This window comes from Hippoglossus hippoglossus, chromosome 12, assembly GCF_009819705.1.
Source record: "Hippoglossus hippoglossus isolate fHipHip1 chromosome 12, fHipHip1.pri, whole genome shotgun sequence".
NCBI classification, from domain to species: Eukaryota; Metazoa; Chordata; class Actinopteri; order Pleuronectiformes; family Pleuronectidae; genus Hippoglossus; species Hippoglossus hippoglossus.
Window position 1 is genome coordinate 8,634,315 of NC_047162.1, and position 71,047 is coordinate 8,705,361.

Genomic DNA, 71,047 nt, shown 5'->3' on the forward strand with positions numbered 1-71,047 from the left:
GGATTTTGAATTGCACCCCCTTCACAGTCAGCCGCTGAGCTGAGGTGCTCTGTTGAAAGGAAAGCGAGCAGGGCTGCTTTCCTTTGAGCTGGAATGGTCATGCGTGAGGGGGCCCTTTGAAGCAGGCTCGAGGTGTCATTTTCTGCTGAACGACACGGGCACAAAGCACTCTCCTCAATAGAAAGATGAGCACGAATGTAATGGGAAATTGTGTATTGAGTCTCTCAATTCTGACTAATATATTAGAAAATAAGGTAAAATCATACCTGACCGACCTCACAGATTGAAAAGCGACCGTAGTGGCTGTAAGTGACACCAGGGTCCTCCTGTTTCACTGGGATATCCTTTACAGGCTCCTCCACTATCCAACCCCCTGTAACGCCACACTGCTGCCTTCCTGAGAAACTGAAGAAGTCCCGGGTTCTGCAGGTGCCAGCGAACGGTGCTTTGTCCTCAGGTCAGAGGTCTCACAGAGGTGAAGGTCAATCAGAATGGAAGTCGGCAGCGTTTCGGTTCAGGGTTTCTCATAAACTCCCTTAGATCGCCCGACCCTGAAGAATGAGGAAGATGAGGTGGGTTTAGGTTAACAGAGCATGGAAGTTACAGCTTAATTCCTGTTAATCATTGCATTAACTCACATAATTAATGATTGGTAAAATACTGAAACTGAATCAAATAACCTTTTTTATTCACTACACTGAGCATTTTGCTGATATTGTGCACTTCAAGTCACCACAGTTTCATCCCAGTAATCAAAGATCGTTTAGTTTTAGATTCAAACGTTTTTAAAAGATAGAAAAATTGTAAAAAAAATGAATCCCAAAATAGATAATCAGCAAATAATAGAAAAAACAATAAACAAATCAACATAAATATTCAGGTCTTCCCTGAAAAAGCTGCCTTTGTACTTTACATGTTACAGAAGACTAAAGGAGTTGTGTAAATTTAAGTAACGTAAGTGCTGCACTAATATACTCTCATAACATATTCTCACTAAACATCTTAACGTTTTACGATTGAAAATATGAAAATCTGCATAAGATGAAAATATCATTGGTTGCAATAGATGCATTTAAAACCACTTTGGAAATATGTTGCTTATACATTTGTAACGCATATTTGATTATTTACATTGATTTGGTAAATCTAAATTCAATTCTTAACTCCATTGATTTTACCTCCTTAAATTTAGACTCAAGAGTCAGATCAACAAGTGGTCTACATTGAAACTATGTAGTGGTCAACTCTTTATAAATGGAATTCTGTCCAGATGTCCTGCAGCCATAGGTATCTGGACCAAAGTGCATGGTCAAAATGAGCTAAAAAGAAAAGCAAAGTTTAATGCTTGTTTTTTTTCCACAACTCGGCAGCAGTTGACCTTAAACTACTGGTGAATCAATTATTAACCACTAACAAAGCTATTAATTAAAGATCCATTATAAACACAATGCTTATCTTCACTAATCGCTGTTTCATTAACAGCCACGCGGTGGTAGCAAAGATGTAGCTGCTGATCCTGACGCACAGTGCCCCCTGCTTTCCTGTGTGTGTGAATGTGTGTGTGCGTGTGTGTGAACGTCAGTTCCCTCTTGTAGTCGATTTTCAGGACCGTCACCCTTAGGAATTATTTATATGTTGCTTAACTCCTCTTGAAAGACATTTCTGAGGATTAAAAAGTTTAAAAGAAAATATTTCGAGTTCTTGAACTTGTCAAAAGTAGAGAGAAGTGAAAGTTGAGTCTCAGTTCAGTGACACGACAGGAATTAAAACCCGTTCATTCAAGGAGCGCAGGCTGAGTGGGAGGGTCCGCGCGCGTCCTCCTGCACCACTATTACGCACCGAAGTTGCAGCGCGGCACAGAGGTCATCACCACTGCCAGGGTGGATTACTGACAGCACCCAGGTGACTGCACCGATGAGATGATCCTAAAACACCACAGGAGTCCTCTTCTGCTCACCGTCACCTGCATGTGCTTCTCGGGGGGTCTGCTCTGGTCCTACCAGGAGGAGGATGCCAGTGACGGGTAAACTTTGTCTGCGCCGAAACAAGACCGTGGGGGGACCACATGCGTGTGCAGATAAAAAAAAAAAGTGCTTAACTTTGCTCCAAAATGTTTTTTCTCCACAGTGACGAGTGCTCTGAAAATAACATTGCCACCACAAAGTACCCCTGCGTGAAGTCGACTGGAGAAGTTACGACGTGTTACAGGTAGTGTGAATCTGCTCTTGGATGCTGCATCATAAAGAGTGTGACATTATTAAGCTGCTAGTGGGGGACGTTCTGTGCCCGTGAGAGTGGTTCAGAAATGTGTCTGCAGATGATGTAAAATGAGACCTGTCATTTATCACCCAGAGCTATAACGCTGTTCATGTGGTGCTTGGTGAAATGTTAGTGGAACAGTTTGGAGCTTGTTTAATGCTGGGCACAGTTCTGCCTCATGGAGCACTTAAAAATAAATGTAGCCTGAGTGGAAATCACATCAAGTCTTATTGCCTGAGGCGGCTAATGAATTTAAAGACATAAAAGGAAAATTGCAAAGGCTGGTAAACACCCCCCTGCACTCCTTTGTGCATGAGATTAAATATTTCCCAATGAGTCTACTCTTGGTCAAATAAATATGAGTTTGCTTCCAAGAAAGGCGAAACATCTTTTTTTTAATGAGGTAATGGCTTTTAATGTGTTGAAATGATGGGCTTTCTGCGGATGAATGGACCAAATGGGGATTTTCCTCTTAGTCGCCCATTGTGACGTAAAGGGATCATAGCAATCTAAATATCCACAAGCCCCCAGATTGGCCTGTTATGCTCTGACGCCACCGGCTGTAATTATGACAGTTCACAGACACAGTGGACGCTGCAGTGTGGCCGCTCAGCAAAAACTCCTGTCAGAGGCTATGGATTAAGTTGTTAGAAACTAATCTGTCTTCATTGCAAGTAGCCGCCTCTCAGGCTTAATGAAAAAGACTTGTAAATGCAGTCTTTTTGAAAAACCACGCAAATATCTTTGGGATAACTACCATGCCATATTCCCAAACTGAAAAAAATGCCTTAAAAGGTTGAAAGTCTGTGTTTGAAAGCTTTAAATCTAGTAAAGAAGAAGGTGTTGCATGATTGAAACTAACTTTTGAAGCCTGCCATTATGTTTTGATAAGCTGAAATAAGAAATTCACATCTCTGCAAACATGATTTCGTATTTGAGTTTTCCCTCTTGAAAAAAAGTTCTGAAACTTGAGTTTTGAAAGGGCAAATCTTTACTTTGAAACTTTGCTGACAGACACCTGAACTCCGGTTGCGGTCTGTTGTTTCAGAGTTGAGTTACTGACACCCACTTGAGATTCGCCCACTCACTTGCGATCTTTAGAATCACATGGGGCATTTCAGGCAGGAGAGTTTCAACCTTTCTGAGCTTTTGTTTTCCAGTTTGGGGAATATGGTTTATATTTAGACCTTAAATACCCCCTAGTTTTGATGAGGTGTGACATTTTGATGAAGATGTTTGGAGCAAAAAGTTTGCGATGAGGGCCAGACAGTTTAATCAAGAGCAGAAGATCTGCCATTCCACATCTCTCCTCAGGATGTTCTTTTAAGATGCACTATTTTGAATGATTGAATTTTATCTTGAGCGATTCTCTTTGTTTCAGGCACAATGTAGGAGATGTACTGTAGCCTTTGGAAAACTCTACTTATTCAGGGAACTCTTTTCGAACATTTTTGTCAATGATCCTGATTTACAGCAAATCTATTTCTGTACGAGCTCTGCTAGGGGAAAAAAACAAACAGGTGGAACTCATTGTTGAGTTTCTCTTGTGAAACGTCTTGTATGGGCTCTGTGAGGTTTCATCTCCGCCTAACTGCCGGTCACGGTACAAGCTCGTAGTGACATGGCGTTTGATCTTCCCATCTCAAACACCATCTCAACATACTTATGTTGGTTTAAGGTTATTGGCCGCACCCGCAGGTATTTCCCACAATGTTTATTTAAACAAGAGGAACTGTTTGTGCAGAGTTAATATGTGGGTTCACAGTGTGAGCTGATGACCGCCCGGCTGTGCTGTCATGGTTCTCAGAGAAATGTTGTTGTGGTCCCCAATAAATAAAAAAAATCGAATGAATGATGTGAATTTGACGAGAGGAAGAAGATGTGTCATTTAACGTCAAGTATGCAGGAAATTTGACCCATCCGTGAGTGGTGAACACACACTAAGAGCACCCGGGGAGCTCCGACAGGGAGGTGAGGTGTCTTGCTCAAGGGCACTGCAGCGGTGGATGCTGAGGGAGGCGACCTTTCTCTAACCCCTTGGCTGCCCACGTTTGATGATTATGGCGTTTGCATTCTGCAAGTTTTTGCAGTTACATACCTTCGAAATTACACCTTGGCAATGACTGAGATGTAGTTCAAAGGGAACCGAGCGTGATTTTAGTTGGCACGATGCAGTTGCCAAAGGAAAGTTTAGGCTCATGGCATTCATCAGGCGCTCTGTGGAGTATCAATGTGCCGACACATCTCAGAACATTTTGTTTTTGAAAAAACAATTTCTATAATCGTCGTTGCTTGTACAGACAAGGTCTATGATTTTGATGATATGTGACATGGGCCCTTAATAGTCCAATGGCCCCCTCTTTTTGTATGCCAGCTATAAACTTTAAAATCTACCCAATTATAAAGATGATCTGTTGATATTCATCATTTTTAAGTGCAATATCCATTCTGTGCAGTAACAGGCTACTTTTCTTTTGTAAAGTATTTACTAGTCTCATTTTTTTTTTTATCAATTTGCAGTTTTTCAGATGTGGCACTTCTAATTCTGCACTTCTTTTGTACAATGACCACAAAGGCCTTCCATTGTATTCTATTCTATTCTATGCACATGATATTAACAGTGCCTTCATTGGGTGTTTATACAGAGGTTGTGGTCATAGCATTTAGTAAGTCTGTTATAGTTCTGAACTTCTGAGTTTAATTAATGCAAATATCACCCTGGTAAATATTTTCTGCTTGTCTGTTGATCTGCTTAAATTAAGTACATCACAAATACATCACAATTGTTATGATTATAGATATAAGTGTAAGAGTTTGCATTTTCTCGTAGTTTTCGCTGTGTACTCCAGCTTGCTTCTAAATTGCCTGTAGGTGTCAATGTGACTGGGAGTGGTTGTTTCTCTCTGTATGTTGGCACTGCAATACGCCTCGGGTGTGGCCCACGTCTTGCCCAATGTCAGCTCCGACGAGCCACCATCCCACGACCCCCGAAGGAGGTGAATTGTGAGGATGATGGACATAGCAATTGTCCTGTTTTGATTTTTAAAGCAATAGATGTCATGAATGTGCTTATTTGCTCTCTTCCAGAGTGGGATGAGAAGATTGATGGCACTCTTATGTCTTGTACAGTAAGAGCCTTTGCCAGGAAACCAATCGGAGAGTTTGGAAAGTCACTGCCCTTGGCCAAGAACTATTCCAGTACATAACCTCCCACCTCTTACACTTGAGGTCTTGTACAGATTAAACAAACAAGATATGACATGTTAATTAGTGGGTTTTAGAGATGCTGGCAGGTGGATTCTGTTACCTTTGGACAGAGCCAGGTTAGCTCATTCTCCCTATTCCCCCAGTATCGATACTAAACTAACAGGCTGCTGATTTTAGCTTTATATCTGACTAACAGATGTAAGAGTGTTGATATAACTCTTGACAAGAAAGATCAATATTATATTTCCCTAAAAAATGTCAAATAATTCTTTAAAATAAGGCTCCATTATTACTTTTTTAACATGTTCAAAGCATTGAAATTGAAGCCTAATGGGAGAGGAGAGGAGAGGACCTGATGATGGACCTTTTGAAACAGGCCTCCCTTTCGTCATGGTATGCCACAGTGTGCACTCTCATCCTCGGAGCATCCGTCAAGTTGTGAAACAGCCCCAGAGGAGACACCAGCGACCCAGAGGGCATATGTCACAGCACGAGAGAAGTACCAGGGCTTCGGCGGACTTTGGCCACATCTGTCTCACTGCCAGCGCAGGCACCATCCTTCTCTCGCTATCTCTCTGGGTTCTTTTATCCTACTTGGGTTCTCGTGTTAAAGGCCTAGTGTGTTGGCATTCAGCATCTTCAGGCTTCACAATACGGGGACGCTGGAAGTCAGTCAGAGTTACGGGTGCTGAGAGAAAGTTCATAGTATATTAACATGGCCAACAACATTTTACACCTGTTTTAAAACATTTTACGCTGAAACAGACGGCAAACACCGACTCACTGTATGTCAAAGCTGCAGCTGTCTATACTCCATCATGCTGTATAAGTTACGTTGCGCATTTGTGCATCAGATAGTCTACAGAGAAAATACATTGACTCTTCTTAAAAATGAAAACAAACCCTATGAAAATGCCACTATGCCACTCTCAGAATGTTACCCGCTTGTAGTTACACTCCTTGGCAGTAGGGGGTGCTTCGGCCACCTGAGCACCCCCTACTTTCAGCATCCTTGTCACAATTCTTAATATATGTGAATGTTCGCAGTCTGCACAGTTCAATGTGCTCAGCGTGAGGGCCTGTGCAGGGTTCTAGTTGCTCTTTAATCTTGAACACCAGCGATTGCAACACAAATGCTTTGATTAGAGGTTTTGATTAACAGGATAAGGTGTTTTGTTTAAATTTGGCAACACCGCCGGTGCTACGCGGTCACTGCTGTTGCCTTTCTGCAATGTGCCTCCCACGGATCAGTTGAGCAGGAAAGGCTTGTGTGTGTAAAGTATTTGATTTAGTTTCTGTCAGTGTCTCTGGTTTCTTTATTGGTTTGGCCCTGCTGATCATTGCTGGTCATGCTAACCATGCTCCTCTTCCGCACATTGTCTTTTTTTCCAAACCGACTGAAAACATTAATCCATCACTTTCTTGGACCAGAGAATTTTTCTTTCTGCGGCCCTGTCTCACAAAGGAGGATTACCGAATAAGTTGGACGAGTGTAACCCAGTAGAGGCTTTTCTTTTTTTTATTTGAGTTCATGGTCTTTATTTGAGTCAATGCTCCAGTTGCAGTTCCAGGCTTTACTCAGCAGTTTATCCAGCTAACTTCATAATCCTCGCTTTGTAGAGACAGACCCCCTGGGGGGGAAAGTACTACCTGACACCGACTGTTAGCGAAGGGCAAATCTTTTCTGGGCTTTCGGCTAAGTAGCTTTATGAATTGGCAATGGAGCGTGGCAGAAACAGACATCTATGGAAATAGTTTTTATGCCGTTCAATAAATATCCTTTTACACAGTTTACACAGAATGTTTTTTCTTGCTGCTGAGATGAACTGTGATACGTAATCCGCGATGAGAGCCAGATCCAGTGTGTTAACCATTATAGCATCGAGACGCATTAATAACCTGTGTTTATAACTTTTCTTAGGTGACAAGAGGGTACATGAAACAGTGATTACATTAGTGTGATTTATTAGGTATACGGTGACGGCCCTTACCTTCCCTGTAAGGGGAAATGCTGCTCTGGAAAAGAAGCAGAGCACAGGCGGAGGGAGTCTTTCCACTCCGCAGCTGTAACAGTTAAGACATAAATGATGTGTGGCATGTGTAATTGTTGCTTTGTTATTTTTCCAAATAATTGTGGTGGTACCAGGCATTTTGTTGTGTTATTCACCCCTTCCTCCCCTTTCTGCGCTGCTCCCTCCTCTACAACTCTGGAATTTAGGACAAACTCAGATTTACGCAGTGAGGAAACTGAGGATAGCGTTTCTCCTGCCCCCCAGTGAGACGGGATAGCCATGATACTTCACATGCACTGGGCCGACACAGACAGCAACATTTGCGTCCTGGAAAATGTCCCCATCACCTCATTCCATTGTACTGCATTGCAATTTATCCCTCTATCCCTCACTTTTATTTACTCATTTCGTGGATTATATTCCAGAGAAGCGAGAGATTTGAAATTTGTCAATAGGATATAGATTTTCCATGTAAAACCAATAATTGATTTATATTGTGACTCCATGTTAGGGTTCACACACAGTGGGGGGTGCAGCTCAGTTCCAGAGAAATGATCACTCAAGTCTGGTTCTTCGACTTGGCCACGAAGAGCTGCAGACGGTCTTGTATCCATGGTTCTCAAATCTGTTTTTCACATCACATATAAATATGTTCTGCACCTTGGAATGACCCTCTCAGCTAAATTTATGTTCCTTCTTACAATTCAGAAAGCTTTCAACATGGGAAATACACTCTTTGTTGCCATAGTGTCGTCCCTCCAGTGATCGTCGCTCCATGAAGGATATACTGTGGCACAGCTGAAGGAGTTCACCAGACTAGTTATTGTTAGACATTTCCACTGTAAACGTTCTGGACCGAAAACTAGAATGAGTCAAGATTTATGGGCACATCATTTATGAGTCGCATCTTTCTGGAGAATTTCTCGGTGGAAAAGTTGTAATCCAAGAAAGCCCACATGCCATTATATAACTACAATAGGTTGAGTCATGGGCTAACATCACATCTCTGTTTGATGTCAGCATTATTTCCCAAAAACTACTCAACAGATTTCCACTGAACTTGGTGTAACGATGTTACATATGCCAGGAGAGAACCTATTCAATCTTGCTGTGGATCTGACCGAAAAGGTTTCACTTTCTTTAACATTGTGGGATATGGTGTTTTTAATTTTTTATTTTCACCATTTCTCAAGAAATAATTCATTGATCTTGATGGTAAAAGAACAGGCATATTCCGGGAACTTATAAGAATCTGGGAATTTTGGTGATTAAATGTGAGTGGGCTGTTTGGCGCTGGCAGCGGTGTGCGCTCTACTGAGTGTCATTCTACTCACTGTATGTTTTGTGCTAAGGAGTTGCATCGCTAAGGAGAACCTTTCTGGGAAATGTGTCAACCAGGAAAGCCTCAATGTTGTGATATCACTACAATTATGTCAGTTGATTCATGGGAACACATATTAAGTGGGGTTATAATAGGTTCATTATCTCTGCCAAGGAGGATATGTTTTCATCTGGGGTTGTTTGTTAGTTGGCAGGATAACACAGAAAAAACCTCCGCTGATTTCCTCGATTGTGGAGGGGTGTGACATGACCCGGGGAAGAATTCTTTCAACTTTGGTGCAGCTCCAGATCAGTGGGAAGATCCACATCCTTTTCCCCCCTTCTTTTAACAGCCATTCTCGTTGGTTTGTTTGTCAACAGTAGACTACTTTGCAAAAACTAAACCGATTTCCGCAACTGAAGGATGTGAAAAAGGTCAAGAAGGAACCCACTGAAGTTTGCTATGGATCTGAACAAAGGGGTGGAGCCAACATTTATTTGTTTCACTTTCTTAGACATTGAGAGATCTGAGGTATTTTGACATTTTCACCAATTTCTCAGAGAAAAATGTATCGATCCTGACGGCAAAAATCATGTATATATGGAACTGATATGTGTGTGAAATTTAGTGCAGCTTGATTGAATTTGAGGGTCTGTTGGCCGTTATCGGAGGTATGCGCTCTAATGACTGTCATTCTAGTTTAACAAGAGGCCAAACTTATATTTTCCAAAACTTTCTTAGGTCATTCTTAGGTTCGAGGTGAAATCCCATAAAAGAATGAAAACTCATTCCTGGAAAATATTACTTTTATCCTGAGACATTCTCTATAGATGTTTTTTCTTTTATTACTTACATGCACAATTATCAGCCCCCTGATGTTAATACTTGATATAAAGCAGAGTTAGGAGGCTTGATTTACTTGTCAAGTCTTGTCTACTTGTTTGTTGATGGAAAAAAACTTTGAGAGATTCTGGCAGATTTCGCTATGGCACTGAAGCAAACCATTACACTTGCTGTAGCTGTTCCTCTGCTGTGATCCCTGTTCTAACGGTTTCCTCTTAAAGGTTTCCAGAAACACGGAGAGTAGGTGCCAAAGCAGGCGCATGTTTGATTTATTAGAACCCAATCTGTATTTAGACAGAAAACATTTTCTTTAGATTTACTTTAAACCACAAATTAGCCACTGTAGCTTTTTGCATCTAAAAAGACTAAAAAAGATGCATCATGATAAAGTGAATAAGATGTCTGAGGAGGGAGCATGGAATACATCCAAGCTGTTTCTCAACAGCCCTTCCAGGGAAACAGAGTTTATAAGAATGAACCGCTGTCGATGCAGAATCAGATAACGCTGCTGACATTCATGCCAATCAAAAATACCTGGAATAGTTACTCATAGCTGGTATCGTTTCCCAGCAGGATGAGTCCGTCAACTGTAGCAGCACAGGTAGAGCTGAAAGCTTCACTATTACATTAGACCAGCAGCTCTATTATTAGAATACAACACACGTTTGCTTTTTCCAAACATGTGCTAAATAACTGACATGAGCATAAGACTGCGGTCAGATATGTCCCATAATTCATCACAATCCAAATGTCCTCCAAGCAGAAGACATCAACATCTGTTTTCTATCAATCCTCAGAAAGGAGGCTGTCAAGTGAAGTGGTTCTGCTGTTTACTGTACACTGGATTCAAAGCGTTTAAGTGAACGTTTGCTGTTACTCATTAATGACAGCTCCCACACAGTTGAAGGGAGGCCGGCTGCCATGAAGGCTCCTCGTCTGTCTGTCTGACGGAGGCTTAAAGTGATTATTTCCAGTGAAAATACTGATGGTAACTTTTTCTTTTGGTTGATTCTTAAACATGTCAACAACTCTCCTCTTGGTGTCAACCTGCTGCAAAGCGGTGAAATAGTTCAAATGGATCAATTTGATGAATCACAAGCAGATACTAATGAACATGGAGTCACTGTTACCTTACACGTGTGCATAGCTTTCGAACATATCCCAAACTTAGATATTTGCAGCACTTCCTGTAAAAGCACACCAGTGTTTCCGTTGACTGAATCCATTCGCTTGTTTTAATAATAGTTTTTATTATTGTTATTATTGCAGGACATGAACGTACAATTGGTTCAATTCCATCAAATGCATCTTATCCACTTGAAAGTGAACAGGATGTTTTAAATGTTATTTCAGCTTCTCTGGGATTGAGCTTCATGGCAGCTTTAACCCTCCTCCATGCATTTAACTGAAGAAGTGAGCTTAATGCTTTTACTCCATGTTGGGCATTGATTTGTTCACTTTAAAACAATATTATACTTTCTTGTTTTTTATGCACTTCATCTCCTGGCTCTACCACCACTAGTTTTTTAGGTGCCTCTATAAAACATATACAAATTTTCAGGTTTGAGGTTTTGCATTCCACTCGTATGTGAGAAACATCATCAACACATGAATTCTCCAGATATTCTCCTGCTGTATTCTCACATGGCCTCATTTGGACATTATCCAGAGTTTTTTCCAGGCAGGAGAAACTCTGGAGAATGTCCACAGCAACTGACTCGAACATGCTGCATTACAGTCACCTCTGTAATCTCCGGAAATGATCTGGAGCACCTTATGTAACTTTGGTAAATTGGTACAATCACCTGTGAGAAGTGTGTAACTGACTGACAATTACAGCTTAAACCGTCAGAATCAGGCCAAACAAGTTCAAGAGCGATGCTGAACCATAGATCAGCGAAAAAGACTGAGAAGTCATTGATAACCAGTGTTTATCTCCAATATTCATTAATGTGAAGAATTCTATATAGGGTTTGGTTTATTTGTTACAGCCGCAGCTCTTCTGGTTCAGGAAACCGGGGATCGTGGGTGATATCCACCGTTCAGTTGTGTGGCTGCAGAGGGCGCTGTTGCTAAGTAAAAGTTACAAAGTGTTGCTTTAAAGATGGACATTAAAAGCACGCACTTGGTCTCTGTCATATAAGATGTGTGCAAAATAAAAAAAATACACAGAACTCATGTTTAAATCTAAGAAACTGTTCCTATCGTGCAGAAAGAAGAGTTACTCAACCTTGGAATTTGTTTTTCACATATGTCTCTTTTCCCGTCCCATAGAAATCTCGTTAATTTTGATGTTAATAATTCATGTCACATATGCCCCAGAGCCAGACATTAGCTTGTCACTTTAAGGCTTCCGCACTTTGCACCATTTTTTTGAGTAACAGAAGTCGGGCCAACTGACTGGCTCATGAATATATTAGTGAAAAGTTCTCACAGTCGCTGCTGAGCTGTGGTCTGAGTGGGAGGAGACGGCAGGTTTTTCAAGTCTGATACCCATTCGTCATTCACCTTTGCTCCCGTAGGGGGGGATATTTCACAAAGCATCCTAATAGCAAAATGTCATTGTGATTTTATCATCGATGAGACGTGAAGTGGCTGTTTAAACACGGCCTCGTCAACAACTCAGCTGATGCACCCTATTAGGTAAGAAATGAATCACCGTAGTTTTTCCTTAAAAGCACAGAGGAAGACACAAGTTATCATGATGAGAGCAGGGGAGGACATGTTAGTGTTTGGGAGCATTCCTCAGTGACGGATGTAGAGCACAAGCAGCAGCAAACATCCTCTGTCTCCCTCCTCTCTTATTTCCCTGATGCGGTGGCCTCCATGAATTAAAGTGGTACGTCAGAAATATACAGATGTTGATAAGTTCTGTTTCAAAGATCAACAAACATGATTCTTTCTCACTTAGAATTAAGAAAGTTTTTGTCATCTTGTTTTCTTTCTTACACTCGTAAGACGTAATCTTTTTAAAATTGAAATCATATTCAATATTTGACCGTTTTCAGTATTGTTGGACTGCTGGGAGCGTAATTTGGTTTCGGCTTGCTACAGATGCATCTTGCCATCTGTTTCCACTTGAAAGAAGACTTTCATGCAAAACAAGCCTTTACCGGAAAGAGCGTGCACTTCACATGCTTAATAACGTGTCCAAACGCCTGTAGTCATTTTATCTGAGTAGTTTGGTGACGGTTGTTTGGAGGATTTTGACCCTTTGTGGAGCGAATACATAATTAAACGCTGTATAGTAGAAACAAGATGTAGAAACGAGGACTGAATGTGAAAAGAAAACCAATATTCTTGTAGAGGATGTCCACAATGTGTCGATTCAAATATATTATGATTTTTAATCCCAGTAATTTCATATGGCATAAGGGCATTTGTGTTAACATATGAAGTGGTTTAAGATAAAAATGCATTGCATTACTCAACTCGTGTTCTGACCTTCAATATCCATTTTAAACACATGCTAAAAGTATAGTACATGAATTGAATTGTAAGATTGATTTGATGCCGGCTGACGTTTGAGACCTTGTGGTGCCTGTTTCACATCCATCTTAATATTTTCACATTTACCTCTCAAGAGATTTTTTTAATTTCTTAAAAAGCACTCTTGTTTATTTTGGCTGAGACTCATTCACCCATCTGTGTTATGTTGTTTCTTTTTCCATGGAGAGCTGCAGCGTGGTCACGCTTTTGGTCGAACTGTGGTTTTGCAATGGTTAAGAGATGTGATGATATGCGAACCACAGGCTGTGGTTCTTTTTCTACTCTGTAGAGACAATCTTTGAGACAGTGCACGAGTTGAATTCAACATGCTATCAGATTGTACTATTAGTAATACTAGGAGTATTTGTAGCGTCAAACAGGAACTGCATGACGAGTTAATCAGCTAATTGAGGGCAATGGGATGTGTGTACAATTTTAATTCGTACTTTTTTATTTTTTCATATGTGATTGTAATTCATCGCTGTGCCACTTAAAGCCTTCATTTATCCTCCCATTAAAGAATAAGCTGCTAATTTATCAGCCCTGAAGGACAGCAGTTAGCCAGAGGAAATGTTGGACTGCAGCAGTCACCACACAGAAAAAGACTCCTTCTAAATTGTAAACAGCTGCAGCATTCAACATTAACATCACATTTTTTGAAAAGGGCCGTCATGTTCGGCGGTCCTTGGCAGCACAGATGTTGCCCCGTCCGTTGAGAATTGTGCTCGCATGCTGCTGAATTTCAATATTTGGGAGTCGGCTATAATTCGGTTAACGATATTCGCTACCACCACCACCGTCAGCGTGTTTGTCCACCTGTCAAGACCGCACCACGCTGCAGTCGTACAGCTACATCGTGCCAGTCTGGTTCAATTACTCATTTGTCCCCCCCCCCACCCCCCCCCCCCCCCCCCCTCACCTTGCCTTCGACTTTCTGCTCAAGAATGACAAAAATGTTTTATTCGTGAGGAAACATGCACATTAATAAGAGTGATTTTAAATTGAAACCCAAGTTAGCCAATGTGGGTAATTTTTATGAGCAGTCCCCAGACAGAATATTACATTTCACTACATGCAGGTATTAAAATAAAACCACGAAACCTCAAATGGGCTAACGTATGTCACATCTCAGTTACCTTGCACACTCTGTGTCATGAGAACATATGAAACAGATAAAGAATGAATATACAGTATCTAGATCAATATCTGGGAATAATAATCTCCAGCTATGATACAGCCCCAGGACAAGGATATCAGATGTATTTAAAGAACATCTGGTCACCTGGCAGAATGAATGACTCACTAAATATGGGTCATGTTGCTTAAAAAGCAGAACAGAACAATAAGAGACACTATGTCTGCGTCTGCATATCTGAGATGCCTGTAGTTTTTTACCAACTCGTAGTCTCTCCTCAAAGATTTCTGCCATTGATGAAATTTCTTCCTTGGGTCTTATGATTGTCTAACTTGAACTACTGGGTGCACCGCCCCCTCACAATTTCCTTCGGTAGTGCTCCGTTTTATCTGTTCCGTGAAAACATCATTATAATGTGATTATTTTATCTTTTGTTTCTGCCAATCGGTCCGTTTGACCTAAATCTTGAAAACAGTGGAAAGTGGAAACCAGGACATACTAGTCAAACACCAAAACGATCACCTGAGCTATGAATGTCATAGCTCTACTCATCACCAGCACAAAAAGGTTTCAGTCACTTCTCGTAGCTTCATGACACTTCATTTACTTCTCCCATGTGTGACTGCTGATAAGACTCTCATAACTCTGCAGCTACAGAACTGTATTGATCGCTCGCACGTATCGACTGGAGGCCCCATTGTCATGTAACCTGAAAGGATCGAAGATTGAAAGCCCTTTTTTCAATTTACAGCACTTTTTCTCATTTATATAGTTCTTGTAAAATCATCAGGAGCAGGTACAGACACGGTCGACCAACTCTGACTACAGGAAGGTCTTAGCCGAGAAAAGAGGAACATCTGCTCCATAGATCTTTATGAATATTATTGGACTCCATCTTCTGCACCGGAATGAAAGATATCTGACATAAACTGTCGATTTTAGTTTACCTTTCTGGAGGCCAGTTCTTAAGGGACCAGTTTCCTTTAGATCCATTTTTACATCTGATTTTTTTGGCATCGTTTGCATATAAGGCTGTTCCTATTGCAGGCATTCTTTTTTGTGAATGTAATGGGCTGTTAAATCTGTGAATAAAAAAACATAGGAGTTCATTTTCAAAGATTCTTTTAAATATTTCAAACATTTCATTTCCCTGATGTGGAAGTTGCACGCTTTCACAGTAACCTCAGTGTTGGAAGGGGATCGGTATAAAATCTGGGTTGTGTCCAGTAGAATGGTTTGAGTTAGAACCACATGGAAGGGCTGATGATGGTTTACAGTAACAGGCCGCAGACAGCCCTGCTCTGTATAATTTCCTGAGGTGTCAGTGTCAGAAACATCTCATATACCTCTGCAACTTGCCCTCAGCTTTTAAATGAAAATGTAAATGAATGGAAATGTGAGTTTCTCGACTGAAAATGTAGCAAAGAAGCAGATATGTTTCATTATGGATTACTTCACATTTTGGAGCATGTGGTCAGAGTCAAATCTGATTTGTCTGAGGCGGCTACACCACTGAAGAATAGCAACATAAGAGAGGCAGGGGCTCGGATTGCCTCTTTTATCGCCGACAAGTAGCATTTTGGCTCAGGCTATGTGCAGAAGGTGAGCAGAGCTGAAGTGCCTTTGCTGCTGAGCGTCTCATTGAAAAGCTGGCATTTTTTTAAGTGACCCGTTTCAGCCATTGTTCAGCTGTCATGTATTATAGCAATTTTTCATTTCCTATATGGCTGCGTATTGATTAGACAGACAGGTCAACTTGTTTTCTTTTTTACATTTGGGCTGTTCATGCACTGTGTCACTGTGAGAGTCTCTGTTAATGAATAACCCTGGAGCAGGCATATAGTCAGACATGCTGGCTGTATCACACTTCTCAATAGTTTTAGAAAATGAATAAGTGTCAAATTTTTAAGTAATCTTTGGTAGACTACCAATTGTAACAATGAAAACTTCCTTAAACGTGTGTCCGTGCCGTGTAGCTCCCCACTCCGGCAGCATATTTTCCTTCTTCTTTCACATTTATCTGATTGTCCTGTTACCGTCACAAGAGAGAAAATGAAAACAGACGGCAAGAATTAAAAACTATTAGTGATGTTAAATTGAGTGATGCATATTCACAGTTTTTTCAAAACAGACCAGCTTGTTTGTTTTACATGAGGGGCCTTACATCGGGGGGGGGGGGGGGGGGGGGGGGGGGGGTTATGTCTAAGCTGTGTGACTGTAACAGGCAGGGAACTCAGAGTTCAGACAGTCATTAACCAATAGGTTAGTTAATGTACCATGTTAGTGATCAAATGGGACACAATTATTTCTCTGGCCAGACATAAACATATACATGTTTATATACATACATGCACATATATTACATATTCATACACATATATAGATATAGATATATATACAGATGTATCTAAACAGGTACATATACATATACACATGCATATGGACATATTCACATACATATACATTCATATATCCAACATATATATACACATGCACACATTTATAAATTGTTTTCGCACCCCACACTTGGGACATGAAGTGGTATGTCTTACTCAAGCTCAGGTCTGGGAGTTTGAGGGTTCTGCACAGTATTTTATCTGTTCCTAGAACCACTTCCTCTAATTGTCGGTGGTATATGCCATGCTGGGGCCTTTCCTTCCATGATGGTTCCTCTTCCTCCTCCTCGTCATCATCATCATTGGGTTTCTGCTCTCTGAGGTATTCACTTATAGCAGCTCATCACTTGGGGCTATAAATATATACTATATATGCAATCACCCGGGATACAGATAGAAACATAATTGCAGAGAACAGCTCATTTTACCCTCTTAGATTTTCAAGACGTCAGTAGAGGTGGGTCGCGCAGTAAGTCTAAGATCCGTGACAGGGTCGTTGTATGGTCAATGCTCCCTTTAAGCTCCGTGAAGTTGTTTTGCATATCGATATTCAGTCAGACGAGTGCATGTAATGTGAAAGGGGTCACTCGCAGTGACAAGCCCTCTGGGAGTTATCTCATCTGCTGAGCCTCTTCATCGTCATTAGCTTCACTGTTTCGGTTTTATGGATTCCAATGGGTCAATTGCATTTTTAGGTGCCAAATAGATGAGGAAGAGTGCTGTTGTTTCCTCACATTTTAGCCAAAGCAGTTTGAAAAGTTGATAATATGACAGGGGCTGTGTCTGGCAGCTTGTATTGGAGATCTTCTGTTCCTTATTGGCCTGAACATTGTTACTGCAGCTTGACAATGTTTTTGTTTCTAATTATAAATCCTCAAACAGCAACAGGTGGGGAAACTCAATGTTGCATAAAAGATGTGTTGTAAAAAATATCCTTATAAGTAGGGAACAATGCTCTGGAATATCTGCTTTTGCACATGTATGAGACCTAATGCAAATATTCTATCTGGTGCCATTATTAAACATTTACCATTTTATTTGTAGAAAGATTGTGCCAGTGAAAACGTGCCTGTTCTTTCCTTGTGTTATAAATTTCAGTGTGCGTGTGAAGTTCTTGAACAGCTGAGTTGTTGTTGGAACCTGCGATGTGTGCAATGTCCCTTTAGTCTTCACGCTGAGTTATACTACTAAGTACTTTGGGATTATTATGCTATAACTGCTTCCAATGAACAGATGTCAAGTTGGAGAATAAAAAACATATTTCTCTAAACATTGTTTACCTTTTCTGGCATCTCCAATTTATACATTATAATTAGTCACGATAATTTTTGAGATAATATTGCATAGCTTAAGTAACTGCATAGAAAGGGGAATGTGAGTACATCATGAACCCTCGTGCCGTCCTGTTCTGCATCTATTATGACCAAAATAACTTACTTTTCCAATAGGGTTTTGGGGTTTTTTTCAGCCCGGAGACGTGAAAAGCACAAAAGTATGCAGGCATTCTGAAAACATACCCTGCTTTGTTTTTTTATATGTCTTCCTATAAACCCGTTCTCCTCTGGGGGGTTGTATTTTGGATACGGCGCCGGCAGACGTAACTGTCCTTCTTAATATAACTCTCTTAACTTTATATCCTGTTTGTAATGTCTGTGTGTGTGTGTGTGTGTGTGTGTGTGTGTGTGTGTGTGTGTGTGTGTGTGTGTGTGTGTGTGTGTGTACTGGCCTGGGACACATTTTGACATGTTGCACTTTTTATTTCTGAATGACATAATGTATAGAAATTCCAGCAAGAATGTCAAAAGCAGGAGGCATCACAAAATGCAGTGCACCTTTCTTGAAATTGTTTATATTACACTGGGGAGACTCTGAATCTGCAGAGGGAGTGTGATGTTTTTGCCTCTGTGCATGCGTGCGTGTGTGTGTTTGGATGAGGGCGCAAAAAGTACCATGACATAAATCTGAAAAATGTAAGGTGAAGACATTTTTAAGGTTAGAATACGTCTGCAGGAAATGAATGTAAGTCAATATAATGTCCGTAGAAGTCATGGAGACGTGGCTTTGTGTGTGTGTGTGTGTGTGTGTGTGTGTGTGTGTGTGTGTGTGTGTGTGTGTGTGTGTGTGTGTGTGTGTACAGAATGCAGGCCCTTGAATGTAATTTGTACGGTTATATGAGAGATTCAACATTGCTGTACATTATGTAACACTATGAATGAACGTGGCATTCACACAACAATGTTACCTAAAGTAGAGTGGAGCCAGGAGCCACTCTGATGGTGTGATTGTGACTGTAAGTAAATACAGTTTCTCATGTATTCTAAATGACTCAGTGAAATGTATGTAGACCTTACAGAGTGAGGGGTTTTAGGGTTAACACTTGCTTTAGGGTTAGAGTTTGAGCTAGGTTTAGGTGAGGGTTAAGTATTTAGTTTTGATGGTGCTCAAGGTTAGGGTGAAGGGAATGCATTATGCCAGTGAGTGTCCTCACTAAGATAGAAGTACAAGACTGTGTGAGCCACATTGTCTCCTGTATTGTCTCATGTCATTAAAAACAACACTCAGCCAAGTGATTAGCCTTTAGTCACACTAAGTCTTCCCCCCATCCTGAATTTAAAAGAGGTGACTGAGGGGATGAAAGAGTGCTTGTACCTGCTTGTCTGAACAGGGGCGAATCTGAACCTGGCATTAACCTTCCTGTCTTTTAAACAGGTCAGATAATTGCTGCACTCCTGTTTTCTTACTGCTCAATTTCACTATATTGGTTAGTGAGTGCTTAGCCTTGTTGCTGGGGTTTCCAATGACAATGCATCCATTTACCTTCACTCTCTGGGTTTTATTTGTTAGAAAATGACGTATGTAGAAACACAGTTATCATTTTAAAATGTCCTATCAATCTATTTGTTGGGTCTTATCTGTGAAGATTCTCACTCATCCAGGTCAGGTTATTTTTTGGGGGAGTTGCGCAAGTGTAGTCCAACAAGTTCGACATAACAAGTCTAACATGGCAAGGCCAGTATCTTATGTACATGTATATACAACCCCTGTATCTATCTGTTGTGTACTGAATGCACGTACTAGTACACCAATGAAATCCATGATGACGATAACATTTAACTATTTTGGTTTGTGTAGTTTCTTGACTTCCTGTGATCAAAAATAGATTTTCTTTATTTCCTTACAGTTTCTTTGTTTTGACATTTTCTTGAATCAAAGCTGTTATATTGTGAACCGATGATTTAGTCACACTGAATTCGGCATGAGCATCAGGGTGAGTGTAGCAGTTGTGTCCTCTTTTCTCTGGTGTGGAATGCAGACATGTTGTTGTATCACTGGCAGCGATGCTAGACAAATAAGCCTCCTCTGAGCTGTGTGTGTTGTCTCACAGCTGTGTGTGTGTGTGTATGTGTGTGTGTGTGTCCGTCAGTTTTCTAATTGTTTTCACTAAGCATGCTACAATGTGATGAAGACAACCCCCTGTCATTCTCAAGCCCTTTTATGCGTCCCCTGAATAATTCTCCTCCACTTTAGCTTGTGTGTCCATGTGAATTAGCGTGTTTCTTTACGAGGCAGAGCCAGACCAGACTGGCCCACCATGTTGTTTTGAGGAGGGGTCCTCTGTTTATAAGGTAATTAGAGTGCTTATGGTTCAACCCGGGTAACTGAGGTCAGACTAATCTACGTCTAGATGTCAGAGGGGGTGTGTGTAAAATGATCTGGATCACTGGCAAAGTTAAATAACCTTTAGGGTGAAAAAGGCACAGGTGGCAAAACACTGATTGTGTGTGATGTCCTCACCATTCTGCACAAGTGCACGACGTAGTGTGTGTGAAGTCAAATGTCATCCTACAACCTGGTAGTATGTGACTATGTAAACCACGCTCATTGGTATTCTTGCAGAGTGTCATGGAGGCTTTTGGGATATCCTTCTGCCTTGTTCTCTCACTCATGAATATGAATGCAATCCACATGTGTTTTGAATCTGTTTGCTGATTTGCATTAAGTTCATGAGCAGCTAACAAGCTCGGCACAGGACGACTGCATTCTTCGCTGTTGTTGCGAGCCTCTGTGGTCCCTGCTCAGCATGGAGTTTGTTGTGTGATTTGAATATTATTGTTAAAAAATGATTCATCTTTTGTGGAAGTATTGTTAGAGCCACGAAGAGAAATTAGTGTCTTTGCTCTTTCTTTTCGGCCCCCATGTGTGGCAGTGTGGAGACTGGTCTGGATCTGAGCTGTTTCTGCTGTTCAAACACTGTGAGAGGAGCTGAGGTCGACTGCTAAATAGCTTTTGGGGAATTAAAGCCAGATATTGATTGAGACAGTTGTTTAAATCAAGGCAAAGCTATATGGAAATACATATCCTTTTCGATTGAGGCATTAGTGAGCCTGAGCAGAGGCTATATAGAATTTATCCACCTCATAGACACGGCATTTGGCCCTGACCATAGGAAAGCATTTGCATTTTACCCCGAGCAACTAACAGTTACCATTTCAGAAAGGTGTGTTTGGCATCATTGCAGCTTTAACTACATTACCATGTCATGCCCTTGGAAAAGGATCTGTGCACAGCATGCAACATGGGCCAATAACATTCCACACCAATCATTTTAGTATGTATTTTCAACTGTAAAGATTTAGGTATATTGTAACTTCCATCTAGATCATATAGCTATTAGTACTGATAATAAACCAATACGCCTTTGAAAGTTTCAGACGATTGTTATTGTCCAAGCGATTTATCGGTCAGGCTCCAATAGCTACACATATGTGACTCTGCATCTGATTTGTGATAAGTATGTAATGAGTCCTTATGTTCACATAATTGAATTATTTCTGAGACCCTCCATTTCAAATTCTTGACAGATTTTTCTGCTTCCAGAATATAAATCATGTAGTTTGATTTGAGGTTATTTATCACTTCAGCGCCCCGACCGTCAGACATGTTGTTTTAACTAAAAGGTTCTTTAATCTCTGCAGTTTTTGGACACGTTTATTTCACAATACAATTCAGGTAAAATTAGGTTGAATGTCATAGAGCTAATAAGTTTTTCCGAAACGATAATTTAATAAAGTTTCCGTTCAGTAAAAGTGAACTCAGGACACAGATTTGGTTCCAGTTTCCATGGGACGCTTCTGCCTCTTTCATGATCTTCTGGAGACGGACATGGATGTTTGTTTTCTCACGATTGTTCGACTAACTCTGGTTATTTTGCTAAGCTGTTTATTTGCCATAATTGCCTTCTGTCCCCGTGGAGTTGTTATTTTGACATGAAATATTGGGTCACACAGGAAACCATCCTCAGATCTACTCTCTCAGGGTGTCCAAGCTGTCGCATCTCCCCCCCACAAACACCACAACACAAAGTGCGCTGAAAAGTGATTAACATATTGAAAGAGGTTTTCCCACGCTGATTCATTTTACAGTACAGTATCTTTGCCCCATTAAAAACATCTTGTACCACTTTGGTTGGTGGGTTTACAGCCACATGAGACACTGTTCTACTTGAGCAAATGTGAGTTAGTATGTGCTTTTAAATATTCCTAAAGTATTAAAATTAAAGTAATTGTCGAGTGTAGCCTATTCCCGATAATGCAACTTTGTCCTACTTCATTATGGCTGCTCTTTACTCTTGTTAAAGGGGGCGGGGTCTAATGTTACCTGCCTGCTCTGACTGGACCAGTGGACCAGTTCCAATTGTGTTATTGATTACTTTAAAAAATATATAAAAAACAATGTGAACATGTAACGCAATGCTTTTTTTAAATGTAGTGGAGTAGAAAGTACCTACACAGTATTTGCTGATACTGTATATGTAGTGCAGTGAGAAGTACCTGAAAATAAATGTACTTAAGTAAAGTACAGATACATGTAAAATGCACTAAAGTACAGTAACTTAGTAAATGTACTTTGTTACATCCCACCACGTCCTTTGAGTTTTTCTGATTGAAGTGAAAGGGTCCAAGTGATATATTGCATGTGAATGTGTCCCTCTGTCAGTTGTGCGAAAACCCCCTCGTCATATCTAGAATCACACAAGTCCCACTCTCACTCTACCTCACCCACACACACACACACACACACACACACACACACACACACACACACACACACACACACACACACACACACACACACACACACTGTACCTGCCTTGCTCTCATATCATGGAGGGCCTCTCGAGTGATGATTATTCCTCCTTTACCATAACTACAGGAGCTGCAGTGTTGAGTGTCATTACATGAGATTGTTGATAATAATTCTTCGGTGGGAGCCTGCAGTTGAGGGAGGGGGCTCCTTATTGCCCCTCTTCAGGTAAATATTCAGTTCTGGGAGTGAATAAGTGCTCGGCTGCTGTGTATATCCTGTAACCTTCAAAATGACTTTATAAGCAGTCGACTGTACACGGTAGAGCCATTGCATTGCAGCGATGCAGAGTCAGTGAATTATGTCACTCTATCAAGATTATATTTCTGTAATGATGTCATGTCTGCAAACAGTGCAGACTGGTCATTTCGTTCATAAATAAATTTGGAAATAGGGAATGGAGAAACTGAAACTAAGTGATCCTTGGTTTCAGAATGTAACACTGTACTATAGGCTATACTCTCTTTCAGTTCCCAGCTTCTAATCGACCATTTAATGTACAGATCTCATAAATCAATCAGTAGTTTGTCTTCAGAAAACAGGTTCTGCTTTTCTTACTTTGCCACAACGTTCATTAAAACTCTTACCATGCATATCTTCTCATGTGCATGTCTGTATTTGTCATATTATGGGTGGTGTTTCAGAACAGGGATGTTTTTCCCCTCAGAATGAATCAGTCACCTTTTATGACACAGCGCTGATGACAGCCAGTGGCCAGAGGAATATGTTTTTGGGTTGTCTCTGTATTTATGTATGAATTAGAGTAAGTCTTCTTTCAGTAAGTGATCTAGACTGTTTTTTCAGACCTGGGTGTCAGTGAGGGATGAATAATAGCACATGATGATGTGAGAGATTTTGCTGATAAACTATTGCATCGGTACGTCATCATCGTTGAGATGTTATTGATAAAACTTAACACAGATGTCTGAGGAGATGATGAAACTGATTTGAAAGGGAAACTTGTTAGTGTATTGCTTCACATTGTCTCAGATTGTTGTTTTTCACACTCCCTCGCACACCACATGCAAAACTTCAAATTAGATCAAATCTGAGTGCAGATGTATGGATTACATTGGATAAACTGAGTGTAGGTAAACAGGAAAGAAAAAGACATGACAGACAATGGGAAGTAAAAGAGTGAAGTTGATGACAAGTATTCTGTCAGCAGTGAATGATTCAAAAGATAAATATTCCAGACAAATTAGAAACGCCTGTTCATTCAGAACCTGATGGGGGATTTTACAGTAACTGTAATTCAGTGTCAAGTCAACAGACAAGAACCAACATGCAACAGCAGGATAGACAGCTGTGTGTGTGTGTGTGTGTGTGTGTGTGTGTGTGTGTGTGTGTGTGTGTGTGTGTGTGTGTGTGTGTGTGTGTGTGTGTGTGTGTGTGTGTGTGTGTGTGTGTGTGAAGTCTGGCCACATTCAGTGTTTTCCACATTAACACAATCATAACAAACAAACCAAATTACCGGATCTCAACAAATTCTGCAGATCTTTATTCATGTTTCGTCCATCATTCTACACATTATGTAAAAATCTTGTAGATATTACATTAATGTTCCAGTATTTGGGATTTTCCTCTTACATGCATGTCCATTTGATCTTTTACAGAAAGAAATGTTGCAAGGGCTTCAAGTTTGTGTTGGGCCAGTGCATTCCTGAAGGTAGGAGAAACTGTTTGGATGTGTGTCCTGTGATTATTTTCTCTTTCTATTTGTTTTAACGTCACAGGCGGTTTAATGGCCTGTGACAGGCTTGAAAAATTAAAACCGTCTGAGAGATACTGATGAATGTCAGCCTCACACTTGTGTTCTCTTGTGTTCACACTGATGAAATCACTAATCTCTTACTGCAGATTTTGACGTGTGCGCTGGCGCCCCCTGTGAGCAGCAGTGCACCGACCATTTCGGTCGGGTTGTCTGCACCTGTTACCCCGGCTACCGCTATGACCGGGAGCGCCACAGAAAAAGAGAGAAGCCCTACTGCCTGGGTGAGACCTTGTGCAACACATCATCAAGATTATTTCTCTTACAAACTACATGCTTTAATTAAAACACACATTTTATTATTGATTAATTAATTGATTGATTAATATAGAAAAAAACTATATAACACTCTAGAGGAAAGAAAAAGTGAGAAAGCACCACCCGTCTCCTTTAAGGCTCGTTTGCACATCTCAGATTTATATGCTTTACTTTATGTGCAAATTGGTTTTAGCATTTTAATGGGTTCTCTTGATTGACATTTTGTCTCTCCCTAATTTGCTTGCTGTCTCCCCTCTGTCTCCGCCCGTCACTGCAGACTTGGACGAATGTGCAAACAAAAACACGACCGCCTGCTCTCAGGTCTGCATCAATTCTTTGGGGAGCTACAGGTGTGAGTGTGAGACAGGCTATTTCCTGGAGGAAGATGGGAAAACGTGCACCAAGGGGGAGAGAGGTGAGGAGACGTTCTCTCTTTATTCCGAAGCACATCTGACTGTGATGCAGAGCTGACCACACATTGTTATTTCCTCGTTGGTGTGTGTGTGCGTGTGCGTGTGTGTGTGTACAGTGGAGAGAGAATGGGGTACTGCACACACAGACACCTGGTAGTCATTACACATCCCACATCCTTGTGCCTGTCAGAACAGCTCTGTCTCCCAAACATACGGCTGCCCCCGTGACTCCCGGTCTCTTCTCATTTGCTGGATGCATTTGAGGAAAACATCCCAAATGGTCCAGACGAAAAGTCAAAACGTCTTTTTTTTTCTTCCTTTAACCCCGTATTCAGTTCCCAGTGAAGCAGACAGAGGCTGCAGATTTGCTACTTCCTCCCATGAGTTTATCTTCCATTACCTACTAAAACATTTCAGGAGTGAGAAATGATGGTTCATATAGTCACGCTCCTGCTTTATGTGCTGCTTTGTAACACAGTGGGGGAAAATAGTGTCCAGACATGTTCACTCATCCATTAAATGCATGCATGCTCAAAGTAGAGTCCTTTCTACACAGGCCAGAAACAAATCCAGGAGAGTTAGGCGGCTTAGTGCTTATTGTCTTGTTTTCTTTGGTTTGTGCAGGATTGTGCAAGTATGTTACTTCAACCTTGATGCTTGGATCTGCTGAGTGAATAAACAGCGGAGGAGTGAGTGTGGGTGGAAAATCACGGCGGCAAATGAAAATGTTACAGAGTCAGCGTGCACTGTATAAGTCACTCATTCCCTAAATGGAAAGAGTTTGCAAAAAGCCATCAAACTGTCACCAGGGAAGCACTCGGAGACTCGGTTACATATTCATGTTTTTGGTTATTGAAAATGACAGAATTATTTATCGCATTGTGATTCTACAGACAGGGTGTAAAGGTGATATGAGAGTATGGGAGTCTTGTTTCTTTCAATTTACATATTATATTTTCCTTGTTTTTACGTTACATGTTTGCTTAACTATTACATGAACTGATTTTTTCGACTGTCCTCTTTGCTGATGCAGCACAGCAATTATCCCTATTGTAGGATAAATAATAGATTGACTTATTGTATTGTATCGTAACAAATCTTATCTTAACTTGTCTTGTCTTGTCTTGTCGTGTCTTGTATACCTGCCCAACTCATTTGAAGTCTGTCCATATATTTAGAAAATAAGGGGATATTTTGTCCTTTTCTAAAGATTTTATGAAAGAAAAAAAAAATTTCTGGCAACTTCTGTGACCGAACCTTTATTTTTCTTCGATTCCCCAGCAGTGCATCTCTTTGAGAAGTCCGACAACGTGATGAACGCTGGGACTTGCTCAGCCACCTGCGATGATTTCCACCAGATCAAGATGTCGGTCCTGCAGCTAAAGCAGAAGGTGAAGCTCGCAAAATAATAACAAAAATCAATACACGTGTCTACCTTAAAATAAATATTGAATCCATGAATTTAGCCGTAACACTTTATTTTAAAATCAAAGTGATGCGACCTGCAGTCCTGCAGCTTTTCCTAGTTTTCTACGAGTCATTAAAGCAATTTACTTCCCGATGAACTAAAAATGATTCAACTTTACTGGGGTTAGATGATTGTTTTTTTTTTAATGCTCTTTGCATTTTAAAAAGACATAAAACAACCAGATAATAAAATATACAAAGAGAACATTAGGGGAAAAAAGGAAAAACCAACATAACCTACCTTTTAAAGAGGGCTTATTGTGCAGAGTATTAAAAAAGTATCTGCACTACCTCTGAAACACGTGGGTGATTGTAAAGTGTAAGTTTGTAAAGACACTTTGTATGAATCCACTGGAATAACCGTATTACAAATAATTTTTCATATTCCTTATTTTCTTATCATCACACATTTCCCTCTGGAGGCATCTGAACCCATCAGAGTACGAGTCTGTCAACAGTGCACATGATGTATGGTTTGCTTCCAGTTGTGTGGTCCAGGTGCTCTCAATGCGCTGCTGTAGATGCCTCTTTTTTTTTCCTAATGTCAGTATATTAAGAAAGAAACTACAAGCATAATAGTTATTGAGTACTGTATATTCTTATTATATTCTTATTCATTCCAGAAGGTTAGAGTCTGAATTTAGGGTCACACTGCGGCTCAAATACTTACTGTGTCTGAATTTCAGCCTCTGCTGCATAGAAGCAAGGTCTTTTGTGTGTTTCCCACTGGGATTTCCAGATCTGCATGACGTTATGCAGAGATCAAACATAGCTTTTCCCAAGGATGCCACTTCGCATACAGAGCAGGAGTTCTCCATGGTCATGCTGAATAATGTAAAGGGGTTGCCTGGCCCACCATCTGTCTGGGTTCCACCTTGTAGCATGTTGCAGATGGAAGATCGGCTTTCATCTTTGCCACGGTACATATTTTAAACATAATTTTACTTGAAATTGGCCCTTCGGTGTGTAATTTCCCTGTCTTGTTCAACAGCGCAAAACCATGTTACGAATGCCGACCACATGCAGTTACGCATTGTTGGCTTCCAGAAGAAGGAAAAAAATTCCTCACATCCCACGATGACATGTATTAATGTTGACAATTTAATATGTTGTTTATGGTGTTATTTGTAGATGCCTGTTCATTGACCTGTTCATTCAGTCATTTCGTTCTGCATCCTTTCTTAAGATGGCCCTGCTGTCAAACAGTGCTGACGTCCCTGAGCAGACGACCAGCAAGAAAATGACTTCCTCCACATTTTTACCAGGACCTCCAGGTCTCCCTGGCCCCCCAGGTAAAACACAGCTGAAAATGATAAAACAATGTCTGACTGAAGTTCATGGATCACCAAAGTAACAAGCGGAACATGAATATCTGTAGCAAAGTTTTACCGTAATTTATCCATCAGTTGTCCAGGCATTTCATTTAGAACCAGAAATGTGAACCTTATGGTGGCGCTAGAGGGAAAAGAGATCACCAAATTCAATTCTATGTATCAGACTGTATGTAAAGATGGTCTACATGGTCATAGATTCTGCCTCCTCCATGTTAGTGTTTGGGACTTGGACCAAACTAAAATATCAAAGTACACATTACACATTACACACTTCATTTTTGGTAGTTCTTACCACATTGATGTTTGTTCAAGTACAATTCTTCAAGTATGTTTTGTTTGAATTACTTGATGCTATAAAAATGGGGTGAAACGTTGAGTGTGTGTATCAGTGGGACCTTGTTATTGTGGCTCCATTGGCAGATCACTCCTGTCCAAGATGGCAGCGTTAGTATGTAGGATATTTTGGCTTTGGATTCCTGAATAGTGGGGCCAGAAATTGGCTGAAAAGCATCAAACCCAATCTTATACTGTGTGTAAATTGTTTTGCTGTGATTGCTTAAGTTGTCTCTGAGGTCCACTAATATCACTCTGGTTTATTTTAGGAGATCCAGGAACAGAGGGCCTTCCAGGGTTTAATGGTCTAGTGGGGCCTCCTGGCCCTCCTGGACCGAGGGGCTTAATGGGGCCCATTGGACCCACACCAGACCTGTACCACATCAAACGTGGCCCTCGAGGATCCGTGGTCAGTTTGTACTAGTCTTCCTGAAAGTTATTTTTATATTTAGCTTTACTCAGCATTTTATACAGCGTAATCTCAAGGTTCTGAATCAGCAAGTATGAATGTGTGTGTCCTGACTGTGACCTGCTCTGTGTCATTCTAGGATACAGTAAACTACACTCTTACGCACGTCTTTGCCTTTATTTGCTGTTTGTTCAGATCCACACCTCTGTTCCGTGACACAGGGCAGAATAACTGAATTAATCTGGAATTTAATCTAATCTGGAAAAGCTCCTTTTAGTGTAGTCACAGTTTTTATGGCGTTGTGGGTTGTTCTTGCCAAAGCAGTTCAGATAATTTAGTAATCCTGCGTCGTGAGACAGGGCCCAGGAGAGCTGTGATTGATTTATCTGTATGAAGCAACCAAATATCTCATGTTTCCTTTCACACATTTGAAAAACACACACACACACGCACCCTCTCTTAGAGATATCCCTAATTTTTGGAAGGTGAAAAAAAGGGATGACACATGGTAACGGCCAAAACAACAGAGAGGACTGAATCCATTTACAGCTTTAGTTGTTTTCTTTGGCTCGCCGCTGCAAACCCTCCGTGTTGAAGTGTGGGACCTGAATCAAGAATGTGCAAGATGTGGCCAGTGAGTCATATTTTTAGCTTTTAAAACGCTTGTATTCATGCAATCTCGTTACTGATAAATCAGACTATCAACACCTGCAAATAGACATATCACAAGCTGCGTGGGGCCAAAACCAAGAGGTCAAGAACAGTGTTTTTACATAAAAAAAAAAAAGTTTCAAAAACAGTTTCTTCCTGTGACATTTGGACATGTGTTTTAATTCACAACCTTTTTTCATGACCCGTTAATATATTTAATCAGTGCTCATGCTGACTAAGAGGGAGTCGTCCTGTCTTCACACAAGAACCCTGATTAGATTCTGAGCACTGTTATGCTGTTTTGCAGCCAGGTCTCATGTGTTTGAGTGAATGTCAGGGTTTTGAGAGACCTTGAATGTGGGACAAAGGCTTGACGCTGATCTGAATATTGGCCCCGCTCCTGATACAATGTCGTCAGGCTTCTTCAATGATGTTTATCCCAGGGAAGAGATCAAAGTATTCTCCACCACTGAGCTGAAGTCGCTCAGAAATGGCCTGCGGGCCGTCACACGCTTAATCTCTGCTGGTGGAGTGCAATGGAGGTGTCAGTGTTTAAGGGGTGGCTGTGACTGAGGGGGTTGAGCTGTCGTCCTCTAACCAGAAGGTCGTCCGTTTGTTCCCAGTCTTCCTCATCTGCATGCCGAAGTCTCCTTGGGCAAGACACTGAATCCCTAATTGCCCCCTATAGAAAGTAATGCCCATCGGTGCACTGTATGAATGTGTGTGTGAATGGCAATAAACTGTCCTGTAAAGCACTTTGAGTGGTCACCAAGACTAGAAAAGTGCCATATAAATACAGATCATTTACCATTTACCATTCTTTTTTAAACGATTTAAAGTAAATGGGTGTTCTGAGAAAAAAAGTGAAGTGACACATTTTTGTTTGTTTGCAAGATGCGTCATCGGGCTAACAGACAAACACATGCTTATTTACATCATTGGGATTTTACAGTGTCCGGAATCGCCTTACTTTTGAGTGTGGAATCAGACTGGCGGAAACAGGTGATTGAAACAGAAATGAAATGCCTTTCTTTTTATCTAACAGGGGCCTCCAGGAGCATCAGGAAAGGATGGGCGAAAGGTGAGGTCCCACCCTATTTTGTCAGCTAATCAAAATAAAACTTCCATCAATCCATTATATACACTGTAAGGGCTGCGGGGGGGAGGGGGGGGGGGGGGGGGGGGGGGGGAGGCATTGAGGCAGCGCTTGGGTGCATTCAGAACTTACTGCTGACCAGTTGTGATCAGATCACTCAGGACGGATATCAATACCACTGAACTGGGTCAGGGACAAACAACCATTCACTCTCACAATCCCACCTATTGTACATTTTGAGTCTACTATTAACCTGACCCCAATCTGCATCTTGTGTGAGGAAGTCAGAGTATCCAGAGAGCATGCTGAGAGACCCTGGCTGAACCAGGAGTCAAACGAAGATCCTTCTTGCTGTGAAGCGACAGTGCTAACCGCTAACCTTCCATTCCACCAGTTTGTTTTGCTTAAATTGTTTCTCGACCTCTCCAGAAAAGCACTCGGCAGCTTCCAGGATACTGACAAACTGACTCAGTTGGATGTTGCACAGGCAGAGTCAGTCCCTGCAGACGATTGGATCCCTTTACTACAAGTTGCTACAAGCAGCTTTGAGAGAGGAAAAATAAAGTGATTTCAGTAGTTTGCACAATTGTGGGTACCACATGAGCAAAAGCCGTGTAGGTTGAAATTATGTGGCTTGTACAAAAGCATCTTGGTATAATGTGTTCTGTCAGTATTTATGTTAGGTGAGGTTTTCTCAGTTGGTCATGATTTCTCTCTTAAATCAGAAATGACCCAATTCCCAAGTGGCTGAGGCCAACAGCTGGTATTTTAAGTGGCAACCATGGACGTATTATCCATGGTGGTTACCGAGCAACTTCTACCTGGTGGCCAGTGTGACGACTGTGGATCCCTCAAGGTTATTGCAATTGATTCAAATATCATACAGATTACACGAAAAGTACTTCTGGATTTGCTACCGGGAGGTAGTACCCACATTTCAAAAGTAACTGGAATGTTTTTCTCTCCTGGGAGGCCTGAGGCTAAGTGTTAAAGAAAGAGGCTCCAGCAGCTGGTTAAGCCTCATATTATGGAGGCACAATGCAGAACCCATCCCGGTTACAGTGAGATTTGTGTCAGCATTTTTCACATTGTTGGCATTAAACCCGATTTGCCCGCATCTTTGCTCCCATGTTTGTGTCATTGATAGACAAACATCAAATGGGGATGTTAGACAAACTCAGTTTTTACCAACAAAGATAATATGGACATCATCAAAGACAACAAACAACAGTGGCCATACAATGATTAGCCACAATACAGACCTCTTGTGTAATTGAAGCTCTGTTATCCTGCAGGATGTCAGAACCTGTTCAGACCACAGACTTTTTTTAAAGATGGATGATGCGTTTCCACTTCCTCCCACTATCCAGAAATAAAGAGTTTGTGCAGCAGCAATCTGGCGTATCAAGGTCCCTCCGATACACGCAGTATCCCCATCTCATCCACTAACATGGAGGAGGCGTGCTCTACTACCTATACTACAGGGGATCAGTCATGACGTCCATCCTTATACAGAGTCTCTGGTGCAGACGGACAGCAGCCAGTTGAAGTAGTTGGGACTGATCTGTGACACACTATCAGACATCAGAACTAAAATTTATTAATATCTGGTTTAGATGCTGTAAGAAAACTTGCTTTGAGGATAAGATTTGCAGTCTGTGGAAAGTTGATGCTGATTTATTACAACATTACTAGTTACTAGGGGATTATACCTCTTTTACACCAATATTAGCAAGTATAGGTTTTTTTTTTTTAATACAGGCAAACCCGCAAAAAAAGCTGAAGAGTGAAAACGCACTCTTTCACTTCGCTGTCTCGCCAAATTAGCGTGTTCACCCAGGTGTCATGTTTCCATCACTGCCGATAAAAACCTGTGTCTACTGCTGAGTCATTTGACCCAGTAGTTACTGCCTCTTGTATCCATTCCCATTTCAGACAAAAGCCAGATGTTGGTGGGAGTTAGTGGGGTTTTTTGACCAATGGAAAAGAGGCTTAAGTGTAATTTTGATAAGAGATGTTGTTCCTTGTCATCAAGAATGACCAGTCACCCACGTCTCGCTGAGGACGATAAGTACAAGGTTCTCGTGTGTTTGCTCAGCTCGTGGATCATGTACGGTGCAATTTAGGTGCATCTATTGACACAGCACCTCTGTATTCCTTCAGTATGTTTGTGTGGATAGATGGAGGGTGATGCTAATCTGTCTCTCTGAGTTACAAATCCAAACCATCTGCCAAAACACTCACAGCCCCACCGTGACCCTGAGCCACGCCGGCTTACAACAGCCTCGGTAGCCTGGTGAACGTGTGTACATGCTACCGTAGGTCAACAGGCTGCCGTGATCAAGTCACAGCCAAGCTACCATTACATTATGTTACACTAAGAGCCCCTTTTCTCTTTGATGGCCACTGAGAAGACACAGCAAGGAATCGTTAGACATTTTTGGTAAATGCATGCACTCGCTTTCACAGTGAAGAAGTTGGAAATGAAGATTGATACCAGCGTCCTTCAAGAAAGCTACAGCAGGGATTGAATTAGCTTTGCTCAGCTCAGCGTAAAGACTGGATGCAAGGGCAAACACTGAGTCCTGGCTCTCCCCCGAGTTCAGAAATACACCCACTAACACTGTTGCTCAAGAACACATGGCATCAACTGTATTGGAAATGAAAGGTTGTGGTTTTGATGCAGAGCTAGAACCGTTCCTCTCTGCAGGGAACAGTGGCTGACACCATCGCAGCACTTACAGTAACTCATAACTCGTGTTTTCACATTTCAGGTCAATGCATGGATTAAATAACCGAGATATAACAATGTCAATTAGTGAACTTGAGATGTGAAGTGAAGCTTTGGAAACAGCCAGGTTAGCTGTTGTCCCCTGTGTACAGTCTTTGTGCTGAGCTACCAGCACCCGTGCCATATTTAAGGCACAGACATAACAGTGGTATTGATTATGTTATTCTCGTTTTGTTCTCAGTTTAGAAAAATAAACTAATATCCCAAAATAAAAAAATATTCTTTTAACTGGCTAAGGCACAATATTTCTTGAAAATTATACATTTGTAGTCACTCTCATCCTGATCTCGACTTTCTCTCCCTATGTGTCAGGGACATTGTGACTAAATACCTTGAGTACTGTGTGTGACAATATTTAAAAAGTATGTATTAATCCAAGTTCCCTGACACCCCATCCAGCTCCTTATCTAGAAAGTTATGAATTCCTCTCATGTTTTTTCCCACTGTAATTCATCTCGACTAAATATTTGTTTTGTTTCCTCAGGGGGACAGAGGAGCTCCTGGGCCCGTCGGACCACCAGTAAGACTTTGATAATGAAGCCACACTGTTGTAACTTGTTACTACTATTCAGAACTAAACTTAATCTGCAAAACAGAGTATAGAGTAGTTGTTGCCTTAGATAATAACTGATGGTGCTAATGTTAACATATTAGGAGATGTTCAGTGCCCACTGGCCACTCAAAGACAATCCATTGATCAGCTGGATTTCTGTTGGGTTAATATCTTTGTGGCTACTGAGTCATTCAAATGTTCAATTAAATTCATTCTTTCTTTATTAGGAAGTGAAAAGGCTCATTTATGCTCAATGTTAGATTTGTATACGGAAAGAGACGGAGACACTCTGTCTAGTTCATTTCATCTGTATTTGGGAACATCTTCTGAAAGCTTAATCGAACGAAACGGAGCAGCAACATAGGACAATATGGGGGGGGGGGGGGGGCAGTGTATCGAATATTACAAGCGAGACGATCATAGGACATGAGGAAGAAATTTCAACAGTGGTGGAACTTTTTGAGAGACTTTACGCGTTGGTAAGACACACAGGATATGATGTTTCTTCTCCTGAGCAAAGGGACAAACACTTTCTTTAGAGGTACATTATCACAACCTCCTCTATGCTGACATGTTTGTCAGAAGCTCTAGTCTCTGCACTCCCCTCTAGTGGAGGAATTGCCTCACAACCATGCCAACATAAAGGACTCATGTGTAGTTTGAATTGGACGTATCTCTTTTCGTACATAAAAGCAGCATAGACCAGCCTTTACATTAACTTAATTTCTCCAAATAATATTTTTAAAATGTTTGTCTCATGATTCATATTTGGCACATTTGTCTACCAGGGTCCTCCAGGCTCCTTTAATTTCCTGCTCGTGCTCATGGCTGACATCCGCAACGACATCGCTGAACTGCAGAGCAAGGTGTACGGTCGGCCGTTGCCCTCGCCGGTGGACGACTTCTCTACAGTCCCCGACAGCTGGAGGGTCAACACGGACAGTCAGGACACGGGATCAGGGGAGGACGACAAATAAGCACCATCTTGAACAGGTGGAGAGGAGGAGGAAACCAGACGGGACAGACATTGACTGAAATATTTAAAGAGGGTCGATTGAAAGACTTTATGTCGGATGTCAATACTGAAAGTGGTTTGATTTTTTATTTAACTGTATAAACTATACATGTCTTTTCATCACAGATGTTTATTTTTGTATGATATACAAGAGTATATGTAATTTTATAACAAAATGAGCAGACTGTGCAAATGCATGTTTTTTTTATTGGATGTTTTCAGAAACATATTGTTCCTTCACAGCACATTAAACAAGTCTCTCGTGGAAGCTGTTTGCTCCTCATTGCTTTGTGACACTCTTGTGCTCTGATCCGTTTCACACAAAACGAGAGAGACGCCGAAAATGGATGAATCAACTGACATAATCCCACTTGAATGCATTTAGCAAAGAGATTCGAGCAGCAGGGACGTTGGACTGGAGAAATAAAACTGCAGGGTGACTCCACAGCCTTCTGTCCTCATCTGTGAGATACGAGTAAGAGGAGATGGAAAAGAAAACTAAGGGCAGTGATGCTTAACAACAGTTTGTCCTCGTGCATCTTCTCTAGACCTCAGATTATCTCTGGGAAAACTAAGGGCGGTTTGTATTACTGCATTTTCATAAAACAAAATACGCACAAGTTGGTGACAGTCTATCAAGAACAGTGGGTGTTATTGCCAGTTTCCCAGCAGGCAGTTGTTTATAGTTAACTTGTTTACTTACGTTGTGTAAAACCAGTCAGTGTTTAACTGGTCAGTGTTTAACTCAGGTGCTGCAGGAAACTGTCAATCCAAAGTTTTCATTGAGTCGTCCCCCGCTTCCCACTAACTGTGAAATCTAATGCACATCTGAACTCAACTCATTTTACATTTGTGGCTTCATGGATGAGACTGACTTAATTTCTAACACTAGTTCACTCTATTCACCACTAGAGGGCGACCTACTCAAAGCCAACAGTCTAATTCACTGACATTTGTGATATTCTGGTTAACTTCATGTCATCAGGTTTTCTACAGTGTCATAACACTGAGAAATAAATGGACTATTTATCCCAAGCAGTATTACGACACATTATAATGTAGCTGTAAGAAGATATAAGAACATTGTGTTTATGAATGTACAGCATCTGTCAAGAAGAAATATATTTCATATTATGGTCTTTTGCTATATTGAGATTAACTATCTGTAGCACTTGTAGTCAAGATGTTGAAATTGTTGCTAAATACATAAATTAAATCCGGTTAAATAAACAAAATATGTATTGTTTAAAACTATGTCACATAGTTTCCTATAAACAGTTTACTAAATGTCTGTATACTGCTTATTACCAGCATCAATAAAAAATGCTTCTCTACAAATGATTAATCTGAAAGTACCAATAGATTTACACAGTATGACATGATATTATTTCTTGCCATTATCCACAATAACCTCCCCTGGTTCATCTAAAATACTGACAGCTTTGAAGTCTGATATATGTTCTCCCTCAGTTTTGGCCTCTGAAGTGAGAACGAGGTCTTGGTGTTAGGTTTCCAGCTGCGTTTTTGATATAGTAGTGCAGCCTTTCCTGAAGTCATGAACTTTGTAGTTTTGTTCTTTTTGCTGCTCATAACTCATATTTATCTCACTCTGTCTTCATTTGGAAGAGGAGAAGCTGCAGATACGATCTGGGGGGGGGGGAAACAAAATGATGTCACTTTATTTTTTAGCAAAAACAAGAACACGCAATAAAACTCAAAACAGCCTGTTCAAGAAACCTTCAGTGTCGTTCATCAGCGCGGATCTAAACATGTTGTAACTTCCCTCCAAATACTTCATCAACCACAGGAGAATATAGCAACTCAGCACATCTGTTCAGAGAGAAGGAGAACTTTACATGACGGATTTCTTATTTTTCTGGTCTTACACGTCTAATAATAGTCTAATAATGTGACAAATGATAATAGGCTGATATGTCTCCATGAACATTTTTTTTTCAACTGGTTTCTGTGTTATTTGATATCACAATTACCCAATGAAATTGCATGTAGGTGCATTTTCATTTTCTCATTTTCTTTCTCAAGGCTCGATAATAGTTTTTCATCCATTACTGTCAGTGGGGGTCAAGGTTAACCTAACCAGCTCTGGTTTCTCTTTTTCATCAACTTTTTATTGCATATTTGTCACGTGCAGTTTTTGTTTGTAGAGATTCAGTAACAATAATTCTTGTACTTATGATCGGTATCAGCAACTAGAAATAAAACCACTGCCCTGCAGAAAACACCCCTCAACGAAAAAAATGTTATTAGACAAACACTACCAAAAGTTCACTTAAATAACAACAACAATAATATTAATAATAATTGATTTCACAGCATTAGACTAGCAAGTTACTTTAGGATATATTATAAATAAATACATGAATAATTGAAATAAAACAAAATGGTCAAATAAAACCAAAGATTCAAATCTAATTAGTGAGGGACAGATAAGATGTCATGCAGACTGATCTGAGATTTGAACAGTCCAATGGGAGTCCAGCTGCCAGATGGGACAGAGTCGTGGTCCCTGCTTGTGAAAAAGATCATCACACACTGTCTCTGGTTTCTTCTCCAAACTGTCATTCTTTAAGTTTGGGGGAAACTATTACACAGCGGACATCATCCAGTGCCGCCCCTTTGTCCACTAGGTGGCAGTCATTTATCAGTCACGTTACAGTGTGTGCTGATCAAAGTTTACAGGCCTTTGAATGATGCACAGCAAACAGTGTGGGTGAACTCATTAAACTTTTGCAGTTCAAAGAGGAGCAGATGAAGACGATCAAAACACAATCATGAATAAAGCTTTGTGGACATTTTCCCTCAGCTTCATTTTTCTTTTTTTATGTCCTGACTTAGCGATAGCAGATCATTATTATGTATTAACATCAAGAGTGGCCTGTTTCTGTCGGTGAAATGATCTACTTTTTTTATGCATTATTACATATACATTAACTAACAGTCAAATGCAACAAACAGTCTTTCCTGTCAACTAATGTGAAAATAACCATGCAATCTGATTAACTATCAATATTATCACCATGCCAACCGTCATTATATATAACGTTTAAAACAAAAAGATCACATGGAGAGGGATCCTTTAAAACTGTCCAATGCCTCCTTCATTAAACGCAACATCATTGTTGACATGTTGTCAGTTTCAGAAGAGAAGAGCCGATGTCATTATTTGCGTTTGATTAAAGAGCGGCCGATATTAAAACTCCTGCACACATCTTCACAACAAGGTCCTGATAGAGGGGACGTGTACAAAAAAAACTTCATATATTTCTCCCCAAAATCCTCTCTGGAAGTAATTAATCACCATCATACAAGCCTTTAAAGATTTCAAATATTTGCTGAAGTGGCCCCTTGTTCCTAATTATATCTCCCTGCTCGTCCCCCTCATTATTTAGAACTATACCCACAAAGGGACGCAATGCTGAATGGGAGCTGTCACCCAGTCAGCCCCCTCCCAAAGAAAATGTTACATAGCAAATGAATGAGTGAGTTACTGTGCGGCGATAAAAGGCCTTAATGAGGTAATTTTATTAGTAGTGGCTGCCCAGAACTGTTGGACGCAGATGGAAACAAACAGAGAGGGGCAGCATAGAGAAAATTAGTGTTACCCAATTCATTAATTAATGCATTAGTGTGGGCAGCAAATTAACTGCCCCAAAAATCCCCCATTCAGTGAAGATTATGATGGAGAAAGAAAATACATTGTTGCCCTCCAACGTAATTACAAGACAGTGCAAATTCAATTCTAATGAGGCGAAAGGCATCCCCTTAACATGCATCCCCTATTTCCCCCTCTAAAAGGGGCTCGCTCTTAAGTTTAAGGAAGTCCTGAGAGTGAAGGAGACAATAATGAGAGATCGGCCCGGCCCTGAGTGCTTTATACGCTGCAAACAGGTAAAGAGGATTGAATGGCTCTCTTTCTGGGACTCCTGGGGGGCCTGTCTTCCCAGCACAACAACACTTGGCCCTGAGAAAAGGGGTCCACCGAGGAGCCGGGGGGTGGGAGCGGGGGGGGATGAATGGACCTGTGCTGCAGTGGGTCAGATTGAATGGCCACAAGTTCTTCAATGGTTGCAAACTCTGTTGTGCCGGGGGGACTCCACACATGTACACAAACACAAACACACACTCACACACACACACACACACACACACAGGAGCACACGTAGACGGCCCTAACCCCTCCACCTCTCCCTCTCATCGAGTTATCTTTACACAGGCTTTGTCTCCTCTAATTGGAGCTGATGAGGGACTAATTGGTAGCTTTTTTTACAACACCCAGTACTTAAGCGATGGCAAACCGAGGGAGGCGGCATGAGTGGAGTTAATGAGAGGCTTTGCACAAATAAAAGATTTAGTGCGGGCCCGTTTCACAGAATGGGAGAAAAAGGAAAGTTGAGGATATCCTTTGTGTCCTCGCCATCTTTCACTCATGTGCAGGTATCTGAAAAGGCGAGGGAGCGGTGGAGGGCACACATGCGGCCGCCCCGAAACGTTGAGCACTTACTTGTGCGCATAAAGGGATCTGCGCCGTATTGTTTGGGGCCCACAGTTTAGTGTGTCTGTTAATAATGAGAAAAAGGGCTGCTCCTCAAATGAATGTGGCACAGTCCTCAGTGGACAATAAGTGGCCTCTCTTGCCTGGACCACACTGGACCGTGTTGAGGCAATCAGAAGCAAAGGTCTTGGTCCCTCTGCATTGTGGAGGGCGACGTGTCCAACAAACAATACAGCAGCGAGTTATATGAAAGCATTTCTTTGTAGGTGATTGATGCAAAAATATTAATAATCAAAGTAAAAAGCTGGTCTTGGTTATAATAATTGAGGCTTGTGTGTCTCTGGTTGGGTGTCCATCCATCTATCTACATTGGTATAGTGTAGAAAAATCCACCCATGTGGCTCAGGAGATACAGCGGGTCGTCTTCTCACCAGAAGGTTGGTGGTTCGATCCCGGCAATTCCAAATTACCCCTGACGCCTCTACTGACAATGTGTGGGTGATGTGTGATAGAGTAAGTGCTGCACAAAGATGCACTGCAGGAATGTGTGCGTGAATAGGTGGATGGCAAAATTGTACCACAAAGCAGTTTGAGTGGTCATCAAGACTAGAAAACTGCAGTATAAATACAGACCATTTTACCATTACTCACTAATTTACTCCTGTCTTCCTGGATCAGTTCGAGATTTGTATCCTGGTGGCAAACTCAAGAGCACAGCAGGTTGGACCACGGGACGTTTCCCGAGCATGCCGTCATCCCAGCAGACATCTGCGTTCATGTGATAATGGTTTGCTTTGTGCCTCCAAACACCACGAAGCAACAGGCTTCATTAACTAAGCCGACGCGTCACACCAGGAGGTGACGGGCCACTCTCCCTTTCCCCCTAATGTGACACAGGGGTAATACAAACATCTTCGAATGCCCTGTGGAGCCCCATACATCGCACAAATGTTATTTGTTTTATCCGATTAGGCCAATTCAGAGGCTCTAAAACCAAAAGACGACGTAAAACTTGCCCAAAAGGAAAAGGAAAACAAGGTTCATTGATGAAAACCAGGAAATAAGTGAAAAAGCCAATTAAACTACATCGATAGATATATGTAGACAAAATAGATCTAAGAAGAAGGCTAAAGTATTATTTAAATTTTAGTTGAGACGTCATTAGTACACGCTCCAGTAATAACAGTATCGCCGAAAAAACGGCAATCCACTCGCCGTCACCTCCAAGATACAGCGTCGTGTAATTCACTGGCCAAATATTTGTGCTGACTCGTGATAAACTATTCACAGTCTCAGTGACCCATTAACATCCTACAGGATCCCCCATTGTCCGCCGCTAAATGGGCCCATTAGCATCGCCATTGTCATTTAAATCCCCTGTTTCCCAACAAAGAGCGCGGTTTAACTTTCTAATGGGGGACTTCCTCGGACAAAGCGCGGAGGCCTCTAATTTCTCTGCTTCCTAAATCCACTGGAAACCTGTTGGAGTTCTTCGCGTTTCAGATGCTACACAAAAGTTAGCATCTCCGTCATAATTTCCATGTACTTCACTTAGAATCTCGTGCTTTATGATATTGTTGTCTCAGTCATTCTTTAATGTGTAATTTATCTTATCGTATATATCTTATATTTTTATTTTTATTATTTTACACTAATAATTTTATTTCATTTGTATTACTTGCACTATGATGTATTACGTTTTACTGTCCTTTTGTTGTACCATTACACCTGTAAAGCACTTTGGTCAACCAAGTGGTTTTAAATGTGCTATATAAATAAAATTTACATTGACATGACATTGATTCTTTATTTTGTCTACAGTATCAAGGGTTGTTTGTGAACCGCCAATTAATTAGGTGTGATCTTCTCCCTCATATTCCCTGTTCAGATCACTATTTGGAACTAATTTGACAAAAAGCAATGATTCCTCATTCCTCACGATGTGTTTCATTATTGTGTCTCTCTAAGATCAACGTTGACACAGAAAAGAAAAAGCAATCAGCCTTGTTGATTCTGTCTTTGAGCTGATTTTAACCGTACGCCTTGGAAGCTATGTTTTCATTGGTTTTTGGTGGTTTCTTTGTTTGTTTGTCTGCGTATTAGCCAGATTACACAAAAACTACAGAACCAATCGTATTGAAACGTGCTGGAAGGCTGGGACATGGGCCAGGGAAGAATCCCTCTACTTTTAGAGAAGATTCGATAAAGGGAGTGGATCAGGGAATTTCGATTTTCACTTTCTTTAACATTGCGTTTCTCAAAGTGTTTTGTTATTTCTGAAGAAATACTGCAAAGATCTTTATAAAGAAAACAGGCATGTGTACAATGCTATGAATAATAAAACGTAGGTGGCCAATTAGCCTCGGTGGAGGTATGCACCCTCCAAGTGCCCTTCTAGTATACCTCTGATTATTTTGGTACAAAGTATTTTTTTTGTGTGATTGTTGTTCATGACTTCCAGACAGAGTAAAATCAATCTCATAGTATTATTTATGATATGATTTGCAACATATGTGTTGCATTAGAAATTGAAGAAGTAAAAGACATTCTACTCTGGAAACCTCAGCTGCTGTGTCATTGTGGTTAAATGATTTGCAAAGGTCGAGAAATAGTTCAGTGGTAAACATGTGTAAGAACAAAAAGGTGGCAAAAAAAAGAAGCAGACCAGCCCTGTTCATGTATCTCATATAAAGGAAATGCTCATGAAATGAAGCATAAAACCTTACTGTGGTAAACACCATGCAGCTCAGTCCTTGCCATTTGCTGATCATTTGCCAGAGTGGTCAAAATCCCCAGATTAGTGTCACCACAATAGCCTGTTGTTGTCCTGAGGTTGGTTCCTGAACCAGTAATCACAGCCCCTCACAGAAAGTGATGCTGCGCCTCCAGGAGGAAGCTGATTTAGAGTAAATAGAAAGTGAGTGGCACACAATTGTGTCGTTTCCCCCGTCACCCACTGAGGCTTTCAGACAGCTCATGGCAGCATGAAAGCTCCTGCAGCCGACATGACTTAAGTCACCTCACCTTTCACCGACCTCATGCAGGCCCACGAGCCGCTGAGGAGCAGCAACTGAAGGACGGCCATCACCATGTGGGTTTTGTTATATTTGATGTGTTTATTGTTTGTTACATCATCGTTTCCTTCATGACTAATACAGGAGAGATGACTAATACAGGACAGATGATAGTTTTTTGGGGGGGGGGTATAGGTTTACCAGAGGTGCAGTCTGTGCAGGATGTATATGTGTTAGACGTCAGATAACATTCTTTACATAAAACTAACTTTTAGTATTGGTCCCACTGAAAGTAACAACAGACACCAACCTCATAGACTAATGCTAGAATTAAATTACCATTCATATTAGTTTATCATAATGGCATCTTTGGTCCTGATTGACGGGCAAGAATAGATTATAATAAGCCTTACTCCAACACACAAGCCATGTAGTGTACTCTCTAGTACCCCTAGTAGTTTACTGTTTATTTGAGGGGGGGCACCATGTGGTGCTGCCCTCGGTACTGTTACTTACACTGCTACGCCCCTGCTCATAGATTGTGTTGAGAAGAGAGAGAGAGAGAGAGAGAGAGAGAGAGAGGGAGAGAGAGAAGGGGGGGGGGATAAGAGAGCGAAGGGGGAGAGAGTGAGAGAGATAAGAGAGGAAGGGAGAGAGAGAGAGAGAGAGAGAGAGAGAGAGAGAGAGAGAGAGAGAGAGAGAGAGAGAATGAAGAGAACGAGAGAGATAGAGGGGAAGAGAGGAGAGAAAGAAAGAAAGAAAGAGAGAGAATGAAGAGATAGAGAAAAGAGAGAGAGATAGAGAGAAAAGAGATTGAGAGAGAAAGAGAGCGAATGAGAATGAAGTGAGAGAGAAGAGAGAGAGACAGAGAATGAAGTGAGAGAGAAGAGAGAGAGACAGAGAATGAAGTGAGAGAGAAGAGAGAGAGACAGAGAATGAAGTGAGAGAGGAACCGTCCAATGAGAAAACGCCCTGTTGGCCCTCCAGCCTTCCCGTCATGCCCCTCTTCTGAGCGCTACGTCAGCAGTGATACAAACATGGCGGAGTCCTCAGCGCGGCCGCCGGGCTGCACCACTCCTGCGTTGATATTAACTTTCCTCACCACGTTATTATTCCAGCGCAGCGTCGCGGACATCGTCTCAGGTGCGTCCACGACGGAGGAGGCTCCTCACCGCCGCTTCGAGTACAAATACAGCTTCAAGGGTCCTCACCTGGCGCAGACCGACGGCAGTATCCCCTTCTGGATCCACTCGGGAAGTAAGTTTGTGTCCAGCTGTCAACACACAGCTGCTCGTCCTCCGGCTCCGACACCGACACTCTGTGTGAACACAGTCCGCTCAGAGGCGTCACGTCGGCGGCTTGTTTTCCCCGCTATGCACCTCTTATTCTGTGGTCACAGCGGTTTTGCGTCGTTCATTCAAAACCTCGTTAGCAAACTGATTGATTTAAGCAGCCGAGCTTCACCTCAAAGTCCCTGTGACACTCACACGCGTGAACGTATAAAACCCAGGGTTTAAAACAGGACGTTAACGGTTCTGTCTCCTGCAGGAGTCTGTGCTGACACATGCATGTGAAGTATTGAACTTTCCTCCTCAGAGAACAGGCCTTTGGATTCTTGCATCACACAGCGAGTCGTCCAGCTGCTGACACGAGCGATCAATACAGAGATTACAGATACTCCCTGTAAACCAGCGTCAATGGGTCTGAGCATTATCAATGAATCTACACATTACTCTACAGTTTAAATCCCACAATCAACACATTGATAAACTACATTGATACTCAAGTGGAAACTTCTGGCAAGTCCACTTGTGAAACCACATTTAAATGCACTAGTTTCTGATCCTTATCTGCACCAAAGTGCACACACTCATAGGTATGTGCCCCCTAAATGTGCCTGAGTTTTTTCATCAAGACATGAATCATTTTCTGTGAAACGCCCTGTCTCACAGCATCGTGAAAACAAATTCCTGGATCCTCACCAAAGTTTAATGGGCTCAAACAAACGCTAGATGAAAACATGAACTCTTTGGCGGAGGTAAAACTTGAGAAAGCCATCCTCCCAGTCTCCTAGAGTCCACTAGATCTCCTCCTTCTTCTCCTGCCCCCTCTGTGTTGTCCCTTTAGTAAACAGTGGTTTACACAGAGGTAACAGGAAACCAGGAGGCTGACATGTACAAGGAGCCTGCAGCAGGACTCAAACCCCAACTTAAACCCCTCAGGCCACCATTACGCACAAGTTGTTTGTTTTGTCCCATCAACAGGCCAAAACTCAAAGTTAATTCTGCCAACTGTTACATCAGGCAAGACGAGCACTTCAGCGTCATAAATGAAATACTGCCACTGGGTAAAGTTAGGAGTTTTTGCTTTAAAAGATAACTAAAGAAAATAGTACAAACTACCCTATTCAAGTTATAATTATATTAAAAAGATAAAATCAGCAAGTATTAACTAGTGGCATTAACAACTAGGATGGCTCTCAGTAGAAAGCATTCCTCCACCAAGGCCCAACAGTCTCCTTAAATCAAAACAAGCCGCATCAAGTTGCACACATCGATATCAGTTCCCTAAATATTTCTGATATTTTTCATCAACATTCATGAATTACTCACTAGGAAATTGGTGAAAAGGTTGCAATGTTTACCACCAAACTTTCGTGAGTTCTTTGCTGACCCATACCACATCCCTCCACCAGGTTTTCTTGGAAATTTGACCGGTAGTTTTTGAGTAATCTTTCCTACAAACAGACCAACAAACAGACACAGGTGTAAGCACAGCACAAGTGCACAAATGTTAATGTGACTCTGAGTAAGTCTTGATTGTACAGAAAAATAATCAGAAGAAAATATCCTGTGTCTCAAGTATCTAAAGAATTTACTAGGGGAAAATAAACAAACAACACTACAAGATGGCTGAAATGGATATCAAACCCATATGCTGCTGAAGTCGCAGAAAAACATTTGACAGGGTATTGTTTCCGTAGAGAGCATCAAACTTAACGTGTCACTGAAATCCTTCTTCTCTCCTCCATCCCAGATGCTATTCCCAGTGCAGACCAGGTGCGCATCACACCGTCTCTCAGGAGCCAGAAGGGCTCCGTGTGGACGAAGAACCCCGTCATCTTCGAACACTGGGAGGCCGAGGTGACCTTCAGAGTATCTGGAAGAGGCAGGATGGGAGCGGACGGTTTGGTAAGGAGGGGGACGCTGCCGGGGAGAAAAGCTCTCTAGAGAACTTTCTTCTGTTTGACTGTTATTCTTTATGAATTAAATAAATGAAAAAGTTGTAAAACAAATGCTAATATTCCCCAGACTAAGGTCTGAAAAGTTTTGTGTTTGCATTGTTACAGAAGCTGATGCATCATCAAAATCAATCCCCAAATCTAATCTGCACGGCCCTGCAATATATCTTTAATCCACAACCTTACACCTTATCATATCCAATGTAATATTTGAAATTACTGAACTAAAACACTAAAGAAACTAAACCTTACCATACATTTACCATGCTGAAAAATACAGTTAGCTTGTAATTGGAGCTGAGTATAAGATCTACTGTATAAAGCACCTGCTGCCTCGCAGACTCTAAATGTCAAGTATGGAAAAACCTGTATCTGAAGCGAAGGTGCACTCCCTGTTTCAGGAGGCGTGTCTTGCCCACAGGGGGAAATGACAAGCGTCTCCACACCTGGGGAAAACAACAGTTTTTATTTGCAGTATTTAAGCCAAACTGCACTGATGAGAAGAAATGACTGTTGTTCACAGACAGGAACATGACAGGTGATGCAGGAGTTGGATTGTGCTTCCAAGTTATCTCTGCAGAAATTAAAGACAATCTAATATTATTATAAATATAATCTTATATTGATCAGAACATTATTCGACATCATATGACATCATAAGACAACACAATGAAGTTAGAAAATGTATAATGATGTCATGGAAATGGAATTATTGAAATTTGATAAACAGTAAAGCCCAGCTGTAATCTGGCATTATTAAATGAATAAACAAAGCATAGCCTGATTGGGGTATATATATACACACATGTAGCGTATATACAGCGTGCACACAGGGTACCACTTTTTAATCTTTTGTTTTACAAATGTCAGTGAAACAATTATTTAAGTTAAGTATGTGTGCTATTTTCTTTTGTGTTGACAGGCTGTGTGGTTCACAAAATCACAAGGCCTCGACGGCCCAGTGTACGGAGCCGCCGACAACTGGAACGGACTTGGAATTTTCTTTGACTCTTTTGACAACGATGGAAAGGTCAGTGTCAGCTTTACACTTCCAAAAATTCTGTAGGCTGCTTGCACACTGCTACGTTTTAGTTTGAAAACACATCACTGTTGCTACGTTCACGCCTGCCGTCCACACTTCTCTGGAGTTTTCAAGTGCTTTAAACAATCAATGGCACAGTTGCAGTGACTGGGCACAAGACGGAGATCGTTACTCATTTGGAGCTTGTGTGGGTGGACAGAAGTCAGTTTCGCCATTTTACAGTTAAAACATATTTACATATTATTTGCTTTCTGTTCCTGAATGAGTTTCATGTGGAGCTTTGTAAACAGCACCTGAGCAGACTCGCAGCTAACACAGATTCAGTCTTTTTTCTTTGCAACCAGTTAAAAAATCTGACGTAGACGACATCCACTCAGGTTTGATTGTTAACTGCTGTAGTCAAATAGGAAGTGTGTTGAAGATAAAAATATATCTGTTGATCACTGTCGTGTAAAACAAGTCATTTACCGTCACATTTGAGAAGTGTTTATCTGTGCTCAGGTACCAGTTTGATATTTTGCCATGAGATTACCTAAAATACATTTACTTGATGTGAAGGATTAATGCATCTCCTTGTCGTCTCATCCTCATTCCAGAAAAATAACCCGTCCATAATTGTTGTGGGAAACAATGGCAACCTTGTTTATGACCACCAAAAGTAAGTAAACAGTTCTCTCGCTTAGATCTGATGTCATCACCAACTCAAATTTTTTAACAACTTAAAGAAGATTAGGAAATATGATTATATTTGCTTGGAAAGTAAATAATCCTCCATTTTTCCTAATCTCCCCAGAGCCAGTGAAAGCTTTAAATCACTCTTTCAATTCCAGTTTGTCTTAGAGTTCAGTGTTTTCCAAACTGAGTGTTTACAAAAACAGACATTAAGTTGTATTCACTTATATATTAAAGGTTCATACCCCTACATCCTACTGTGCTTTTCCCAACTCATGACGATGTGGAGCCTTGTTTTAGTTCTATTTTTGTCTAACAATGTTGTGTTCATCTGGCAGTGACGGCACCACACAAGCCCTCGGCACATGTTTACGAGACTTCCGCAACAAACCGTATCCTGTCCGAGCCAAAATAATATACTACAAGAAGACACTGACGGTAGGAAGCATCACAGACACACGGCCCTATGGCACATGCTGAGAATCAGTTATATACAGTATATTATATATATATATAACGATCAGCTGATGATCATCTTACAGACATATCGGTGTCTGCTTTAAGGTTTGCCAAAATGAAACTTCTTTTACAAAATAAACAATGCAGAAAAACTGTGCATTTGTTTACATTGTATGTAAAAAAAAAAAAAAATCCACGGTCTATATATTAGGTCGTATTTGTGTTTTCTTTTAAAATAGTTATTTATCACTAAGTATATGTTTATAGTGTAAAAAATCTAAATTACAGAAAAAAATATATATTTTTTTGTAGTGAGGGTTTGATAATGACATCTTAGAAGTTAAAGAAAAAAATATATAGACAGATATAACATATTGATCTATCAGTACAGTCAACAGTATTTTTATCAGCTGCAGTATCATTCTTTTTCCTCCTCAGGTGATGATCAACAACGGTTTCACTCCAGACAAAGAGGACTATGAGTTCTGCACAAAGATTGACAACATGGTCATTCCCCCTGAGGGCTTCTTTGGCATTTCAGCCGCCACCGGTGGTTTAGCAGGTACTACTCTAAAAATAAATCAAAAAGAATCAGGGTATTTCCCCACCATAACCGTATCCTCATTATTTCTTTCAAAGTAAAAGTAGTGTGATATTTCTCCATTATTAAAGTTTATATACCCTCACAGCCTAATTATTTTGGGATGATGAGCCACATTATTACTGTTATTACTGCCATTTTCTGCCCTATTGAGATATTACTCATGTTTTTGACTCACTATTACCCTGTTGTAGAAAACTAACCTTAACATGACTATGGTAAAATCAGTTTATTACTCTGTATTCACCAGGTTTTTCCCAAGATACTACTTACTCGTTATTACTATGCTGTATTTTCAGTAAGCTTCTCTGTTGTCATTTTCTAATTCAGAATTTCTTTCCTCCCTCAGATGACCATGATGTCTTGTCCTTCTTGTTATTCAGACTCACAGAACCAGGCCAGCAACCGGTAACTACATTTTCCTAGATCTCCTCATTCTCTCCCAGTCCAGTGTGCAACTTACTTTTCAGTAGCTGTGTGTGTCTCTGTGTGCGCATGCTCGCATGTGCACAATATAGCCTAAGCTTGGCCTCTATTGAGCTCAGAGTGGGCTTTTTTTTTGTCTTCTCCATTGAAGCCCCCACCTGAATCTGAGATTCCTAAAGAAGAGAAGGACAAGTACCAGGAGGAATTTCAGAACTTCCAGCAAGAGCTCGACAAAAAGAAAGAGGAGTTTCAGAAAGAGCACCCAGACGTCCAAGGAGAGCCAAGTTAGTGTTCTGAAATCATACGGCCCAATTAATTATGTTAAAGGCACAGGGTAAAATATAATTAAGAGTAAAATTCTATTATTTCTTTTCTCTTTCTCTTTTTCTATATTAAAGGAACAAACTCAATTAAAATTTGGAAAAATACAAATTTCCGAATCATAATTTACTTAAAAACATGAGCATGTCCAAATTGCCCCATAAAAGGTTTGTTGATTTCATTTCAAATGATCTTGTTCTCCTCTTCAGTTGAGGACCTGTACGAGAGCGTGAATGACCGGGAGATCCGGCAGGTGTTTGAAGGCCAGAACCGGATCCATCTGGAGATCAAACAGCTCCACCGGCAGCTCGCCATGATCCTGGACGAGCAGCGCAGATACGTCTCCGTTATCACCGATGAGGTCACCAAAAAGGGGGCGAACGTCGAGTCGGGACAGGTGAGCCTTTTATTGCCCAAATTTTTTACACCAGATCCACACAGTCAGTTCAGGATTATAAAAAAAACACTTAATTTCATCTAGAATTCTCCTTTTCACACAGATGAAAATGTAGAAATCCACATTTTTCTGCAAACCCGAGATTAATTTCTTATCACTGTTAATCTAGAAGTGTAAACCTGCTTAAACAGTGAAATAAAACTTTAAAAGCAAATGGACATTTAAAATTCACTTCAGTGACGTAATTGTGTTTTCCTTCCAATAAACTGTTTTTATGACAGGTTAGCAAAACTTATAAACCTGTTTTTATGACAACTTTTATCAAATGTCAACATTGACGTGTTTGATCACGCTGTGCTGTATTTGTCTTCTAGGTCGATTCTGCCAATTCTCAGTTGAGCACCGTCTTGTCTACCCAGCAGGAGGTTCTCAGAAACCTGAACGAGTTGAAGTAAGTAACAACAGCATCCATTGTTGCGGATTTTCGGTCCTAAAAAACGAGCTGTTGTTTGTGCAACCGCAGATGAAGAGAGCAGTCTGTGATACTCCAGAAAAACAAGGGAAATCCTGCCGGTAATTCCCTGAAATCATATTTAATCTCAGGATGCCGTGGCTGCAACATCGCAGGTGTCTGCCTGCCTGATAATCCAGCCACAGACACGGCTTCCTCCACACTCAGTCCGCTTGTGTCCGGTCTCTGCTTGTGTTGTTGACAAGGTAAAAATACAATGATTAATTTAATTTAAGAATACATTTTTAAAATCCTGACTGATTTTGAAATCGGGTGAACATGAGGAGAATCTTCACAGATATTCTTCTCTATCATCTTAAACATGGCCACTCCACAAGATAAGAAAATAACGGCACATCACCCAAAACAGGATGGGGAAGAGTTGCTGTAATGTAAATAGAGAAAGCAGAAGGCGAAATGAGTCTGGATGAAAAAATGGATGGAGAGACACGGTCACTCTTATCTATTCTTTAGGTTAGATTTGAACTGTCGTTAAAATATCTGTCAACAGTAGCATGCTAGCTGAAGTTAGCCTCAGACTGTTAACCATTGTTCGTCCGCACCATCAGCTGCTGAGTGGTTTCACCGTACAAATAATCCTCCTGATTTTAAATCATAAATATGTTTGATAATTATCGGTGCTGCCCAGATGATTCTGTGGGCAGCTCGGGAGGTTTAAGAACGGCTCTGTAACCCATCACACCACCTGACAATCTGGACCAAACATCGGTATCGAGCTCAGGTTCCACACCAGATTTCTCCAGCGATTCTCTGGGTTGTTCGAATCAGGGTCATATCGGCCTGGAACTCCTTTAGTCTGATCCCAGATAAAGAAAGTCATTTATTTAAAATATATTATTCCACATAATAAGAATCCTGTCATTGCTGAGGCACAGTGTGATAGGTACAGTAAAGCCCAGCTGTAATCTTCTTCCCCTTCAACTGTAAAAAACGCTCTCCTTATCACTCTCAGATCACAGCCTGCACAGATTTTAATGCCAAGATAATACAGCTTAAGAGATTTTATGATGGTGTGCCTTCCACAGCAGAGACTCAGATGACTGTTTGATTTTGGTACTTACCGTGAGTAAGCCTGATTAGGTATAGAGAATGTAATTTTTTGATGTGGAGCGTTTTTATTTTGTCAATAACATATTTGTGCTTTTGTACGGCTCGTGTAAGGTGCTTGTGGGCTTAGTCATTGTGAGCACGCAAGAGATTTAAAAAAAGAATAAAAAGAAGAAGTAGTCATCTTCAAAACCAAAGATTAGTGAGTGGATTTTAATCATTATTTTCCTTAGTTTCCCTAAATAAAATATTCAGCTAGTTGTTTAATTATAGCTTCACTTTTAGCTCAGCTTGTAATTGTTGAGAAAATTTAAATGTTTTTTATTTTCCTCTTCAAATTGTGACCTTTCAAAAATCAACAGTGTTAATTTATTCAGTAAATGACCTGTCGTGGCCATTTCTTAATTTTAACCCACCATCTGCATGAAGAATTAATCAGAATCACAAGATATTAAAGATTTTATTTCATGTAACATTAATCTCTTAGTCTCATGTATCATAAAAGAACCAAGCTGTTTATATGCCCTAAATCCAACAGGACATTCATCCTCAATTGACTCTGCATACATGATTTTCTTTATTTCATCGCTGACCCATAACTCACATGGACTCTGACTTGTCTCATATATTTAATTCCACACAGACGCCTCTATAAGTGAATTATATCCTATAGATGGCAGGGAAAGACGGAGTTTCTCTAACGATTTAATTTCCAGAAAGCACATTATCAGAGTGGTCATTGGAAGAGGAGCTGAATGAGCTGATTGACACGTTAAATAAGTTCAGACCTGCGGCAAAAAGGCGGCAGCTGCTTCATTTTGTGCGCTAATGTGAGCGACTGATCTGTATTACCTTGTAGATTAAGCTCTCAGTTTATCCTGACCCGTCTTTTTAAACACCCAAGTTGATGATAGGACTTCATCCGAGACTCCAAGGAGGGCTTTCCGCTCATAAATGGGTCAGTTGTGGTAAATAAAGATTAGATGTCGGCTTTAATAAATGCTCACTTACTTTCTCAAGGGAGATTTTTGTTTGTCCTCTCCCCCTTCTCTATGTGAAACAAATTAGATTTTGTTAATATGTCATCCCTAGCCGTCCTCTCAGACCGCAGCCATGTGGCCGAGCAAGAAAAGGCCACATCTTAGCACCATTTTTGTCCTTATCAGATTAGTCGTCTTTAAATACATCTGTCATACACAGCAAAACACAGTTTCCTTCCAATTGATTTCTTGTCACAATCAGGACTTACGCTGCTGGAATTCCTTTCATTTGTCAAGTCACTTTTTTTTTCTTTGTAATCGTCTTAGATGTGTTTAAGATGATAAAGGAAACTTATTGCTTCCTCCCTGTAAGTAATCAGCCTTGAGAAATTTCATTTTGTTGAGAGATATGATCCCAGCTTAGACATTTTCATTCTCTCCTCAGAATGGTTTATTTTGCATTTTAACCTCATTTACTTCTGAAATTGAAAGTAAAGACACAGATGTACAGAGGACTGGAGGCAGCAGTGATCGATCATGCATGTTGATGTCTGTTCGAGGTCCTGATTCACGGACATTTGACAATTAGTAACTTAAAAAAATACGAGAATCAGGCCGAGACAGTTGCAGTGACACAAAACAATAACAAAATATTATCTTTCCAGAATGTTGGCTCTGCTCCTGATTCATAACAGGCCACCGTTTTAGTATAGAAAAATGATTACTTGTTTTTATTGACCATAAACATAACAGGATGTGTATATCCTACAATAAATGGCATATACCATACTGAAAACGCCCTAGATGGGTTTAGCATCATGACGAGAGTCTGGATTACATATTCCAGATAGTGTTCCTCTGTGTTTTTTTTTATTAACCTCCTGTACTTGTAATCTGTTGTAAGAACATGTTTTTATAAGGGATTAATTTAGCAATCATGACCTCTTTTATCAGATGGTAATTTTCTGTTTTTCAAACTTTGAGAATATGCAGCCTCTTGTGAATAGGGATTAAAAGATTAATTTTTGGACTATTTGTATGATGGTAAATAAATGATACCACACAGCATACTGTACGTTCTGTTTCCAAACATGAATTCACTCAACGCATGTATCAGACTGTGAAAGGTAAACAGACTAGACTGTATTGTTGACATGTTTATTGGGTTTTCAAAGGCTGTGGGACTGAAGATTTATCTGAAACAGTCATAGTGTTCGTCTACAGGGACTGTGATCACTTTGTGTGTCCTCGTCTCCGCAGAAGCTCCTTTCACGAGTCGCTGAAACAGATCGGCTCGGCCCAGCACCAGGGAAACGCAGCTGGTATCGGAACATATGAGACCATTCAGCACTTCAACGAAATCAAGGAACACCTGCACACGGTCAAAAGAGACGTGGATCACCTGGTGCAGCGCAGTGCTCAGGTACAGATCAGAGTCTGGACTCACTGACACTTCAGCTACTTGCAGACATGCACTGAACTCCCGAATTTTCCCTGGAATTTTCCAGAGCTGCTGAAAGTGAGAATGACAAAATCTTGTCCAAACTTGTCCTGCTAGTCCCCAGTAGAATGTCGGGAACGTTTTTAAGTGAGCCCATGTGAGAACACGGCAGGAGAATGTCCAGAAGCTTCACAGAGAGGGAGTGGGTGTGTTGATGACGTTTCCAACAGCGACTGACGCAAAAATGCAAAAAATTTAACGAAACTAAAAGAATGCAAATATCTGTAAGGTGCCATACACGTAGAAGACGCAGACAAAGATCTCTGAGAACTTAGAAAGACATTGAGATACGAGAGTGTTTGGGGATAAGGACCGACGCTGGTGTCGATGTGCTGTAAACAGAAACATCAGCAGATTTCCACAGCAAATTTGATAAATCCCTTCCTTCTACCCAAACACCACTCTTTTGCCTGAATGATGTTTCCTGTTGTTGCGAAGCGTCTGACTCGGCAACCTCCTGCTGCATTCTTCATTTGTGAAAGGCAAACTCCGGAAAATGCCCAGACACACTTTTTAGATGAGTTCCTGTCTAAAAAGTACTAAGGCAGTTAGAAGAGTTCACTCTACTGAATCCTGATCTTATTCCGTGTGTTTCCACCTGCAGAATCCTGCTGAGAAGATTGTAAAGTGCCCTGACCTGCCTCCTATGCCTTCCTGCTTATCCACCATTCATTTTATAATCTTCATCATCATCCAATCAGTCCTGTTCTTCTGCTACATCATGTACAAGTAAGACACTTTAATTTTTTTTGTTCCTTTCTGTGTGCTTAAAAGATCGATGGCTTTTTAATGAATTCTCTGTTTCTCCTTTTCCCTCTCGTAGAAGTCAACAAGAAGCTGCAGCAAAGAAATTCTTTTGATGAAATTCTGAAATGAAAGTGTGTAAATGAGGGAATGTCCATTTTGGTAATTTTTTTTGGTTTAAATATTTTCAGATTGTAAGTTATTTTACTTGAAAAGAATAGTTTTGTCGATGGAGTTTATTTTAATTAATTGCAGATTTTTAATTTGATCAATCATTGTGTATAAATGCTAGTGTGAGACTTCCATCATGATGCTATAACTTCCTTGCAGTATTTCTGATCAGTCAGATCCGTAGATTTTGTTTTGAAAAGCTGAATCTGCCACAGTCCCATTCCACGAAACCAACCCGAAAACAGACAAAATCAACCTGTGTTTTGACTTGTGCAATTTTGTATAAAAGACTGCTGAACACTTGGTGAACAAAACTCAAAGAGCCGATGTCTGCTTCTGTTTTTCTGTTTTGATCGAGTCAGACGTGTCAGAATCCGACATATCCTCCACCTGAACAATTTACATTACACTGCTGCATAATAACACAAGAACAAAGCTTTTATTAACTTTTTACACTTATGGATTCTTTCTAAAAGGAGTTGTAGTTTACATATAACTACATAAACACAGGAATCAATGGGGCTGAACTTAGTCACAGCCGTCTTGCAAATTAGAAAATCTTTAGATTTTTATCAGTTCGGTATTTAAACTACTGGACATTTGAAATTTTAACCCTTTGGTGGTTTTACATGAAAAGTTTAGTGTCACTAATCCTAAAAATAAACCATCATCTAATAGTTATAAATATCCAAATGACCACATTTTATGACAATAAATTTAATAGTGGTTGATTCATTTCACTGAGGACCGAAGTCGCAGGTCTTTAACCATCTGAGGCCAGATAGTTACATTATTTACCTTTTTATTATTATTTATTCATTACTTACGGTGGGTTTTCTGTTTTCTGTTTCTTTTTTTATGTCAAAATGGCTTCTCTGGAAAAAAAGTCCATTCAAATTTATTGACATTGATTTCATCTACATCTATAAAATAACCTGCAGTACATGCAGAATATAGAATATATGTGTTTGTGTTTTTCAAGGAAAAGAAAGATGTGCAGTAAACTGCTTCAGTGTTTGCATAATCCCTGATTAGAGTTCAGGTTTCCTGAGCAACAACTACAACATTCAGAGAAATGTTGTAGTTGTTGCTGCACATCTTTCTTTTCCTTGAAAAAAACATACATGCATTATATATCTTATATTCTATATTCTGCATGTTCTGCAGGTTATTTCATAGATGTAGATGAAGTCAATGGAGCAAATGGTAAAGGAGATCTTTGCATCCTTAATCTCTTTCACACTAAACCTACAGTATTTTCATGATATATTGTGAGGTGTCCTTGGATGTCTAGAGAGGCCCTTGTTGATTTCCACAACATTGCAGTGTTGATCAGTAGCTAAGTGATCTTGCAGTAAAGAATGAACGTGTGATTACACTTGAGCAGAAATCCAGAAATCACAGGACACATCTGATGGCACAGTTCTGAAACGTTTGACAGAACTAGTGAGGTAACCAAAATAAAATGGAGAAATGAAGCCTGAGCAATATCTCCTCCTGTCAATCATCTTCCCACGGAACAATAGCACGGCATGATGGGAGGTTCCAGTGCAGATAAACATGACTGTAATCCCGCTTCTCTCTCTCTCTCTCTCTCTCTCTCTCTCTCTCCACTCTGCTTGGCCTCAGCAGTATAAGCTGCACACGGGCCGGCCCATACTTTACTAATACGATTAAGCAGCAGTGGGTGTGTGTGGTCACAAAGTGAAGGCCCCTGTCTGCAAAACTCAATTTCTTAATGATAAATGCTGCACCTTGCTCTGCCACAGAATGCACTAAATGTCCAAAATAAAAAAGACAACAACATCCACCAAGGTCTGCATGATTTAAAAATAGAGAAAGAAAACAGGCCATCTGCCTCTTAGCGTAGTGGAGCAGGGGGGATTAAATCCAGATTATGGCCGAGGCAAACCGTGTGTGTGTGTGTGTGTGTGTTTGCCTGTCATCAGTGTGTCCTTGGATCCATAGACAAGCAGCAGGTTAGCTAGAGAGCTACCACTGGATTTGACAGCTATAGGAAGCCAAAGCGGAGGGCGCCATAAAGGGGCAGCGACGTTACTTGCAACCAGAAAGCAGAGAAAACAGTCACAGAGGTCGAGATGGCTTTCTTGATCAAGAGCATGATTGGGAACCCCCTGTCAGGAATTGGCCTCGGTGGTGGAGGTGACAAAGAAGAGGAGGCCGCCCCCACAGATCCAGCCAAAGCAGCGGGGATGACACGGGAGGAGTATGAAGAGTACCAAAAACAGGTGGTGGAGGAGAAGTAAGTAAACAACCCGGACTGTACGGTCCTTTGTGAATTGATGCCATTGGTCCATGGAAACCTGTGTGGCTGCAGAATCTGACCTTGAAGAGCTGCAATCCACTTTGTCACTGTGTAACTTTCCCTGTCTTGCAACCACACTCCCATCCAACACCAATTCATTTGTATTTTTTTTGTGCATATGTGAGTTTTTGGAGCGATGCATTGATTTTTTTTTTCCTACAATTTCTACATAATAATCCACCGGGACTAGAGGTCATGATGGACCTGGATCAATAATCTCTCATAATCTGTCATCAATTTCTGCATCAAGAGCGGAGATGGGTAACATTCTGTTTAGTGTTTCGTTTTAAAAACAATTCAGTATTCAGTTGAAAACACGGACTTTAATGTTTCCAGTTCTTTTCAATAGCGCAGGTATTTCAGTAATAAAATATCCACAATGTGATTAATATGTGTTTAATCAATCCTGAATTGCATTTTGAAGAAATACTGTAAATTGTGCGATTGTACAAATGTGACTAATCTAAATTTGGCGGAACAGTAGATTTTAAAGCATCAAATTCAGTCGGCTTGTATTACATAACAGGATTAATCCAGCCTCTCTACTCTCATGTTTGGGGAATTAAAATGACAACACCCTCCATTATTGTAGATTTTTTTAGTAACCCTATTCACATATTCACTCAGCCATGACTCCTGATGCAGACAAACCCGTTGTTGGGAAATAAAAGACTTTATATCAGTATCTCTATGATCTGTAAAGTAAAGGCCATTTTAATGAATGTGTAGTTTACAGAAACCTCGGTGCAGCACTCTGTTCAGGTTGTGCCATCTTGCCTTGATTTCAAATCTGCTCGACTCAGTCTGGCCTAATAATCCCATCTTTAATTGGCTGAGGGAAAGTTTACGTGAATACTGAAATGAGATATAGGAATACACAAAGTGCACGGAACCACATTGACTTCAGGATATGGCCTTTGATGAATTAAGCATTTTTAGAGGATGAAAACACTTTTTAATAATAAAATAATCATCCCATATTTTTTTGATGGTGTTAGATTTTGCAGATGTTTATACACCGATGATATTGACTTTATTGTTTCATAGAGGATACAGTCTCAGTATGCATCTTATATTCTGTAGATATAAGGGAGGTTAACCAGTAGTGGCATACATGAAATTCAACATTACCAAGGACCAAATCCTCAGTGACATACAAAACACTTCATAATGCATATCTGGGGAATACTGAAAAAAAAAAGCTAAATAACCCCATAAAAGTGAATATGCCCCAAGATTTGGTAACTATTAAATAAAGGTGGCATCAAGACGAGTCAAGTATAAATATTGCCTTTGTTTAAACTAGAGAATTCACTGAGGGTTGGTCCTTGTTTCGTTGCAGTGTAATGACATTTTAAAGGTACAAAATACTGAATTATACAAGATAAAATAAAAGACTACTAAAATACAATTAATAAACACAGCAAATAAAAAAATAAAACAACATCTGAAGCTGAATGGTTTGTGATCATGTGACCAGGTTTGTGATCGTATTTCAAATTGATCAAGAGTCTTTTCAAACAGTTTCCTTGTTTATTTTTAAGTTGCTTTGTATTTGAAACAGATTACATGCAAAAAACTTCTGTTTTCTCCAAATACAGTTGTAGATGTTGAAATTGTTGATGGAATCGCCCTGAAGCCAAAGCACTTATATACACTAAGGGTAAAAAATACAACTTTACTTAACGTTTATTTTATTGGAACATATTGAGACCATATTGGTTACTCATTTGATTACCTAGCTACTAAGGTTTGTCATATTGGAATATTGCGATGAGCTCTGTGGAATCAGGTTTAAGTTTATTTTCTTTACACTGGATGGAAACACATAAAAGGTAAAACAGAATGAAACACATCAAATCCGGATGTTGAAAACATGTTATGCTGCTCGAACCCGTGACACATTGAAGACAAACATGCAGAGACACAAAATCCCACCTGCAGATATCGTGTTCTCCAGAAAAGAGATTAACAGACATAATATTGTTTTAACATGGGATGTTGTTGTGACCGACAGTAAATGTTGCTGTACTAATATTATTGTTGTGTCTCTTTCAGGATGGAGAGAGATGCAGATTTCTTACACAAGAAGGCAGAGAGGGCCACACTTAGGGTGTGCCTCAGAGACAAATACAGACTGCCAAAGGTAAGGGATTTACATCCATACTGTTGTACTGTTTAAATTATACTTAATAGAGGAACACAAAGGTATAATCTTAAAGTAACACATCGCTTTGACCTACTGATGTATTTGATATTTATAAGCACTTCATTAAAAAAGTGTATTTTAATATGCAGTTTTGTCAACACTTAAAACCTCTAATATAAAGACATATAAGAACATTATTAGACATATTTAAATGATTATTATAACAGTGTTTTCAAAAATAGAACATTTACACACCAGCCTCTGCTCACAGGTGCCCTGAGAGGGATTAAATGTGGCTACGACTGCATTATAGTGTGTTGAAAACACTTAATATATGGTTGTAAACTGCTTTACATGCCAAAAAAGGAGATTTTACAAGTTTACAAGACCCAAGTTGCAGTTTCTGGAGGATTTCTTTAAATATATATATATTGATCAGATGGCCCTTTTCTCCATTTGCTATTAAGGACTGGTAAAAAATATGAGTCAGCTCTTATTAAATGGCCCTTTCCTCCAGTGACTGGCAGAAAGAGCAGCATCTGATGACTGTGCTGAGCGCGAGCGGCAAATAGCTGCTTCACAGTGAAGCAGAGGCTGCCTTTATCTAACAGGAGGACTTGGCAGCTGCAGCCTGGTCGACAGGAGGTGGAGGCCATGCCAGTAGATTAGTGACAAATACATTCAAAGCAGCGTCTCGGAGACGTCAGCCTATGTGTCCCACATTGCACCTGGAGTCTTAACAGGGCCAAATGCCGCTGAGCAGGTGTCCCAGGCTCATTAGGGAGCAACAGGCAGCGTGAAGCGGCTTCAAGGAAGAGCCACAGCTACTTTAGTGATTGTAGCGTGAGCGGCTACATGATTTAAAAGGGAATCTTACAGAGAAATAAGCTGTAATGGAAGGAGCAAATAAGGTATGATGTGATTTTATCTAAGCCTTTTAAAGATAAATATCTAGAACCTTTTAATGATATATATTGATCTGCTGATGCAGCCTTACCTGTAATGAACTGTGTGTTTTTATGGGAAATTCACTTTCTAATACAGGTTTTTATGATAAGATGATTTTCTATTCCCATGAATGCAGCAATGACCTTGGAGGCTTTTCTAACAGCCTCTTGCATCTGTAGTTTTAAACAATGGGTTCATTTCCTTTCACAGTTTGTCTCTTTTAAATTGAAACAACATATTTATGACGGAGACAATGGCAGGGAGCTATGCATATAAATCTAATTATTTTCTGTAAAGGATGTTTGTATTGCATGGCAGTTTGAAAAAGACCAACATACAAAGCCTGTAGGAGTGTCTCTATTAGAGCTGAAATATACATTTAAATGGATTTTCATCTTCACAATAAAGCACCTAAAGGCATATTGTTCTGTTAATTCTTTTATTTTAATCTTTGAAGGGTTGGGAACACACATAATGTGAACTCAAGTGTGATTTAGAAAAACACGGTTGGGGACACACATAATGTGAACTCAAGTGTGATTTAGAAAAACACCTATTTATACATATATATCTCATGTGCAGTGTGAGTAAACAAGAAGATGTTGTCGTCCGTCCGCTGGCATTAGGGTCTCGTGCGACACAGTAGTAGATATCTTTAGACTATCGTTGGGATTCAGAGAGGAAAGGCTAAAGGCAGGTCCCAGATAATCCCACAGATTGAAGTTTAAAGTAGTCACAGTACAGTGCCTATTGCATGACTTTTCCACATATTAAGTGATTAGGTTTAGTTTGTTGGAAAAGGTTTTAAATTGAGCATTTCCATGAGGCCGGAGCACTTAGTGCAGAGAGAGGGAAGTCAAAGGACACAGGGGCATCACAAAAATATGTGAAAAAGGTAGAAAACGCTTAAAATCTTTGTTAGGAATTAACTAAATGTACTTTATTTTAAAGTTGTGGATGTTTTATATTGACTTTTTAGTTTAAATATAGTTTAGCTTTGTGATAAATCCTCTCATAAGCCATGGCTGGCATATGCAGTGTCTGACAGGCCTGAGTGTGGCAGTGGAACCAGAAATGTTTTTGAAAAGCAGGCAGCCTGGCAGAAAGTTAATCCTGTAAAAATCCTTTAAGTCAGCCTCTAGGTTGTTTACCTTTGCAAATAATAATTCAACACTATAAATACATAGTCTCTGTTATAACCAGAGAAAACACACAATGTCCTTCCTACACCTGAAAGCCTCATATTGTGACACCAGACATTGTTTTAACATTAAAATAACACTCAACTAAACAGAAAGACCTTACATAATTTGACTTTTTATAGATATAACTCTTATAAAAATGATTAAGAGAAAAATAGTATAGATGTATACCACAAAGGATAAACAGATTAAAAACTGTTTTGGGACAAATTGTGAACAGGTGTAAAAATAGACATTTCCTTATTTCAAATATCTCTAATGTGATTTATAGTGTAACACCATCTACTGTCATATGTCCATGTCTCTGTGTCCTGACCCATGTTTTCTGGCTGTCCGCAGAGCGAGCAGGACGAGAACATGATCGAGATGGCCGGGGACGACGTGGACGTGCCCGAGGAGCTGCTCAAGATGGTGGACGAGGACGCCACGGAGGAGGAGGGCAAGGACTCCCTCATGGGCCAGATTCAAAACTTGCAGAACATGGACATGGACCAGCTGAAGGAGAAGGCCTCGGCCACCGTCACCGAGCTCAAGACCAAAGCGGAGGAGAAGTGCTCCGTCATGTGAACGGCCTGCGTTTTCACTTTCCTGGAAATTACAGACACGACTTCTGTCAACATGTAGAATCTGTTATAAGCACTCAAAAGGCAAATCATCCGTCTAAAAGGAAAAAACATGTCTGGTCCCCTCAAGGTGATACAGTGCTACTTCTACCAGTCTGCATCTGGGAAAATGGATATATTGTAAAAGTTTCCCAGTTACTTAATAATCAGAAACTATTTAAAATTATGTCCAAGGTGCCCCATGTCTCCCCTGTTTTCTTGGTTAAATAATATGCAAATAATGTGATTTTCCCTGAACGTCCATGCAAAGTATTTCTTTTCACTTCTCTGTCACAGGTCACAGGTCACAGTACATTTCAAAATGTGTGTGATATAATGAGACAGTTTCGTCTGTGTATTTCAACTGTCCTTTTGGTTGTTGGTTATTCTAGTTTTTTTTTTTTGTATGTGGTATTTGAAATAATTACGGTATTTAGATTGATTTTTTTTTGTCTTTCAATATTTAAGAATTACTGTTACTTTCTCTACACAAACACTTCAGCAGTTCAGTGAGCCTGAAACATTTGCAGAGACATTTGCAGATTTGCACAAATCATAATATCAATACACTTATTCCATATATATTTATTCCATACCAGTGAGAGAAATGTACATAAACACTGATGAAATACATGGAGGTACTTAAAACTGAGAAAACAAAATGTCATGTTCAAATAAAGATGTGTATTGGACACATTAAATATGTTTGTTTGTGTCGTGAAGCTTGAAAATCCTCTTCAGAGAGCAATCCCACTGTATTTCTATACTCAGACTAGCCACCAGGGGGAGTTTGGTTTACTATAAACGTGCGCTAATTATAGCGTTTCAATCCTGTTCCACGAGCAGATTACACTCTTCACTGGCACCAGGGTGTGCAACTAGGATTGATCTTTTTCAGCCCTGATTGGACAGTTTCACCTGACCTGTGGACAAAATGCTAATTGCAGCTCAGGCGTTAAAACAGGGTCAGAATAGTTCGTAGTTTCAGTGTCACGTGACAGATTAGAAATTAGTTTGTCCTGAAACTTCATTAGAAAATACTCCAGCGCAAACTTAATTTACATTTACATCTTTTTCAAATGCACAAACTATTTCTGCAGTTTCGAAACTTTATTGCATGTTGACAAATTTGATATTTGAATGCAATTTTTGAAATGCTTTCAAAAAGTGACCATACAACTTCACACAATTTCGACTGGTTCTTCAAATCAAACTAGAAATGCAGTTAAGCGATTTCCTCAAAAACTGAATTTTAGAATTTCTTTATGTATGATTATTATTGGTTAAACTATCAATGATCTTAGTTTTGGAAAATGGCTAATTCCTATGATTATTCACTTTAATGTTGCTGCATGGTGCTTTACGTCTGGATTTCACTAGCAGCCTCTCGAATGCTCAGCCATGTAGAAATTCTGCTGTCCAAACATAAAACGTACGAAGCTGAACCAACTGAGCGATTAAAACCATCTACCTGAATCAAAAGCTTACGCTGTGAATGAAGAAATCAGTCTTAATTTAATTGGGCATTATCCAAACACTTGTTAGGGACGATTAGGCCGAACGAGGGGGGAGGCAAGAAGGAAGGAATCCTCAACATTTAGAGTTTCACATGAAGTCGAAACGACGGCTGTGGATTTGTGAAGTCTGGAGATTACCATCTAATAGGATCAGCACAGCCAAGGTTGTCAGCCTGTGTCCTCTCTCTCTCTCTCTCTCTCTCTCTCTCTCTCTCTCTCTCTCTCTCTCTCTCTCTCTCTCTCTCTCTCCAGATGGGGATATTAGCAGACGAAGCAAAGTCTGAAGGCCCGATATGTCATTCTTCTTTTTATCGGAAACAATGCTTAGCTACCAGCTCGGCAAATTACACGAGTCGATCATATTCATCTTCAAATATAAGAAACAAAAGGACGTAAACAGTCTCATCCACTCCATCACAGTTTCTCGTGGAGTTTCAAGACGCGTAGACAGTTGCTAACATTTATGAAAATATTAAAATGGAGGTAGAACTGACAAAGGGTTTCTAACCCGCGGTAGTAAAAGAAAAAAACGTAAAAATACAAATGATACTTTTAAATTTCCAATTTTGTAGCTAAATGTAATATATAGTCAAATTTGCTAGTTAGCTTTGTAAAAGTACTGCACATATGGTTGAAATTGAGGTATACAAGTAGCCTATAGGTTATGCTAATGTTTGGACTGTTTGATTAACCTGGACCAAAACACTGATAGTTCAACTAAACCAAAAACATATTGAAACATTTGTTTATCATTAAAAGTGTTAACATCACATTTATGTGCAGCTTGAAATTCCATTTGATGGAAATCGATACAAACTTATGTAAAAGGGTCTGGGGGCTGCTTTGCTTGGGCCTGAACCATCCTTGAGTAGAGTATGATAGCAAAAATTGTATTAATAATCCCATTCCGATTGTTATATTATTGTTAAGACCTGTACTTTAAATGTATATACTTTACAAACAGTTAAGTCTATCAACCATAAATCAGCAAAGGTTTGGTATAAAGTCTTATTTTACAGAGCAGTGAAATGAACCATATTTGCCTCTGAAATGCAGATGTATAGAATTGCATATAATGGAGTTGAATCAGAAAATTATACTATGGCACTTGACTGAATGCAGCTTCTCTCTGACACCGGCTAATAATGATATTTGAGACAATATGTTCATGCTTTTAACTTGATGGCTGCAGTTTTGTGGGAGAGCTCTTCCTGGTCCAGGGACCAAGGGGCCTGGACAGAGCTCAGCATCCAGCACCTTCAGAGGTGGTGATAAGTCCAGGCCTGATCACCACTAATGCTCTTGTGTTGGAGCAAATCTGCACCGGGGGTCCCAAATCTTGTGCAGCCCCCCCTCCCTGAATAATGAAGCCTGTTCTGGCAGTCAATGAATGTATAACATCTTTGGGGTAAAAGAATTTGGTTTAGGCTATATAGTGTAACTTGAATGTACCTTTAAAAGAAACATTGAGAAATTTCTGTTGAAATCATAAAATTATACCTTGTATATCTGAATTCTTTATATTAAAGTATCAAGTCTAAAGATAATTTGTTAACATCTGTTTTATTTTGTATCTGTACAAGACATGGTCTGACTTGTCACCCACATGAAGACAAATGAAACTGGATTTATTTACGTATTAAACAAGATATAAAGTGTTAATAGATAAGGTTGAGAGGTGGACAGGGGTGAAGCTATCTCAACACACAGAGGGCAGAGCATGGTCCAGGGGCCCCTCTGATAAGTCATTTAAAATTGTGGTTACAAATTGAATTGTAAAATATTTGATATCCATAAAACACAAAATCTCTCTTATTGAGCCAAGCACTGTTTTCTCTATGGAAACATACATTTTGTCAAACAAAACACTATTTTTTTAGCCTTTTCGCATTTAAAATTAAAGCCATTTTGTCAACAGATTCACACAACTTCGAGGTAAAGGTGATTTCAACAGAAAGAAAAAATACAAGTTCTCATCTGGATTCAGAAATACATTTGGAAACTGAAGGAGAATCAAATTGAGTTTGACTATTTTTACCCCTGATACTTTCAAATCTGTTTTAGAAACCTGCTCATGCATTCGCCACAAATCATCATTACAACACACAAAAAGCAGGAGATGACCAGGGAACAAGTTTTTTTTTCTGCTTAAATAACATTTGCATGCATTGACTCCCAACTTTCTGGAGTTAATTAAGGAGTGCTCAGTTAGCGACCCCCCCTCCCTCCTCTCTCTGGCAAACAAAGGATAAGGTCACCTTCTGTGATTAGGAAAACCTAAATAGTTTTAAGGGTTTTAACCCTTTTGAGTAAAATAATGTAATCCCCTTAAGTAGGATTACTATACTGCTGTCAATCTTTGTTTGCTGTTAAGTGGTTATAGTTATTGTTTGGGCTTTGTTTCCCTGTTGGACTCAACACCTGTAAGAACTGGTTAACATATAGTTTAAGTCTGGTTTAGGAATCATTAGCTTACAGTTTAATTGAATTAAAGAGACTATTAACGTATACTTACATTCAATGTGAGTCAAGAGGTGTGATTATTTTTTTATCTTTAGGTCAATAAGACAAATAATTCTTCAACTAAATTAAATATCAATTCATTTTGGCAACAATATGTTGACGCTTTGATTAAATACTAAGCTGTCATCTTGCAATCCATGTCCTGAGCAGAAATCTTGTAATTATGATTTTGTTGTACCTTAATCTGTTTGCCTATAATCTTCCTCTCTTTTTTTTGACAGACTGACATGACATGACATCTGGAGGAGTGGAAAGATGGTTTTAAGATTTATGTAAGAAGGTTTAGAGGCAGCATCCACCGACTGATGCACTTGAGATTGGGAGGAGTTACGGGAGGCTGCACGGTGCCACGGGCGCACAGTTACCCCTAAATCCAGCGGGGCCAAATCCCACGGGACGTCCTCTCTCCCTCTGACGTGCAGCGGGGGTTGCAGCTTGAGCAGGGGGTCGTGCAAGCAGGCGCTACTTTAAAAGCCCCCTCTGAGGATGCTCCATAACCACATGCGCAAGGCGGCCTCGCTGGTGTGCGTCCTGCGCGCAAGTTCCCCCAACATCCCTCAGACTTTTTATTTGACATCCACAACTTCACCAAACGGGAGAGAACAGAAAGACTTGGACTTTGGATTTGGACCGTGCGTAATTGTCCCCATCTTTTAGACCTCACCGACCAATGTGGCTTCTTGGATCACCTGCCCAAGTCATGATGATGATGGATGAGCGCCTGTCTCCCTCCGCACGCTCGGTTCAGAGCCCCGGGAGCAACCCGTCCACGGTCCACAGCATCGAGGCCATACTGGGATTTAAAGAGGACACCATCTTCCACAAGTCGGCCTCGTACAGCATGGCGGGAAAAGTTCTGGCCAAAGACGCAGAGCGCACCGGGAGCGTCACCGTGACTCCGGGGAAGAAGAGTCTTTACGCAGAAAGTTTTGACAGTAAGTGGATTCAGTTAAATGAAGGACTCGAGACGATTTAAAATGCAGAAATACATATAGACTTTGTAGTTTTTTAAGGTTTAAAATCGTTACATAAAATGGCACCTTCTGTTAGTTTCTCTAGAAAATATTTTTGGCAATCAGGAGTAATTTTTAATTATAAAAAACTAATTGTCTTCAGCAGATTGGAGTGGCAATAAACAATATTAGAGTTTAGATTAAATAAGCAACACTTGGAAAAAAAATAGAGCTGGTTGATTGGCTATTTCCATTTGTCCATAACTTGAACCTTTCTGGATGTTTCCCCCCCCCCCCCCTCACTCTGGTCCGTGTCTCCGCAGCTGTGTGCGCCGCTGAAGCCTCGGTGTGCCCGGACTCACCGGACAGAGACGACGGGAAACTGTCCGATGACGAGAACCCGAAGAAGAAGCACCGTCGGAACCGGACCACGTTCACCACCTTCCAGCTCCACGAGCTGGAGCGAGCCTTCGAGAAGTCCCACTACCCGGACGTGTACAGCCGCGAGGAGCTGGCCATGAAGGTCAACCTGCCGGAGGTCCGAGTGCAGGTATGTCCCAGGAAATACAAAAAACCTTTTGTTCATCACACTTTTATTGGCCTGTTACTGATCATAATAAACTTTATTTATACAGCACCTTCCAAAAGTTACAAGGAGCTAGAGAAGTTACAAATGAAAAACTGAAGGAAACAATTAAAAAGCAATTTTAAGATCACATGATGGCTGTGTAAACATAGTCATTATAATTTTCACCATTGAACAAAACAATATTTTTAATAAATGCCAAAGATCTTTAAAAAAACTAAATCAAAAGTAACATTTTAATAGGTTTCATCTTTCCCTCAAAATTTTGTTTTGGGTTAAAACTATTCAATTTTAAATGAATTAATTAGATTTTTAGGACAATACTCTTACTATGATATTATAAATATATAAAAATCGTCATAATTTTCTGTCTTATATCCCATTAATTACAACTATTTTAATCACTAAAATGGTTTATATCAGTAAAGACATTTTTACTATTTTGACAAATTGGTGTTTCATTAACAGTTTGTTTACATTTAAATGCAGAAAATGATTTCAACATCATATTTTTCTCTTGGTTTGGTTCAGGTAAAAAGAAAATGGGGCTTTTATCACATCATTATTTTTATCATTATTAAAGGAAATTGGAAAAATTACAATTTGAGTCCCCTTCTGGAAATATTTCTGTATGTTTACATGCGATTGTTGATTACAGCATCACAATTTGAAGGAAAGTGTTTAGTTTCAAAGCTTAAATCTTCACTCATACATTTAATAATTTAATCCAGTCTTTTTAAATGTTCACATAGTAGTAAGGTCTCGATCTTGCTATGTTAAGTGCCTTGAGATAATGTCTGATGTGATTTAGGTCTGTTCAAATCAAATTGAATTGAATTGAATTTAAATACTTAAACACAATAATATATTTTACATAATATATTTTAAGCTTACATCCTGTGTTTTTTCTAGCTGTCTCTTCTTTCTTTCTCTCTTCCTCTCTTTGTCTTTTGAGAGACGCTCTGATGGCCAAGCTGCTGCATACAGTTCCCTCCACAGGAATAAACAAAGTTATCATGATTTGAAGTGCATTGAAAATAAAAAAATCCTCCTCTTTCTTTCAGGTGTGGTTCCAAAACCGACGGGCAAAGTGGCGTCGGCAGGAGAAGCTGGAGGTGAGCTCCATCAAGCTCCAGGACACCTCCTCCTCTCTGCTCTGCCTGAGCCGCTCCCCCACCGGCTCCCTGGGCTCCGGCCTGCAGCTGGACCCCTGGCTCTCCAGCCCGATCACCACCTCCACCTCCCTGCAGTCCCTCCCGGGCTTCATCGGTGGCTCGCAGGGCCTTTCGGGCACTTACAACCCTTCTCCTCCTCCTTCTGTGCCCTCTTCCCTGCCGGCCTCCTTCCTCACCTGCCAGGGCCTGGGACATGGCCCGCACCTGCCCCACATCGGCTCTATGTGCCCCCCACCCCCGGCGTACCAGTGCTCTGCTGATCCAAGGAACTCCAGTATAGCCTCACTGAGGATGAAGGCGAAGGAACACATTCAGAGTATTGGGAAGACGTGGTGATGCTGAGTGGAGCTCAGAAATAGACATGAAGGACCAGAATACATCTGTTCCATCTTTTGGAAACGTGACTTTATCCTCCTGCTGAGGGGGTTGCAGTATTAGACATTTGAAAAAGTGACAAGTGCAGTTTGACTTCTAGGATTAGACACATCCTAACCTGACCTTCTGCAAAGGTTTGACACTAACTGTACATTTACTGTGAAAATATGGAACTACTGATGAATCAGAGTTTTCTGTTTTGGGTTTTTCTTCTCCTTTATCTTCTCTGCAAACTGTTTTTAAAGTTTTTTACGTTCATTCAGAACACGTTCATTCTTACCCCGTGTCATGTCACCAATAGAACAAATAGAGATTCCATTTCTAGCCACCAGTATGTATTTATTCTACTGCTGTGAATGGAGCCCTCCTCATTTCCCTCTACTTGGTTTTGGACTCACGTTCTCAGTTTTCACCATGAAAGATTTATCGGATGTGAACATTTTCTTTATACAATAAACTGTGTGTAAAAGCAACAAAGAAAATAATGACTAATCAAGTTGTCCCCGAACATTATTCACATTTGAGAGGTTTGAAATATGTAGCAGAGGAGCATTTATGAGCCGGAGTGATCCACCGATCTCACATGTCAGTAAAGATGTGTAGAGCATCATGGACCACACTGGAGATTTAAGGAAACAGTGGATGGAAACTCAGCAGACAACATGGGAAATTCTAAATACAGCACCCCCTAGTGGTGGAAAGACTGTCAGGCTGGAGGAAAAACATTTTCCAAAAACAGCTATTTTTACTTTAACTGCAAATCCAGTGACACGGGAGGGTTTGTTGTTGTATTGGGCTTAAATTTGTTTAAAAAAAAAAAATCTTACTCAAAAGAATTTGCAATTGCTTTCAAAATCCCTTCAATGATGTATTCAGATTTTATTTGTTTTCATCATTAAACTGCAGAAACTCAGCACACATCAAAATGGGAAATTCTGAATATAGCACCCTCTAGTGGTGGATGATAATCAGGCTGGTGAGAAAAAGGATTTTGTATATTAAATGAAAAACTAGTGACACAGTTGATGATTTTGGCTGTGATTGTTTTTTTTTAAAATGATTATGTTTTTTACCTAAAATACTTTGCAAAGGCTGTGAAAATCCCTTCAGCTTTGGCATTATGGGCTCAAGTAGGCCCACTATGCCTTCTGTAAATACAGTTTTGGATTTAAAAAAAGAATCATCTGAATTGTTATATTATAAAGCTGCAAAGCCACTTAACATTAAACATTGAAGTAAAGCAGCGTATCCTTGCAGCATGGAGGGAATGTGTGTTTAACTCCCAGACTTCCTCTCTCTGAGTTCGTCAACCCACTTATTTCATCCTCATTAGCTCCTGTAAACCGTCTCCCATTCGCTCCTGGGATTACACTCGTAATGAGTGATGGGGCGAAAGTGGCTTGTACTTCTATTGTTGGTCGATCATCCGTGAAAAATGAGGGAAGGGAACAGAAGAGAGGGAAAAAAAACTGTCCCTTGGCTTTAAGAGAAAGATGTGTGTAGCCAAATTGTTTCAATTAGCATGTCCTATTGTCTGTAAGCCCCGAGGGCTAATAACAGTCGCCATCATCATCCATCCTACTGTCCTAAATGGGACTCTTCTTCCCTCCGATGAGAGGAAAGTAGCATAAAAGTTAATTGAATTGACAATAATCATCTTCTCATGATCGCTTCTTATTTGTAATTATGATCATGTCAACCCTTCATACTTTATCCTACTGGTAACATGTAACGTCAAAACTACAGATGCTCTTGTGCCATCTAGTGGTCCATCCCACTTATTGCACTCCTGGAGTGAACAGGAATATTACTTTTAGATGATCATATTTGATAAATATAAGAAATTACTTTTTTTTTGTGCAAAGCATGATGAGACGTAAACAATGCAGTTATCACAACGTTAAATTTATTCTGGTTTTTTTTGGCTTATGTGACATATAGTTTTCAGGCCAGTCTGCCCGTCAAACTGCTGCATGATTTAGAAATTTGAAATCACTGATTAAAATAAACTTCCAGTTTCAAACATTTTTTCACAGCAGAAAAAAAAACCTGTGAGTGTGGATATGTGATTACAGTGTTTAGCAGGTGATGGTGACTGCTTCTCAAACAGAATCCGTCTCGCCCTCAGGTGGA

At 40.3% G+C, this 71,047-nt stretch overlaps 5 protein-coding genes across 7 annotated transcripts in view; 4 read left to right on the forward strand and 1 right to left on the reverse strand.

Annotated features, from left to right (window-relative positions):
• Positions 1-1,448: 1,448 nt before the first annotated feature.
• Positions 1,449-35,521, forward strand: ccbe1 (collagen and calcium binding EGF domains 1). 3 transcript variants are annotated; one of them, XM_034602986.1, is made up of 11 exons: positions 1,449-2,023; positions 2,128-2,208; positions 24,423-24,475; positions 24,667-24,801; positions 25,113-25,250; positions 26,533-26,639; positions 27,902-28,007; positions 28,652-28,791; positions 30,488-30,523; positions 33,814-33,849; positions 34,671-35,521. In XM_034602986.1, exons 1-11 carry the CDS (start codon positions 1,920-1,922, stop codon positions 34,857-34,859), a joined length of 1,125 nt encoding a protein of 374 aa, XP_034458877.1. In that variant the 5' UTR covers positions 1,449-1,919; the 3' UTR covers positions 34,860-35,521. The 3 variants fall into 3 exon arrangements, with proteins under 3 accessions (XP_034458877.1, XP_034458878.1, XP_034458876.1); XM_034602985.1 differs by having other exon boundaries at positions 1,454-2,023; positions 26,530-26,639; XM_034602987.1 differs by lacking the exon at positions 24,667-24,801 and having other exon boundaries at positions 26,530-26,639.
• A 7,899-nt stretch (positions 35,522-43,420) lies between these two features.
• lman1 (lectin, mannose-binding, 1) lies at positions 43,421-54,878 on the forward strand. Its single transcript, XM_034602908.1, has 13 exons — positions 43,421-43,681; positions 45,461-45,615; positions 46,588-46,695; positions 47,304-47,365; positions 47,718-47,817; positions 48,277-48,400; positions 48,789-48,847; positions 49,017-49,149; positions 49,396-49,583; positions 49,958-50,034; positions 53,403-53,565; positions 54,248-54,372; positions 54,467-54,878. The coding sequence occupies exons 1-13, from the start codon at positions 43,462-43,464 to the stop codon at positions 54,501-54,503; spliced, it is 1,551 nt and encodes a 516-aa protein (XP_034458799.1). The 5' UTR covers positions 43,421-43,461; the 3' UTR covers positions 54,504-54,878.
• A 1,616-nt stretch (positions 54,879-56,494) lies between these two features.
• cplx4a (complexin 4a) lies at positions 56,495-62,481 on the forward strand. Its single transcript, XM_034602367.1, has 3 exons — positions 56,495-56,821; positions 58,943-59,030; positions 61,523-62,481. The coding sequence occupies exons 1-3, from the start codon at positions 56,658-56,660 to the stop codon at positions 61,748-61,750; spliced, it is 480 nt and encodes a 159-aa protein (XP_034458258.1). The 5' UTR covers positions 56,495-56,657; the 3' UTR covers positions 61,751-62,481.
• Positions 62,482-66,323: 3,842 nt separating this feature from the next.
• On the forward strand, positions 66,324-69,672 carry rx3 (retinal homeobox gene 3). Its single transcript, XM_034602081.1, has 3 exons — positions 66,324-66,760; positions 67,102-67,328; positions 68,429-69,672. Exons 1-3 carry the CDS (start codon positions 66,496-66,498, stop codon positions 68,873-68,875), a joined length of 939 nt encoding a protein of 312 aa, XP_034457972.1. The 5' UTR covers positions 66,324-66,495; the 3' UTR covers positions 68,876-69,672.
• A 1,165-nt stretch (positions 69,673-70,837) lies between these two features.
• grp (gastrin-releasing peptide) overlaps positions 70,838-71,047 on the reverse strand; it is a 1,873-nt gene continuing 1,663 nt past the window's right edge. Inside the window, exon 3 of the mRNA XM_034602082.1 lies at positions 70,838-71,047. This exon is cut by the window's right edge and continues 45 nt beyond it. Coding sequence (XP_034457973.1) covers positions 71,039-71,047 — 9 coding nt within the window. The 3' untranslated portion in view covers positions 70,838-71,038.

What these genes read in the sequence shown, in the direction of transcription:
- ccbe1 (XM_034602985.1), top strand. Translation starts at nt 1,920, where the DNA reads ATGATCCTAAAACACCACAGGAGTCCTCTTCTGCTCACCGTCACCTGC. An exon ending in TCCTGCAGCTAAAGCAGAAG is followed by an intron (nt 26,640 to 27,901) that starts GTGAAGCTCGCA and finishes TCCTTTCTTAAG; the next exon opens with ATGGCCCTGCTGTCAAACAG. An exon ending in AGGTCTCCCTGGCCCCCCAG is followed by an intron (nt 28,008 to 28,651) that starts GTAAAACACAGC and finishes GGTTTATTTTAG; the next exon opens with GAGATCCAGGAACAGAGGGC.
- lman1 (XM_034602908.1), top strand. Translation starts at nt 43,462, where the DNA reads ATGGCGGAGTCCTCAGCGCGGCCGCCGGGCTGCACCACTCCTGCGTTG. An exon ending in CGCCACCGGTGGTTTAGCAG is followed by an intron (nt 48,401 to 48,788) that starts GTACTACTCTAA and finishes TTCCTCCCTCAG; the next exon opens with ATGACCATGATGTCTTGTCC. An exon ending in CGAACGTCGAGTCGGGACAG is followed by an intron (nt 49,584 to 49,957) that starts GTGAGCCTTTTA and finishes TTTGTCTTCTAG; the next exon opens with GTCGATTCTGCCAATTCTCA.
- cplx4a (XM_034602367.1), top strand. Translation starts at nt 56,658, where the DNA reads ATGGCTTTCTTGATCAAGAGCATGATTGGGAACCCCCTGTCAGGAATT. An exon ending in AAACAGGTGGTGGAGGAGAA is followed by an intron (nt 56,822 to 58,942) that starts GTAAGTAAACAA and finishes TGTCTCTTTCAG; the next exon opens with GATGGAGAGAGATGCAGATT. An exon ending in ACAAATACAGACTGCCAAAG is followed by an intron (nt 59,031 to 61,522) that starts GTAAGGGATTTA and finishes GGCTGTCCGCAG; the next exon opens with AGCGAGCAGGACGAGAACAT.
- rx3 (XM_034602081.1), top strand. Translation starts at nt 66,496, where the DNA reads ATGTGGCTTCTTGGATCACCTGCCCAAGTCATGATGATGATGGATGAG. An exon ending in TTACGCAGAAAGTTTTGACA is followed by an intron (nt 66,761 to 67,101) that starts GTAAGTGGATTC and finishes GTGTCTCCGCAG; the next exon opens with CTGTGTGCGCCGCTGAAGCC. An exon ending in TGCCGGAGGTCCGAGTGCAG is followed by an intron (nt 67,329 to 68,428) that starts GTATGTCCCAGG and finishes TCTTTCTTTCAG; the next exon opens with GTGTGGTTCCAAAACCGACG.